Source organism: Rhodamnia argentea, chromosome 4, assembly GCF_020921035.1.
Source record: "Rhodamnia argentea isolate NSW1041297 chromosome 4, ASM2092103v1, whole genome shotgun sequence".
NCBI classification, from domain to species: Eukaryota; Viridiplantae; Streptophyta; class Magnoliopsida; order Myrtales; family Myrtaceae; genus Rhodamnia; species Rhodamnia argentea.
The window spans coordinates 25,392,405-25,464,493 of NC_063153.1; the positions used below are offsets into that span (position 1 = coordinate 25,392,405).

Genomic DNA, 72,089 nt, shown 5'->3' on the forward strand with positions numbered 1-72,089 from the left:
TGCAATGATTGGCGGCCAATCACTAGATTTTCTTAATGGCCGCTACTTGACCATCCCAACTCTAGCGTTTGTTGCTTTGTTGCTGATAACTCTAGTATGTATTCTCGACTTGACCGTCCCAACTCTAGATTTTGGCCAATCACTAGATTTTCAGCAACAATCACTAGATTTTTCGACTTAATTCGACGCACACCACTAGCCGCTGCAAATAGCGTGGGAGATCTCGGCATGTGCTTATCACTGAATCTAGTGATTGGCCACCGATCATTTACGATTTTCTTAATGGCTGCGACTTCACATCTAGAATTTGTGCCTACTTGACCGTCCCAACTCTAGTGTTTCGATCAACTCATTTCATTACACTCAAGAATACAGACTGCTTCGAGTAGAATTTGTTTCTATTACAATTCACCTTCTACAAAGCTAGTTCCTCCGTAGATCCCCCACGGTAGAATTAGACCCGTTAATTTGGGTCGGATCCATACCCAACCCCCACTCTACCCGACTCATATTGTAAAAATACTTCTATAGCTAATCCAATCAAGGAAAACACATACCAAAATTGAGCTAAGAGCGCGGAGTGAGCGAATGCCCGATTGAATGAGATTAAAGAGAGAGTCATAGAAGTGGATTGAGTTTAAGTAATTTGTAAACCCATTTGACATCCATATTATTTTAGACTTTACCATTCCAAACCTATTTATGACACATTTACTTGATATAGCTAACCCATCTTACAAACCAAAGCAGGTTAAGAAATGAGTCTTTGACCGGTCTAGGTAGAATAAGTCCTTTCTTTCGACCAATGCCTTCCACTGATCTCACAACTAATTTACAAAATTCCTTGTGCTTGCAAAATAAATAATTTCAGCGAAAAGAGAAAATGAGACTATAAGTGCCATCACTTTTATATGGCGCACAATTAAGGAGAAAAGAGTCAAAAAAGTCCTAAACATATTGCATTAGTGCCAATTTAGTCTTAAACCTATTTTTGGTGCTAGTTCAGTCCTAAACCTTTTGCATTTGTGTCAATTCAGTCCTAAACCTTTTATTGGTGCCAATTTAGTCATAAACCTTTCGAATTAGTGCCAATTTAGCCCTAAATTTTTTTTATATATGCCAATCGAGTCAATTCAGGCCAATTTTGGTCGAAATCACTAGAAGTGGATATTAATTGTCCTACATGACATAGCCGACTCTAACGCGGACATTTTTTAATATATATTTTTATATTTTTAATAATTTTTATGAATATTTTTTAAAAAAAACCAAAAAATATTTTAAAAAATTATTTAAAATATTAAAATAATATTTAAAAAATCCAAGTCAATGCTAGCCGTGTCACGTAGGACAATCGACATCAACGTCGGTGATTTTTTATTAAAATTAGCTTGATTAAATCAATTGGCATAAATACAAAAGATTTAGAACTGAATTGGCACTAATACGAAAGGTTTATGACTGAATTTGCACTAATAAAAGTTTTAGGACTGAATTAGCACCACCGCAAAAGGTTTATAACTGAATTTGCACTAATAAAAGTTTTAGGACTGAATTAGCACCACCGCAAAAGGTTTATGACTGAATTGGCACCAAAAATAAGTTTAGGACTAAATTGGCATTAATGCAATAGATTTATGACTTTTTTTAACACTTTTCCCCACAATTAAGTATCATAACTTTTATTTCGATCGGTTAAGTGTCATATCTTTTATATGGCTTTTATTTAAATGTCATAACATTTTTTTCTGAACGTTTGAGTACCATTTAACTTTTCAGTTGATCACTCGAGTGCATCAACTTCTTAAAAGTGTTCATCCTAAGTTCCATCCCATGTTGGATTATCAGCACTCGGGATAAACGTTTTTTAAAAAATTATGGCACTCAAGTGATCAATTGAAAGTTGCAACACACAATTGAACGGTTTTTAGAAGTCGTTATACTCAAGTGATCGAGAAAAAAAAATTATGGCACTCAAACGAGCATACGACAGTCATACCACTTGTGGTTGTGGTGTTCTTCTCCCTCCGTGAAGGCTTACAATGGCAATCCATGTTCCCTCTCAAACTCAGCCAAGTTTAAGTATATAGAGAAGATTTAACTAAAAATCATGAACATGCAGCAATTCATTCACAACTTCGCTTTTCGTACATATAGATCTCCAAATATGAATGTTGAACCTCAAATCAATATTTGTTGCATCAATCTCGAGTTTCTTGAACGATTTAGTCGATCTTCTCCAACAGAAATGTAGCAGATATATCTTTTGCACTTCTTATCTTCGAACTATATCAATCTTACGTTGTGTCCATGTCTGTTTGCTTCCTTTTTCAATAATTATCAACATAACATTTCATACATGCATATCTCCACTTTATTTCTCCTTGGGTTCTGTTCACATGAGATAACATAAACTCGTGGAAAATACTTAACATGCGATACGTCTTCTGCGTTCACTCAAAGAACTTATCAGATAACTTGATAAGTTTTTGTGATCATAAAAATATTCGAAGCGATTTGGACAGGAGACTTTCAAATTGTCCAACAATTAGTCTGATAACTCAATTACACAAAAAGAAAACGTCCAAAGACAACGTTGAACTGAAAGAAAATTCAAAGATCTACATTATCTTTATTCCTTTGTTGAGGAAATCTTTCTCTCACTTAAGCTCTATTTGCTTCATGAAAAATGAATGATTTGAAAAATATTTTTCTAAAAACGATCACTTGTATACTTACAAAAATGATTGAAATGAAAAATATATTCATCGCCCACGAAAATATTTAGACGTAAATTGTTCTCAATAATGAAAACAATTTTCATTGGCTAATTTCTTTTATTGGCTGATTATTTCAAGCCATACAAGTTTTGTGGAAAATGGGAAATATTTTCCTAAAAATGATTGTTTGTATCGCTTGAAATAATTAAAAATATTTTTCTTATCTGCAACAATTCACTTCTAAACATTTTCATGAAGGAAGAAAAAAATTTGTTCATTTATTTTTGTAAGCATAAAAATGATCATTTTTTGAAAAATATTTTGCACCGTTCGGTTTTCGCGAAACAAACAAAACCTTAAATCACTTATTATTTGTTTTTGAGTGCTTACACAATCGTGACATCATGCCTTGAGGATATGAAGCTTTTATAAAATTCCCAATTCCAAAATGACCATAAAGGTGCATGTGTGAGCCAATTCGCGAAAAGAAACCCCACATTGTGTAATAATACATGATGAAATACTAGGTAAAGTGAACGTGGAACTCAAGATAAATAAGACCTACATGAAAAGATAAATGATTGTGCCGGATGTGGAACTAGCCCTCATACAAGTTAAAAAACATTCTAACCAAAAAACTTAAATCATTGTTAACCATTTACTCGTATTTCTTCTTGCATATTATCGATTGATTTCTTACATCTTCCGTAGAATGATGTTTCGCCGTAGCGCGAACCGAACCGATTAGCCGTTTATCTCAACAGCTTAAACTGCGGAAGAGGGGACGATAATGAATGACCGTAGCGTAAGTTGTAACCCTAGACACTTGTGGTCTAGAGACATCATGCACTTCGAGCAAGCACAGTACAACTTTTAAAGTCGAAACTGGTGGCTTTTTGGCAATAAAATAATACGTGCATCAATCTCGCACCTAAAAAGTTTTGAGTGGACCGGCCCAAGATTTTCTCCACAAGCTATGTCTGAGACATTGATTTTCTGAGTAATTTAATTTGGCTTTTTTTTTAGTAATTTAATTCAAATGCTGTATTTTATTTATTTTATTTTATTTATTTCCTTTTGGGCAAAACAAGGTTGATAGCCAGTCCTGGGGTCTCGACAGGAAAACAAGGGAGCACCATGCCTTTGGGGCATGATGATGCACCCTATTATTGTCCTCTTATTGCATTAAAGCTCTAATGGAAGGCCGTTGCGTGTTTGAATAGTTAATCTCAAGATTTCCATTGCTTTGCCAAACTATTTGGAACTCCTCTCTCTCTCTCTCTCTCTCTCTCTCTCTCATGCTTAGTTTTTTTTTCTCCCCTAAATTGAACTTCCAAAAAAACATGATTTTTCCAATTTCATGGAGGTTTGGTATCGTAACCGGCGATTATGACGCTTTTGGTACCATCGCGTGCTGCTTGTCACTTACGTTCGCTAAAAATATACCTGAACACGACATGATTTTACTAAATAAGTATTCGAGAGAATCTCAGCTTGCAAGGTGTTGGCATGAGCTACAAAGGTAATGTCCAAGAGGGTTCCCCAATAGGGGTTTCAAATTGCTTCTACTTGCTACGATTCTTGATTGTTTCAAAGACGGCAAATAAAGACTAAACAATGGTGTGGTCAAAGCTAGAGGAAAGATGGTCAAGGAGCATATTTTTAGTGCAATCCCATCAAAATCTCTCTCTTTCTCTCTCTAAATTATTCCATTCATGGATGGGAAATGGGAGGGTTATGATAGGTGGGCTTCCATGGCTAAGGGTTTTCTTTTTCTTTTTTTGTTAAAGAGAGACGGGGGAAAAGTGAAGTGGGGGAGTGGGAGGGGCGTGAGTAGTGCTTGGTGAGGAGTCATCTCATCAACCACCAAAAAAAATATATTCTATGATGCTTTGATTGGACAAAAGCATTTTCAGATCCTTATTCTCTTTTCCCTTTTTTTTTTCTTTTCTTATCAATACGAATCGTCGATCTAATTACGTCTCAACTCTAAACTACATTTCAAAAAGTGTGAAATCACTGGTCAAATCTTAACAGAAACGACTCACTCGAAAATCTCTCGCACTCACAATTCCTTGACCAAGTGTCGAATGGAGAGAATGTCGTGATTCGATGCGATCAGGTCTAGGAAGTATGAACACTCGACCCATGAAAAAAAAAAAGAAGGAAAGAAAGAAAGAAAGAAAGAAAGAAAGAGAGAGAAAGAGCGAGAAATCCTTATTCTTTGTTTGTTTTTCCTTTTAAGGTGCCTTCTCTGCTGAGCAACTTGACAAAGGGCCTGTGGAAAAGGAGTGATACCCATCTTCCCCCACCTAGGCACTCACTACATGGGCCCACGGCCCACTGAAAAGAACAGCACAGAGAGAGAGAGAGAGAGAGAGAGAGAGAGAGAGGGATGTGGGCCACCACAAGCTCAATCATACGGTGGCAAGGCAAGATATATTCCATTCTTGGAGGTGGTAAAGTTTATCCTCCAGCCATACTGCTGAAGGAGGAGAAGGCCCATCTGTCCTACTGGTGAGACAGAGAACAAGAGAGAATGCAGTGAACATGTTAGTCATCACTCCCATTTTCACACTTCAAATCACTTTTCTGTAAGCATCTTGATGAAAGCACCCAATTACTTGCCCGGATTTCTCAACATAATCATGAAATTCCTTTCCGAATTATTTACTAGAGTGTAGCTTGATCATTCGAGGAAATAATGCGATGCCGGGAATCAGGCCCACGAAAAGTAAAAGAGACGCCAACCGGCAGTTCTTATACGTAAGGATTCATTCCGATTATTTCTCTAAAAAAGCAAGATTAATACTATAGAAAAGAGGCGGCAGGGGGAGGGCGGATGCACACAGAATATCCTATGGTAAGAAATGCATGAACCCTGCTTTTCAAGATGAGTTTAAGGATTAGCAATGATTCATTTCACCAACTTGATGAAACTGTCTCTCCAAACCAAACTAGGGAATGGGTGTGGCTTGGAGTTCTTTCTTGCATTGGGCTATGTTACCAGGATTGAGAGTTGGGCTAGATTTCAGCCCATCCATTTTGAACTTTCTTTCTTTTCTATGTTTTGCTTTCTTGCCCTTCGATTGCTTTGCTCGAGTAACCAACTTATGGGCATGTGCTTTGGGGTCAGAAACTGGCTCTGAACCATTGTGCTCTCTGCTCATGGCTTCGTCTCTCAAGGGATTGATTTGGAGAGGAAACCCTAATGAGCCAGGTTGAAGCCCTCGAGAGAAACCTATGGCACCGCATGATGAATTAATCTTCAAAAGCCGGTCTCGGCATCTCTACCACCGATTGGTTTGTATACATTTCTTCGACACAAATGGGAATTCGGACAATCGATGAGAAGATAGCATTCTATGTGTGGAAAACATACGCGATAAACGGGGGCTACAACATAACCATCACACAAAGCGCTCACAATGCTGAGGTAGAGCTAGACGTGATCATTGGGCGGGCTCGGGCTTAGCTCACCAACCATCATAACATAATTTTCTATGGTGACAAATTTGATGAATGAGCCCAAATTTTTTATGGACACAAGTTTCATAAATGCGATTACAGAAAATGTGGTACCCTTCTATCGGTATCGATGTTACGGCACTAGTAAATACACGCTGTACGAAAATCACAAATCACAAATTGAAATCGTCTCAATTATTGAAGTGGGTTTTACAATAGAACTTACATAGTTAATTGTTAGACGATATGGATCCACATGACACCTTCTCGTGATATCCCGTGATTAAGATATGTTTGTCGACTTTAATTTCCTTTTTCCTTTTTTTTTAACTTTTGTCAAATTGCACGAGCACTACAATTTCCTTTTTATGTACAATATTTAGTACCTTTGAGAATGTCCATATGTGTACTAGGAGAATTCATCTCATATGCTTATAATTTTAAAAATTTGAAGAATAATTTGAATTTTGACAAAAAATAAAGATATCACTTTACTTTAGATTGATGTCCAAATGTTTTCCCATTGATTTTTTTTATTTTTTTTTTTTGGTCTTTTGCTTTTGTTTTTTGTTTTTTTTTCCGTGAACTCCGGCTTAGTACCCGTACGGCTACCCAACCCCGTCCCCATGAGCGGAGCGCAGCACAATGCAATGCCAGCAGATGCACATCATTGCTCGTGCACCTGTTTTGTCATGCATTAGTCTCATCGATCGTATACGACACACATCACAAAAGGCAACAAATGAAAAATTGCGAAAATTAATCATTTGAAAAATACTTTTCTCGAAACGGATATTTGTATCGCTCGCTGAAATGAGCGAACAAATAATATTTTCATCGTAATTTCAATATAGTCCATATTTTTAAGCACGAAACGACCGGAAAAAGCTTCCCGACGAAGAATTCAGCTATGAATTATCTCTTCTCCGATGGGAACGACATCACTCCTCTACAACATTTGCTTCGATCGGAATGATGAGAAAACCAGCAGCAAATGCTATTAAATGCAATGAGAAAGTTAGTTGAGCAATGAAGTTGTTTCGTCGGATAGATGGAAGGCTTCTTCACTAAACGTGAATTTCAGTTGGTGAATACGCATCCAAGGGTAAATTCGCGTGGTGGGTATCTCTGTTGAGCTTTCGGAATTCGAGTGTAGAGGCACTTGGTTCGATTTTCCATCCACATTGCATCGGTACATACGAGTTTGCCATCACTTGTTTCGATCCGAAGGGAGCTATGATCAACAATTCAATCACCACATCCGAATGATCCTAAATCAGTAATAATTCAAAAATGCTTCCGATTTTTATGAAGAACTTCGGTAGCAATCATGCGATCTGCCGTGGCCGATGTAGCGATCACATCGATGGGCTACTTTCCGAGGGGGCCGCTCGCACTGTCGCCCCCGCTCCACCTTTTTACTTAAGAAAAAAACAATGAAAGAGAGAAAATCTCTAGGGTTTTGTAGTTTCATGCCGCAGCGGGTCCGCCGTGGAAGGTGGGTCAGTCCTTGGATTTTGGAGGGTTTAGGCCAGTGGGAACCGGCGAAGCTGAAATTACGCCGGCGGAAACTACAGATGCATCGGCCACACTGACAGCACCTCTCGCTTTCAGTGACGGAGACCACCAATAATTTCCCCAATAATTGGACCAACGTTGGCTCCTGTCAGCAAATTCGGAAATATTATAACAAAAAAATCCTAAATTTATTACAAATATGCAATTCGATCCCAAATTTTTTTTGACCAATTCAGTTCCAAAACCTTTTATAATTGTGCCAATTTAGTCAATTTGGCCATATGGCACCGACATGGAAAATTTTAAATAATATTTCTTTTTGTCTTTTACTTTCTTTTTTTTTTTTTTTTTTAGTTTGGGCCAGCGGTCGGCCCTCGCCCAGCGGCCAACGACCTCTGCCAATGGCTGATAGCCAAAGCCAAAAAAAAAGAAAAAGAAAAAAAAAGACAGAAAAATATGAATAAAATATTAAAATATTATTTAAAAAATTTGCCACGTCATCGCCGAAATGCCAAGTGGATTAAATTCGCACAATTGCAAAAGATTTAGGACTGAATTGGCAAAAAAGAAGTTTGGAACTGAATTGGCACAATTGCATTAAGTTTATGATTTTTTTGGTAATTCTCTCCAACAAATTCACTATGCTCCAAGTCATCCAATCCAATTCCTATCAAGAAAAACTACACTCGAATCTCGACATCTAATGCCTTGAACTTTTGACATGAATATGAAATTCAGGTTTCATTTATTTCTCAAAAAATATGTGATGTGAAAAATACTCTTTTAAAAATGATTGCCCATATCACTTAAAAAATGAATGAACAAAAAATATTTTCATTATCCGTGATAATATTTAGACATAAATTATTATCCCTAATGGAAACCTTTTTTCGTTAACTAATTATTTCGGAGCTCCGTTTGTTTCGCAGAAAATGAATAATTCGGAAAGTATTTTCTTAAAAATGATCGCTTGTATCACCTATAATAATGAATAGATGAAAAATATTTTCATCGCTAATGAAAATATTTAACATAAATTATTACCAATAATGAAAATATTTTTCATTCACTAATTATTTTCAAAAATACAAGCAATTAATTCTACAAAAATATTTTCGAATTATTCGTTTTTTGCAACAAAAAAATAAAAATATGCCATAAAGTAGCATTTAGTCGCATGAAGTGTTTCATTTACCCCAAACAGCACCTTGCGATTGCTCCAAATTGTAGAAAAAGACATGGTAATTCTAGGGTTTTGGACCAGATGGATTGGAGCTGTCTTTTTAGGACTTTATGTCGAATTTGTCATGCATGAACATGTATTGTGCCGGAGGGCAGTCTCTGGGCCACAAGAGCTAGTCCATAATGTGAGGTGGGGGCTAACCATCTTGATAACACGATTTGTGTTTTGGAGTTGGCACGGAGATTCAATATATTTTTGTTCGCTTCTCGAGTCTTTAGCTTTTAGCGAAAAGACAAAATTTATTGCAACTGTATATGCCAATCACATGGGCTCGCACTTCTAAGCTCAGTAACTTAAACGATTCGAATGGTTCGATTCCAACGGAAAGAGTCCATAAAAAGTTCAGTAAGATCACGTGACGCAGCGCGACGACGCGTCCTATGATGATGCGTAGCCAAATGAAAAAATTAATGCACTTTTGGATTCATGGCCCTAGGTAGATCTCAAATCAGATCAAGTACAAGACCAAGTAACAGAACTTTGTGGAAAATCACACATCAAAGAGTGCCAACAAGAACAAGAAAAAACAAAAAAATACTGACCAAAGGGTGAAAGTAAAAAAAAAATGATGTGACAGCTGGCGACGAGGTGGGCCCGAAAGTGGGCCCACTGAGCCTCCTAACTTTATACAGCATCAGGCCCGCATGATGGAAGTGGGCCAGGCCGGGCTAGTACAAACGTCACATCGAGGCCCACTCACCAGATCAGCCGATCGTACTCCCCCGGCTCGTCATGTGATCGTGATTGATGATTTGATAGAGTTGATTCCATAAGTCATCCTGCAATTTTACCTGCACGTTCAGTTCCCACATGATGCATCTCATCGTAAAGATCACATGAGATAGAACCACGCACGAGGAATGGAATCGAGTGAACAATCTTGTTCATTCTCACGGGAGGACTCCGGGGGGCCCGAGGCACGCACCGGCCCTCCCACCGGCAACGGCGACATGTCGGGCCCGACTCCCTTCTGCTGATTAGAGCAGGGTACAGCTAGGTGGGGCAAGTGGCTTTGTGGTTTGAGAAAGGTACTTCTCGTATTTTTGGCCGGTTATGGGCAAGAAGGGATTCGAACCCGCGATGCCGTGGGCTCGTTGGCCACGTGGTTCCATCCCATAGAGGTAAAGGCGCCAACCTGTCTTCATCGGACATCTTGTCAAAGAGTCCACTAAGAATTGGAGCTTTCCTCTTCCCCACCTATTCTCGGGTTAAGAAGATATGGAAAACGTATCCCTTTTGCAATAATGGTGCTTTCCGAGGGTGGAGCGAGAGGGAAAGGCTTTTCAATTCCAGTTTTGAATGAAACATGCCTTCTTTTTCACTTTCGAGACGAAAACATAGGGATAAGAACGAGAGTTATTAAACTTTTTGAATTATCATTGGGGCGCGAAGCCGTGACTAAGCTCGACAAATTGATACTTAAATTTTTTGGATTTGTCCAGCCATGGATGCGACTGGCCATGATTTCTTGAACCAATCAAATGTTAAGGTCTTGCACAACCATCGGACTGATAACTATTCCATCCATCGTACTTGGTTCGAAATGATCAGATCTATTGTGGAGTCATTGCGTCTAGAAGATGGACACTTAACTTTTGGCTGATCCTTGAAGTTCTTCTATCTTTGAGGTTTTTGCGTGTTGTGAATATTGATCAATCATCACCATAAAGGGATAGCGATTCTCTATATGGTTGCTGAAGATACACGGCAATCTCCATGTCATAAAAGGAATAAAAGTCCTTCGCAGGCCGGAGTCTCTGCCGCAATCCGAGCGGCAAGGGGCGGGCGAGGGCTGAAAGAAAACAGGGACACGGGCTCACCTCGGCTATCGGCGACAGAGACGAGGAGGAGGGGGCGAGCGGCAGCTGAATTGGGCAAAAGAGAGGGGGAGAGAGAGAGAGCTCTTTTTCACACCAGGAAAAAATTGTTGCTTTTGTTGGGTTCACGGGATTACAACATCCGTGCAGCACAAATCTACAATAAGTGAAAACGAATGAGGTCCCCGACAGTGAATGTGTGAATCCGAAGAAGTTCAGCTTTTTTATGTAGTAAGACAGACAACTGAACGTTCATTTTTTGCATAATGTGCGTCCCTTACCCTCCCCCTCTATAAAATTGGCCGGAACCTAGTTATATCATCACGCGATGGTGCAGAGTCCTTCAAACTCTTTCCCTCTCTCTCTCTCTCTCTCTCTCTCTCTCTCTCTCTCTCTCTCTCAAACAATCACAGACACACACAGAGGAAAGAAGCTGCCTGTAGTTATGATTTGCGCGAGCTTGTCGAGGGCGAAGGTGAAGACATTGAAGTCCTGTCATGCTTTTCCACAGCTTTCTTGAACTTCCTCAGTCCGACCCCGATTGCAGGGGTTTCCACAGCCTCGGAAGCTCAAGAAAGCTGTGGGACGACATGGCGATTGAGGATTTTCTCGGTATCTTAGTCGCCCTGCAGAATTATTCCCGCAGCGCCGAATTCGGTCGCATATGATTCGGGTATGTTCCGATGGATCTGTGCGTTTGTTTTGATTTTTTTTTTCTTTTCCGTCTGCGAGTCTCTACCATGTATACCATTTTCTATTGGCTACTTGAGTGCTTCCATCACATTGCTATCCGAGATGCGACGAAAATGTGGAGGGAGGGAGGTGGGTAGAGCTTAAATTTACAACATAAACGTTTGAGTCTAGGACTGTGGTGAAAAAATCGCGGTTGAAAGCTCGAACGAGACGACAAACCAGAGAAAGAAATGTTTGTCGGGGCCTCAGGAGCGTGCATTAAGTTCCTCATAACGAACGAAAGAAGCAACACTCGGCCTCTGAAATTATGCACGGCACGGCGACGCTCGACCTCTCCCGTCGCCACTCGACTAGGTGAATCTTTCTCCCGGCGAAGCCCAGACACTGTATCTTTTACTAGGTTTCTGGTTAGAGATGGCGGAAGTACTCGGATGGTCGCAAAGGGATGGTAACGCAGATAGACAAAGGACTTTATAGGTGCAATCTTCTCGTCTTTCTTCCCTGATCACCTTCGACCTGTTATGCATTGCATCACATCGCTGAGAAGCTTAAAGATAAACTCACCATCACTTGATCGCAGAACCTCTATCTCATTATAAGTCAGGCCAAATGCTTTCTCGCTGAGAACCCTAATGGGTCGGTGCGTGTATCCCCACGTTGCATCATTGCAGGATCCTTTTAGTTTTCACCCCGAAAGGAACCTGTGTGAGGTGCACGTGTGAATAGTATCAGAGAAGAAGTGGTATGGCATGGAATCGTTAATGTATCCAAATTGGCCCATAACTCGCTGACTTAAGCCTTTGAGTGAAGATGAATACAATTAGACATGTTAACGGGTTCGGACTTAAAGTCCCTTTTAGCGATTTCTTTCCTGGCGAAGGTATCGGACTTCCGTCCTACTACCGACAGAACCATTCATGTGGGAAGATGAAAGAGGCAAAGGGTGGAGAAATTCTAATTGGGTTAGAGTTGGATCTCATCTCAAGCTCCGTCAGTGGGAATTAGGGTTTGGCCATCCTCCAATGAAGCTCGTGATCTGTGGAGAGAGAGAGAGAGAGAGAGAGAGAGAGAGAGAGAGAGAGAGAGAGAGACCAGACGCTTTTGCTGCTGTGAAGATTCCATCAGTTTCCTTTTTGGCATCAGTAATGATGGCAGCTCTTCTTGCTGGCTTTCTTTAGTGGTCCTGAGATGTCTGATGTCTGGTTGCGATCTCCTAAGTTTCAGTGAAAAAACGAGGGCGTTTAACCTTTGTCATCATGTGACCTCAGGGTGTGTTTTTTTTTCCCCCCCTTAAATCTTTACTCCTTCATTGGTGGTGACTGGTTTTTGTTCGATTGCCCGAATTGTCGAAGCTGAAGATTCAGTCTGATCCCGACCAAAACTTTCTTTTAGTGGAATTGGGATTCATGCGTGTGTATGGGAGTCATGTGACAAGGTGAACAACTTATTTGTACCCAATGTAGAGCAGATTGGATGAATCCGAGCCGTCATATCTCGCGAGTATGTCTTCCTATTGCTGCCTTCATCTAATTGACATGGACCCGGCGCTAGGAAGAGCTTGTATCTGCCATGGCCATGTCGTTGGTGCGCTCGATGACTTGACAAGAATCGAAACTTTTCACACGCCATCTCATGTTTCAATTAGATGAATTTGGAGGGCAGGATTAATGTCATATTAGCATTTTAACATTAACCAGTTTCAGGGATGACAATTCTTGATGTAACACGAGAACATGGGTGACACACGACGAAACTTACCGAAGAGACCCGAATTAGACACCGCGTGACATGATGAATAGGTACTTGACAAAAAAATTCATTTGTTTTGGCCATATCTATATGGTACTTCATTAGGTAATCTTCCACACAACTCTCTAAGTTGTTGCCATGTGAACTCCTGATGTTCGAGTATGACATCCCTGTATTGCAAGATACTACTCATCCTTACGTTTGAAGAGTTTTTAGGAGAATAATATCTATACATGGTGACATCATCATATGAAATAATCTTTTATTAAGTAGATTATCCAAAAATTTTATGGGAAAAGGATTTTCGTACTAATGTTCAGTAATTTTGCTTGTGAAGATGGAATTTCAAGAGAGAACAAATTCTTTCGATGACAACACTTTTGCAATATATTCAATTGGCAACTTTAATATATAAATTTAATGCACTTACAAGAGAAAATTGTAACATTGAAATTATTTGGCTTCTTTTACTTTTTTACGAGTATTTAAACATGATCTGCGCATTGTGGGGATCTTCCGTTTAATAAGTCTTTATTTCCAACATATTAGGCTTTTTTTTTTTATCTTGATTCAAACTCTAGCTAGGTTGTTTTGGACATTCGTTGGCACAGCAAAATAGGTACAATATATGTTAGGAAGACTTATAAAAAAAAATCCTAAACCTATTGCAATTATGTCAATTCAGTCTATTCGGCCAACGTTGGCCGGTCGACCCTAACTTTTTAGTATTTTTTAGTATTTTTTTTTCTTTTTTCTGTTTTTTCTTCCCTCTCCTTCCTTTGGCTAGCTGGCAAGGCCAAGCCTCGTAGTGGTCGAGTCAGCATTGCCTCACCAGGCAACGACGAGGCAAGTCTTATGCAGCCATGGCGAGGCGAGTCTTGCCCGGCGATGGCGAGGCTTGGCCTCTCCTTAGCTGGACAAGGTCACCCTCGTCGCCCATTGGCGAGGTGGACCTTGTCAACCGACCAGAGGAAAGAGAGGAAAGGAAAAAAGAAAGAAAGAAAAATAAATTGAAAAAATAAATAATTCACAAAATAATATTAAAATATTATGTTGCCGGCCGATCGGTGCCAGCCGGGAAAAATTAGTCGGATGGATTGAATTAACACAATTGCAAAAGGTTTAGGAATAAATCGACCAAAAAAAAGTTGGAACCGAATTGGCACAATTGCAATAGGTTGAGGACCTTTTTGGTAATTTTCTCATATATGTTCTCAAGGGACACAGCGACGAAGAATGTAGTCCCAATCCCCGCTCTACCTCGTGCACATCACTAATCAATTTAAAGGCGTCGACAAGCAAATTAGATAGTTATGCCTCTAGACACTTTTTTAAAATCTTGTGATCATTAAGTAATGTCGGCACGACAAAGAAGCAGAATTGGCTAGGTGATACACCAATGCACGACATTACAAACGCAGAAAGCATTTCTCAAAGGTTGTGACCAAATTAAGGTAATTTTACTGATTCTAGACCTCCTAAAGCTTTACATTGCACCCTTTCTTAACCCGCTCCCTGACATTACAATCATAAATATCTTTGTATTCTAGCTTTTCCTAGATGAAGAGGAATTGCATTTCCTTTCTCTAGCTTCTGGACCATGTACACAATATTTGCCAATTGAAATTTGACATAAGTGTAGTATACATATGCTTAGCCTAAGTAAGAAAATGCCCGACTGTGTCTAGCTAGGCTATAGTGACCTTGACCAATAATTCTCAGCATCTGCAATAAGGCCCTGACCGTATGGCAAAGACTATAATAAATTAGCCGGACTTACCAAAATAATTTACATCTTATCAGCCTTAAAGATTATTTATGTGGAACCCAATTATGTTCTGACAAATTACAGGCAAGAGACTGAAAGAGAAACGCATTATGTGCTGTCCACACTCTCTTCGACCCTTCTTTCACTCCTGAGTCTGCTTTTTCCAGTTTCTTTCTTGAATTATTTCATGCATGAATACATTTGAACTTTGGACTTTTAGGTTTTATCATAAGGTGCAAGCTGTTTCTAGGACTATGTAATACTTATATTGGCAGAGTCTCCGCATTTCTTAAAATAGCTAGCTATCACTTACAAGCTTGGACATTACTCTAGGGCTTCAAATATCTACCTTCTTAATCCATTTGGCACGCCTATCAAGTCGTGCTAGCCATGGAAAAATTATTCAACAAGTCCTAAACTTATTGCACTGGTTGTGCGATGTAGAACGATCGACGTCCACGTCAGCAATGGATTTAATTGGTAAAATGGGAAAAAGTTTATGACTCAATTGGCAACCAAAAAAATAAATTGGCAGAATTAAAAAAGTTTAAGACCGACATGGCAAAGTACAATAGATTTAGGACTTTTTGGACAATTTTCCTTGCTAGCTAGCGATCAAGTAATTTCTCACAAATCCCTCGGTAAAATTGATCTCAACTAGTTTTGATCGGGTGTAACAAGCTTGGAAATGTGATCCGATAGCTTGTTCATAACTATGGTGCCGTAAGTCTAATTGCCAATGAATAATGTTGAGCTCTCTTCTGCTTCGAATCCACTTCTTAGTTGGGTTTCGATCCATTTCATATTTTCAAAATTTGGCCTTCTAAAGTACACTGTTTGAGCCCATATGCTGCGTTTTTTTTAACAAATTCGAAATTTTGTTTCTGTTTGGAGATTTTTCCTTCAGATTTATTAGGGTTTACTGGGGATTATGATTTATTTGTGCATGCATATACATCTACAAGTACAAATTTGTACGTCATGTGACATTTTCATTGGAATAATTACCAAAAAAAGTCTTAAACCTATTGCAACTATGTCAATTCAATTCTAAACTTCTGACATTTGTGCTAATTCAATCCACCCGGTCAAATCTAGGGGATCGGCGTTGATGTAGCACCACCAGTGCTTACGTGAGCTTATTAACAATAGTTAATATATTTTGAATTTTTTATATATTTTCTTTTTTCTTTAATTTTCTTTAGTTTTTTTTTTTTTCCTGGACTTAGGGCCACCGAGGGTTGGCGGCGCCCTCACCCAGTACCAGCAAGGGGTCCCTACTCTAAGCCCATAAAAGTTAAAGAAAAAATAAAAAAAATGTTATAATATTATTATAAAAAAAAAAGTCTGCATCGGCGTAATGTCGAGATGGAATGAATTAGCATATATACAAAAGGTTTATGACTAAATTGACACAAATACAATAGATTTATGACTTTTTTGGTAATTCATCTCATTTTCGCCACAAATTAGTAATTTTTTCAATTGATAATAACCGTGAAACTTCAATATTTTTCCAATTCTTCACGTGTTCGCGAATTCAATTAGCGTTGTGGCCGTGACTCCGTGCTACGCAACAAGCTATTTTCGATTGGACCGAGCAAGTAGACTTAGGCTGCGTTTGGGAACCACTTTCCCAAGTGGCTTTGGACACCCAAAGTCCTTTGAGCCAAGGATCAGGTGTTTGGCAATTTTTTTGAAAACCTCTTTGGCTCAAAGTAAGCCTTCCCAAGGCTGAAAGCCTAAGGCAGCTTGAAGGCTGCCTTGGCATTTCAGCATTCTCGGCAAGCATACTGGTATTGTTCAAGTAAAAAATATTCTTCCGAAACTATCCTCATCTATTTTTTTATTTTTCGGTTTTGGCCTCGTTGTCACTGTTCATCGTCTTCTTCGTCCACACCTCGCCCGACGTGGTTGTGAGGGGACGGCGACGGGCCGGAGGGGGGACGGCGTTGTCGTGCAACCCGGCGACCGTCGCATGGGCTCGTACGACCGCAGCGAGGGGCGATGCGACCCAAGCGAGGGCCGCCTAAGGTCGCGTGACCCGCGCTGCCCTCGTCGGTGGTCGGATCTGGGTCGCCGCGCAAAACCCAGGCGAGGCGGCCCTTTGTGCTTTTTGGGAGACGAATCTTCTTCTTCTTCTTCATCCTCCTCCTGTTCTTCCTCCTCGTCCTCTTCTTGGTCGTCGTCCTCGTCATTTTGGGAAGTTCTGGGTCGTTTGGTATACTTTCGGCGCTCATAAGAAGCGGGGGTTTCTTCGTCATCGGAGGATGAACCATCGGAAATGGGTTGGGTTTTCGGAGGTTTGGGGTTTTCTAGCTCACCCATCATCGTCGGCCGCGGAGAGGGTTTATCGGCGGGGGAGGGAGGAGCGGGGTGAGGGGGCAATTCCCCTATTTCATTGTCATCTCTGTATGTGGATTGGAGAGAATCCATCACAGGTGGTGGGACTGTGAACCAAGGGTTCAATTTGGCTCTGGAGAGAGACGATTGAATTGCAGTGCAAAGGGACATAAGAAGCAAGGGTTAAACGGGATGAGAAGGCGCTTTTTTTATTCCGTGGAACAATGGGAAAATAAACCCGGGTGAGGCCGCCCTCATTCAACCTTAGACAACAGCCGCCGGCGCCAAATCTGAGTTGCCGGCGGCCGCCTGTTCGCTGGAGCCGGTGAACGGTTTCAACTTTTCTTTAATAAAAGGTGAAAAAAGTGCCTTGCAAGTATAATTTTTCCAAACGCTATTTTACCGAAAGTTGCTTTGCAATGGGTTTTTAAGTTACAACTTACCAAACACAATTTGCATTTTGAAAAACTCCTTTGACTTAAAGTGTTTTGCATTTTCCCAAAAAATTTCCCCCAAAGGATTTCCAAACGCAGCCTTAGTCTAACGTGTGGAAGTTGGCTTAGGATACCAATCAAGCATGACCCCCAAAACCCTTTTCCCTAAAAGAACATTGCAAACTTTTGGAAAAAAAATGGATTATTATCAATCTTCAGCTCTTCCTTTTTACCCATCCATGGCTAATGAATTGGAAAATTACTCAATCGGTCTTAAGTATATCATATGGATGTCAATTCAATCATAAGCTTCTCATTTTGCCAATTTTGTCCTAAATATTTGCGCCAAAATTTCAATGTAGTCCTTTGGGCCGATTTTCACTGAAAATCTCTAATGTGGCAGTGTGCCACATAGGAGAACCAGTCATTAAGGACTGAATTAATATCCTTACATTAAGTTTATGACCAACTGGACATTTTCCCGCCGTCCCCTAGGTGGGGATGCTTGAATTGCATATCCCATTCAACCATCACCACTTAGTGCGAGGCACAATTCCATTTTATGACCAATTAATAAAGCCAAAACAAGGAAACACGGGGTCATCAAAATTGAAGTGACATTAAGGAAGTGAGTAGGTGGGTTCTCTCTCAAGAGGAATCTTTGCCAAATACTAGGCTACAACAAAGTTCTATTATTCGAGCATCAATTGACTGATGAAATGTTGTTGAGGTCCACAGAGAGAGATTAGCCTGTAAAGTTAGGCATAAGGTGGGGTTAGGCTTTTTTTGGCGATGCAATCATAATGTCTAGCTTGTCTTTGTCAACTTGATACTCGAAATATGGTACGCTCCGAGCATTAAGTAGCATGCTTATGCGATATACTCCCACCAATCTTGTTTTCGCATTGTGTTGCCATAACTTTATACTTAGAGATATGCTTTTGAATTTCGAAATGCTGTTGGTGGGAAACTCTTCCACGTAGTAGAGCAGATGTGGACAATGGCTATAATGGAGTATAATGAGGAAGACAGACTCACTTACAATTTACTAAGATGGAAAGTAGCTTGATTGGTTCAAACCCAATTCATTCGAATTCTTAGTTAAAGACTAGATTTGTTATCTCATGTTTGCTTTTCATGAAAAAATACCAATTGAAGTGGAGGAAAATAGAAAAAAGAAGAAGAAGAGAGAGTCAGTATTAAGAAGCTTGGCCGTTGATGGTCTTCCTCATATCGTATGATGGTTATTGCAATCTTCTTTTTTCCAAGATATATATACATATTCATAAATCACTTCCATGATTTAGGTGTAGATGTCCTTAGACTCTCTCATGATGAATTCATATAATTTTTTTGTGCCAATATCCTCACATTGTTCCATATGTTAAGGGCAATAATTGTGTGTCATTGACCTTACTTTTGTTTAGCTAAATGACATTTTGTGCAATTACCCTAATTTTGACTTATATTTAATTTGTAAAAGCCTTGTCCTCCCGAAAGAGGAAATTATAGATTACATTAAGAATTTCATGCCGCATGGAGTGACATGAGATGATTAAGGTATCATGAACTTATTAAGCTAGTAATACGACGTACATTCATGACGGCGATTATTGAATCTAGTAGTGATCTCATTTATATAAAACGTACGCTCATTATACAGGACACCACATCCACGTATGGTGGACTTGGGGATAGCTTAATGATATTTCCAAAGGAAAGCACAAAATTTCATGCACATTGATTTCAAGATCATATGACTTCATTTATGTTCGCCTAAAATTCTTGCTTCATTAATTGCAACGCCTGCCTCTCGTCCTTTTGTGGATTGACTAATCGAAAAAGCTGCTGGGATTCTTCCTTCTGTTAATGGAATAGGTGACCGTGACGGTTGGGACCCAAAAGCTAGCATTGAAGAATGCATTTGAAGTTTAAACTTAGGGGTTTTTTTCACACAAAAAAAAGAAGAATGATTTGAAAAATAAATTTTTAAAATTTATTGCTTGTATAGCTTACAAAAATAAATGAACAAAAAAAAAAAATTAATCGTCCACGAAAACATTTAGGCATAAGTTGTTGTCAACTGATTATTTCAAGCGATAAAAGATATTATTTTTAGGAAAATATTTTTCAAATCTTTCTTTTTTCGCAAAACAAATGAAGCTTTAAAGGAGAATTGAAGTAAACAAAACAGATAACAATTTGAGTGAATGTGAATGTAGTTGTTGTTAATTTTAAGCCATTGAACCATTGATCGAGAGTTGTTATGGAGATGAAATGGGGTCACTTGTGTAGGCCAACGGCCCGAACCTAACCGGTCATGGTTATTTCCGAGGGTTCTATAGGTTTCCAAGCAATCGGGAGCTATGCTCGTTCAGTGGATTATAAGAAACAATAAGAAAGAGACCAAACAACTTAGTTGAGCATCTACTAGAATGCCTTATCCGATAATTCGTTTTCTCAATGCAAGAGTAGAAAAGAAAAATGCACTTGAACCCCAACCCAGGTAAATAGTATGGAGTTGACTTAGTGATTAAATAGTGAACTTGTATGTATGGATCAGGTGCATGGCACATGTTCGGCTTCCCACGCCACTATCTGCAGTACAATTTCATATTTGAGCCACCCGACATGACTTTAACTCGCTTCTAGGCCCATACTTTACCTTCCTTAAAGGTGATTTCCTCATCAATCAACAACAAGTAGATAAATAAAATTGTGTGGAAAGCATCCCCAAGAGCTGATCATACCACTTGGACACCACACTTAAACCAAATCACAAAGGATAGTCCTGACATGTTAGCTTAATTGTTAATCCAACAGGATTAAAGACACAGCAACTGAAAGAAACCTGCTTACATTTCAGCTCTATCAATTGATGTTTTCATATTTTGCATTTGATGAAAGAAAGAGAAAATCTGTTAAACCCAATCTAAAAAAAAAGAAAACGAAATTTTTAGATGTCTAATTACATTACAGAATACATAATTTAAGATAGACTCCACGAGGGGTAGCGTACGAAAGCACCCTTACATCCTCACACAACTTTATCATCTTCGAACCTTTTTCAAAGCAGGAAAAGTTCATTAACCCGAAGAATGTTCAAGATTAGGCCCCAAGAAATTGCCTTCGGCTTCAAGAATCAAACAAGGGTCTTCGCGGAAAAGTTGGGAATTTGTTGAAGCCTCATGTGATGAACATGCACTACGGAGACCGTGGGTTATTTTGAAAGGGAAATGGCAGAGAGGAGCACCAAATCAATAATGGCGTCCCCCACTCCTTTTTTTTTCGTTGGCCAAGGAGATGGAGATGTGTCCTGTCGCTATTCCCAACCTTATTAATATCCCTCCAACCCATTCGGGCATTTGCATTTGGCAACCACCTCCTCGTCACATGAAAGCTGCAAAAGATGGTTGAACGTGATTGGCACCGTTTCATCGGCTGTCTTTCCTTGAGGCGAATGAAGATATTTGAACAGAAGATTTTCTTGATTTGCAAATTCCATATAAAGTTTGCCACTTTCCTCGTGTTATTCCGTTTACTCTTTCGGGATGGGGAAATTGTCGAAATCGTCCTAAACCTATTGCACTTGTGCCGATTTAGTCCTAAACCTTTTAATTGTGTCAATTTAGTACTACAGCTTTTGACAACTTGTCAATTCAGTTTTAAACCTTTTAATTATGCCAATTTGGTCTTAAACCTTTTAATGATTTACCAAACTAGTCCTACACCTTTTCATAAGTTATCAATTTAGTCCTTCTGGTAAATTACTCAAATGATAAGTTTAGGACTAAAATGGCAAAATTTCAAAAGATTTAGGACTAAATTGACAAAATTTCAAAAGATTTAGAACTAAATTCACATAATTGAAAGGTTTATGACATAATTGGCAAGTTATCAAAAGGTTTAGGACTGAATTGGCACACTTGAAAGGTTTAGAACTAAAATGATACAAGTACAATAGGTTTATGACTTTTTTGGTTAATTAGGACAAGTTAGGGTGACCAGTATGAGCAATATCCTTCTATGTCTTCCCTTGAAGACCAACTATAGTTTGGTAATTGGAATCGTATACGAGATGTCACGGTTCTTAGGGTTGTACCTTCCCAATTTTGGTCCCAATGTTAGTCATTCGATGCATTGTCGAATCAATGAACCTTCGATTTGAAAAGAATTGGGGTTTCATCCTTTAAAGTATGAGATTGGCCATTCAATTCTACATTGTATTAGGAAACAATTTTCCTCCAACAACATTTCGCGATGACGCCGCGTTCTTCATATGAGAAATATAAAAAGTAAGTTATGGGTTAATGACATATCACCACAAATTTAAAGATGTGTGTACTAAACGAGAGAGAAAATAGAAGGCTTTCCATAGATGTGTATTGTCTAGAAAGGATCTTTCCTAGGGTTTTGAGGTAAACAATGCGGTTATTACATAGAAATATTTGATTAATCAACTAGACTAGCTGGTTAAGGGAAGTTATAGTCTGACTTTAGACTGGTAGGCTTGATTCAAATTCAAAAAACCTAAAACGTGCAAGACCTAGATAGCCCTCATATGTGCCATTCTTATTTCCACATGTTGTTTTCACATACATTTATTGTCTTGGGTTCAAAGATCATTGATAAAAACATGTAAGGTCTACAATATTCACAGTATTCGGGCATCTGGTTGCACCTAAGTTTCGTTCTTCATTGGCCGGTCCGACTTGTTTGCCGTGTAATGCATTTATCTTATAATTTTAGTTTCTCATGTATCATTATTGGAGGAGAAAAATGAATTAGAAAGTAATTGGTAGGTAATAATGTTGGTCGGACTTTATCATATCATAACAAAAGAATGGAGATTAGATTTAGCTTTTGTGAATCTCGTTATCTTTCCTTGTGAAATGAAAGCATTACCATAGGATTGCATAAAGAAAACACCACTGTGGTGACTTGTTTATTGCAAGATCGAACTTTTCGTTCTCTCCTTTTGAAAAGTTCATAAATTGAACATTGAGCAAAGGACATATACTATAGTTAACAAACAACTACGCATTGTTAAATCTATTCATATTCAACCTCGCAAATTACTTCTTTATTGTCACTTTTGCCGACCGAATCAGCAAAAGAGGGAGCAGCAAAAGAACAATATATTTTGATATAGAAAGAGGGAGCACCAATAGGAGAAATAAAGTAAAGTCAATCGATCATCTTGGATGAGTGAAAAGAATAACGCAATTTACAAAAAGATGAGCGATTCCAGCAATATTAAGCCATAATAAACAAGTAAAGCAAAGCAAAGTGTGTCTACTATTGAACTAGCCAAATCATATTATACTTGCGGTCTCGATTCTCGAATAATCAATTCCGCTAAGGAATTATTAAAAAGATCCACACACGATAATTCGCCGGACCCTTCGTTAGATCTGATCTAAATTTCAAAATGCAACAATTTGCATTGGAAGTTAATGATAGTTTTCATCTGGCTTAGGGTTTTGATTTTGGAAAGAAGAACCTCATATTAAAGAAACTTTGATCTTCACTTCCTCAACAGGAGAGGCCGGCAAGAACATGAGAATCTTATCATAGACACATCAGTTCTAACCAAGACAAAACAATTTTTTGCTTTTTTTGTTATTTGCAAAGTCATATATAGAGGGGGACCTTTCTTGCCTCTCTTGTCTTTAACCTCATGTACAAAAGGAAACCCTAATTTCCTTTTTGCATCAGACTTTATTTTTCATGGGGGTTTCATGGGGTCCCGAAAGAAAGGCCATTTTTTTGCAAGTTGGTTCATCTATATTTCTGGTTTCTTGTTTCATAATCAAGATTTCATCCACCCAGTTACCCTCGAGATAAATTGCCCCAAAACCCTCAACAAGTTTGATTGAGCGGGACGGCTCAATTTAGATCAAAGTAAGAGAGATTCCTTGCAATTGAATTACGATAATCCACCAAAAAGCAAAGATATAGCTTAGCTTTGTTCTCGTGACATTCAGCAATGTAACGGATGACGCGCACATATGAACAAGCAATCCGTCTAACCTCTTCATCGAATGCACATTTTCTTAGCACCCAAATCAGACATGGCTCGTGGGACTCACTTCGTTGTTACATACCTGGGAAAGCAAACCGAGAGAAATGCGCGGCTCTGCAAACATGTGCAGGTGAACATCATCAAGAATATTACAGACTTGTATACTAGAGAAATACAGAAGAAAATGAAAGGGTACAAGAAAATTCCCTCTCCGGTGAAAACCACGTTCAATCGCAAAGGCAATGACGATGCGCGAGGCCAGAGTCCAGATTTGACTCAAGAATACGGCAACCTAAGAAGCACCACAGCCCAAAGTAGAGATCAAATACATCAGCAACGTGTTCCTTACAAAAGAATACAGATCTGTATTGATCGACCGTGAGTTTTTATCTCTTCTTGATGTGTAACAGACGCACCCACATGGAGGTGACTCTCTGAAACAAGAAAAGGTGAAGTATCTCAAACAATTACTCTGGCATAAAAAATAACAAATTTCACCAGATCCATGTCTAAAGAACTACTTGGGGGAGAGAGAGAGAGAGAGAGAGAGAGAGAGAGAGAGAGAACACAGGTCCATTCCACTATCAACGATAAGATCAATCAAGAACGTAAGAGGAGTACAAGCAAACACCGATGAACTTAAACAAGAATTCCGAAAACAAGAGGAAAAAACCCAATAGACGAAAGGGAAAAAAATAAAAACTTTAAGGGCTTTCACACTTGAAAGCCATGAGATCCCTCACTTCTCAAGAACACCAGCGAGAGAGACTCTTGTTCTAGCGCGTCAAGAATCAGATTTGAGGAAAAACAACATCAAGAACCGCCACTTTTTAACCTTCACGTAACCCAACAGAAAGGCAAAATCACTACCGGCCGCGCAAAAATTCTGAATACTCACGATCCACACACACGGGAGGCGATTCGGATGGAGAATTTTCGCCTGGCCCTGTTTGTATCTTCCCACAGCTAGCTTGAACCGCAATTGAAACAAGGACTTGTTGAAAGAGTGCGAGAGTGTACACTTGCTTCAGAAAGATCCCAATTTAATATATGCAGTTCAAGAAAGCTGTGGAAGAATACAAAGAGGACCATTCACTGGACACCCATCAAAACCCTAAAAGCTAAAGAGAGAGAGAGAGAGAGAGAGAGGAAGAAGAAGTAGGTGAAGGTTAGAAAAGGGTGTAGGATAGGGGTGGTATTTATAGGAGAATTGAGCCCCTTTCTTGCTCCACCACCGATCCCTAGAAGAATATTGGGCTGAGAGATTTGCTGAATCCACCATTTTCTTTTCTGAAACTTGTTTCCCTCATTTAAAAATATCTTTTGGTTTTCACATGAAGAGCCTTAAAAGCACTTGAGGCAGATCAGCAGCATAAACTCCTTATTCTGTATTTTTTTTTTTTTGTGTAATGTAAATTCTATAGTAGACATATTTTCGCTTTTTCTTTTTTTTTAAGTTATAAACACCCGAAACTTTTACGATATATAAATGTCGATACATAGACACGTGTACATTTCTCAGTTACCTTCTTGAAATTTGCACGTTATTTAAAGCTTGATAGGAAAACCAAAAAAAGTGCTTTTTAGTTAAATGTAATGTTAAATATTTATGACCAGAAGCGAGAAAAATAAATTCAATTTAGCTCGGAAACTAAAAGCGGGAGGATCGCAAATACTTGTGACATATATGGAATTTTTTTCAAGCTTTTGTGACAGAGCGATGTAGAGAAAATTGTAATCTTATATATATATTTTCACTTCACACCTCCCAATTTTTTACCATATCCCATGTTCCCAAACTACCTTAATTTTCAAAACACTAATCACACACACCATGTAAAGTCAATAACTCGAAAATTACAATTTTTTCCTCATTGTGTCTTGAGGTATTTGTCGATGAAATTTAAACCAAAATTCTCGTATTAGTGTTTGTGTGTGTGTGTGTGTGGTCAGACCGTGTTAGTGTTGACAAGGCCGACACCGTTTGATCCCCACTCCCCGGTAACCCAGAAAGCCCATCACAAGAAAGTCATAAAAAAACGTGCGGCTGCGATGCAAGTTGCCGCATCTGACGGTGATCGAAACCCCAAACGGGGCACACAACCGGCGGGCCCCACCTCAGATCTGTCCTCTTCCATTTTGGAGGGGGAATGTGCGAATGGCCAAATCCCACGCGCCCCACGGCGGTTGTTCGACATTCGCTGAACCATTACATGATGCGCGGAATGAGTTATCATTAAGATGAATAAATCCATTAACGAAAAATGGCACATATTATGACCTCGTTCATTGATTATTTTAAAAAAAAAATAATTTTTAGTTAAAACAATTTACATAAATTCTCACAAATATTTAGAGAAATCGGAAGAAATGTCTTTGTGTATAATGGCGAAATTTAATTTACTCGCTTCCGGATAAACATACCTTATTCTAAGTGTCGATAATGACTACCACTAAGGCAACAAATTAAGGTTCACTTCAATCCAAAGTGATCCTAGACAGAGAGATAGGGGAGGTGGGCCTATCGAGGAACAAGTCTCCTCCAGACATAAAAATTTGAATTTGAATTTCCCTGTCCCCTTTTGCTGTCCGACTTAACAAAAGTTCCGAAAAGATTGCCCGGCATGAGGGAAGGAAAAAGAAAAATCGATCCCGCTCCTAGATCTAAAACAGGTAGACGAGAAAAAAGACAAATGAGGGATCGACGGGCTGGCCATAAATGTTCCGGGGTCGAATTACCGCGTATTTACCTAAATCATCGATTAGGAAATCCTAATTAATTTTGGGAAAGGGGGGGGAGGGGCAAAAAGGGAAATAACTGGGAGTTCACTCCACATGGAGGCATGTGAGGGTGACCCACCGTGGGGAGGTGCGTGCGTGGGAGTTGGGACAACTGCGTAGCCCCCCCGTTTTTCCCGGTACGAAGGTCTCTTTGTCGGGCCTGTCCGCCCTGGACTCTTCCCTTTGTATATTTCTCTCTTTCTTTTTCTCTCTCTTTTATTCTCTCTCTTTTTTTTTTTTTTACTTCCTTCAAAAATAACAATTTTATCGTTTATATTTTAATGCTTCTTCTGGAGGCGGTTCTTGTGGACTCCAAAAAGCCCGAGTCCCTAAGTAAAAATTATTTATTTGACTTTGACCTCCGGAAGAACAATTGCCCTGTTTGAAACGTACCGAACCAAACCATTCATGACTCTCTCTCTCTTTGCTTGGCGCGAAAGGGAGGCCCGAGTTGCCGGTGAGTAGCTCGAACTCGGCTCGATGATGTGGATCGGACTTGACTCGGCACGTTCTAATCCGAGCTCGCGAGTGCCGGGATTGATTGAGCTCGCGAGCTTGTTTAACAACGCGCGCAGCTGATCGGAATCCTAATTTATATCAAGCACTTGAATTTAATCTCAAGGGTTTTCAATAACCTTAAACTTTGGAGATAAATAACGTCGAGATTACGTATTCGTGCCTTCGCAATACACGACCGAGCCTAGTGGAGTAGAGCTCGAGCTTCTCCAATGCCATTTGAGCTCGCCGTTGTCGAGATGAATCATGTTCGGACTTACGGTATATCGACTCGACTCGATTTGATCGCATCTCTAAAATCAATTAACCCCGCTGACGTATTCACGTATGAATGTGGATGAGGTTTTTTCACCGCTGTATAATCATTAACGAAAAAGAAGAAGACAATTTGAGTTCCCAATTGATCACCAAGACGTGCGCACGTTAAGGCCCTTTGTTTAATTTTTATTATTGTTTTTTTGGCTGTTGGGTTGGAGTTTTAGTGGGTAGGTGCATTGTCCTAAGATAGCTGGCAATCACTTAATTAAAATTTTATGCCAATCTTGTCAAATGACCCTCGACGCTCAACCCACCCCCGTCATGCCTCTCTGTTTTCTTTTGATTTGCGAGTAATTAAGCAAGTTTCAACTCCAATTTCCATCGTGCAACTTGCTTTCTTAAATGCAACGTGGGGGTGGATGGTGCTTTGGTGCTACTTGATGGGGCGTAGCCCGCGTCGGTAGAAAGTGACGTTTCCGATCGCATTAGGTAGGAGTGACGTTTTGTCCCCCAATTAAAAAAATTTTGTGTGCATTTTTCTTTTTTTGCCCTAGCCGATAAATCTCGATTAATTTCCATAAATGGCATAAAATTTATAGGTGAACATAGTTTTAAGATAGAAATAGGAATGGAAAAACTGAACAGTGGAAATTGGTTATGTTTTAGGTTTTAAAGGTATTCATGATAGGTGGGGTACCGATTCTGATTGGTTAGTTCCAGGCGAACTTGAAACCTAGAACTCAGAACCTGTAAGGCAAAATGACACAAATGGTCCATGAACTTTGATTCAATATATAATGTAGTCATTGAACTTTTAATTTAACCAATATAATCTATGAAATTTAACCCATTGTATAATGTGATCCCCGAACTTTTAATTTAACTAATATGATCTCTGAATTTTTGAATATGTTCGACTTAGCCCCTGAACTATAGGAAGATGTTTATGTTTAATGTAGTTCTTCCATTGATTCAGGTTCATGGATTAAGTCGAACGCGTTTCAAAAGTTTTGTTTCGAGTTTTAAAGGTATCCATGATGAGTGGGGTACCGATTCCGATTGGTTAGTTCCAGGCGAACTTGAAACCTAGAACCTAGAACCTTGAAGGCAAAATGACACAAAATGGTCTATGAATTTTGATTTAATATGTCATGTAGTCTTTGAATTTTTAATTTGGCCAATATGATCCATGAACTTTAACCCGTCATACAATGTAGTCCCTGAACTTTTAATTTGACCAATATGATTTCTAAATTTTTTAATATGTTCAATTTAGTCACCGAACCTGAATCAATGGAAGAACTACATTGAACATTTTCTTATAGTTTAGGAACTAAGTCGAACATGTTTCAAAAGTTTAGGAATCATATTGGACAAATTAAAAGTCCAAGGACAACTTTGCACATTGGGTTAAAGTTCGGGGACCATATTGGTCAAATTAAAAATTCAGGGAGTACATTGCATATTGGACAAAAGTTCAATAACCATTTATGTCATTATCTCGACCTAAAATTTGGAACAAGCCTTTGTGTTTTTCTTGTTCTCTATCTTTGTGCGATCTTGTAGTATACCATGGCTTCTACTGATGAGTATGTAATCCGGAACCACTAGTTTGAGCTTTCATTTCCGGTGATGTCAATGACAGAGACTTTTACTGTGTTGATATTTCGTATTTAAATATGAGTTGTTGTCAGTGAATTGTAGTAGAAAATGGTGGTAATTAGAGGTGATGATTCACTATATTCGTTCAATTAAAAATATAAGTGGAACCTGGGTAGACCCTAGAACATGTGATTGAGTATGTTCCACTTATGTAGGCAGATCTTAAAAATTGGAGAACTGATTCTAACGGGATGGTTTCGGATTTCATCCGAAACCCGGACGGAACCCGAAGCCACTCACCCCTAGTTATTGATAAGAAAAAGTGACCCTTGTGTTCTTTTCCAAGCAACTTAGTTAGCTATCCACACTTTTGTAAAATGGTCAATTTTGTTTGTTTGCAAATTGTCAAATTTAATAATAACTTTACGGAGGTTTCCAATTTTTTTTCAACTCTTCTATGAAATTACTTACCTAAATCAGGGCGAATTATTAACTTGTTAGATTCAATTACCAACTAGGGTTGGATGACCAACTCTCGTTTTGGTTGTAATAACTTACGCAAGTCGGATTAGGTCCTGCCCTATCTTCTACTGAACACTCCAAAACAGGCTTGTGGGGGCACAGGCAAAGTATGAAGGAGGAAAACGGTGAAAGTAAGGAGAAAGAAGAAGGAAAAAAAAAAGCGATAACTTATTTGGGCCGTTCATTGGCCCAAATCTAAGCGTGGTAAATTTATTTAATTTGGGAAAAAATTGTCATAAAAGTCATACATCTATTGAATTGGTGCTAATTGAATACTAGACTTTTCAATTGTGCCGATTTAGTTATAAACCTCTTGCATTTGTGCCAATTGAGTTTATTCATTTAATTTTGATAGGAAATCGCCGACGTGGACATGGGTCATCTTACGTGGCACGACGCCGACGCAAATATTTTTTAATATATATATTTTCTTTTTTTTTTCTTTACTCTTCTTACATAGGCAAGGGTGCCGACCCTTGCTCGGACATTGTGAGGGTCGCGACGCCCTCGCCGGGGGCTAGCGAGGTCGGCCGGCATCCGTCGCCGCCCTAAAAAAAAAAGATAGTAAAGAAAAGAAAGAGAAAACCCAAAGAAATTATTAAAGACAAAAAAAAAATAGTTCAAAAAAATTATAAGAAAATGTCAACACTAACAATTTTAGGTCAAAATTGAACGGATGGATTCAATTGGCTTAAATGCAAAAATATTTAAGGCTAAATTGGCACAATTGAAAAGTTTTAATACTGAATTAGCACCAACATAATAGGTTTATGACTTTTTTGACGCCATTCTCCCTTAGAGAATCTCAATCATATTTATTATATCCTTTGACTTCATCCCGAAATTTGAATATGTACGTTTAAAATCGAAAACCCAATGTCGTGATCAATCGCTCTTTGGTAGGATGCCTGTGACGCGACGCATAGTAGTTGGGTATAGAGCAAAAGGGTGGGGATTTTTCCCGATCGATAACCATGGTAAGCGCTAAGACATCAAATTTGTTAGAATGGGAAAACTAGGACTCGTCCTTAGAATGGTAATGCTCTTTTTTTGGGCACTTAACTGTACCATGTACTTTTGCCTTGACTTGACAGCACAAGACTTCTTCCACTACGAAATCACAAAGCAATTGCATCCTCTTCGGTCTCCCGCTATCTTCATCACTTTCCCTCTTCCATCTTTCGATCGGGCCACCCATATCCACTTTCACGCCCAATCTATGACTCTCCCTCTTGTCTCTTAAAATCATTGAACTCATTCTACATGGTTAAGTCTGAAAAATTGTCTAAAAAGCCCTAAACTTATTGTACTTTTGTTAATTCAGTCATAAACCTTTAAAAAAAATTCACAAAAAAGAGCAAAAATAAAAATAAAAATGAAACTCAAAAAAATGTTAGAATATTATTAAAAGTTGTTCACGTCGGCGCTGACCGTGTCACGTAGGAAGACCATCGTCCACATCGGCGATTTGCTGTCAAAATTGATCGGATGGACTCAATTGGTAAAATATGAAAGCGTTAGAATCAATTAGCAAAACGAAAAAGTGTATGATTGAATTGAAAAAATTACAATAAATTCGAGATTTTTTTTGGATAATTTTCTCTAATTAAGTCATTCATTCAAAAAACATTGATTTTTTTCTTTTAAACTTCCAAACGTTTTCACGGGGATTGCACAACGAAAATAGAGCTAATTAAAGTGATTAAACACTAATTACTTGGGGATTTTCAGGTGGAGCAGCTTTATAGCATCGGGATGGAGACCCCATAGCCCTTGTAAATGCCCACGCACAAAGACTGTTGAGGAAGTTTCCGTAGGTGGCAATCCGTGTACGAGAACGGGGACAAGTGCATGGAAATGCATGCGCTCTTTTGTCACTTTTACCGCTTGACTTTCTTCTGAACTGATCAATCTTTCGAACACACATCCCATGCCCGACACTGCTCTCAGGTTGGCCTGTCCCTTCGGTTCAACCCATAAATTTGTCTTGCCATTTCCCAATTAACTTGGCACCATCTCTCTCTCTCTCTCTCTCTCTCTCTCTCTCTCTCTCTCTCTCTCTCTCTCTCTCTAATTTACTTTAAGAACCCCAGATAAATAATGGGATTCCATTATATTTATGTGGGTCAGCTAGAATTTTTCAATTTTGTCTCCACGCACAAAAAAAATAGAAAAGCCCTAAGTCGATAATTACATGGTCATCGACCCTCGAATGTGCCCTGGCTTGGATTTTTATTGGTATGGATGAGTTGGGGTCGGTGCATTGTTAAGGCTGAAGGGCAGTGGATTTTGTGCTTTAATTATGAACACAAAGGGAAGAAAAATTAAGAATACGAGGTTGACAACCTTGACAAGGCAGGCGCACGTGTTGATTAAATATTTGAAACGAAAGGGAGGTGTAAAGAGTGTTTTTTAACGACTGGCCTGTGGCCACCACCACATGCGTCCTTAGTTGGACTTGTGTCTCTTACTTCTGGTTCATGATAACTTATAAAATTCCCTTTCCATTATTGCTTGGAGTTCCGACATGAACGTTTGATGCTTTGGAGGTTTATTATGCTATCATCTAGACGACACCCCCTCCATTCCAGAAAGATAGAGACTTTGATATGTCACAAAAGAAATTAAGGCAATGAACTAGTAGGTGGTTCCATTTTTAGAAAATAGAACTTGCGAATGTACGCTAAGATGAGTAGTTTTTAAGGTGGAACCTGAAAGACGAAAAGTTATATTGAATGATCTCGGTGGATGTGAATTGGGCTCACATGCATCAAGTGCATGCAATAACTTGTGAACTCTATGGCCGTCGGCTTTCGGTTTCTCCGCCTCCACTTTCTTGGCTCGCCCCGCCACATTTCGTATATTCCCATCCTCTCCTCCCTTCCCCCCTAACTCGTTATCACTTGCTGTCGTTAATGGAAATTGAACTACTTGCTATCGCATCGGAGTTCGACTTGGCTCAGAAGCGGTGAAGCTTGATGTTGAAAAATGGTTCTACATTGTTTGACAACAGGCCCTATGTGCTATTTACATTTGTATAGTCTCCATTCACATATCAGTTTAAGTTTCTTGAGTTGGATTTTCTATCACTTAAGCTGGGGTTAGGCAAAGACATAAATATCTTGCACACGATGTGAGCTCCAGTCGAAGCTTGACTCCGGTTGGGCCTAATTTGTTATCTAAGTGCGGCCATCACTTCAAATTCATCCCTATGAATCTTTGGGTTGGGTCGGCCAGCCCGGGCTTTCTAATGTAAGAGCATTGCCCGACCATGCTCATTTACTTATGGAGTTTGGGCATGCCGAGTGTGTCCGCCTGCTCGTTGATCACCTCTGCTAAGAAAGAAAAAGCATACGAAAGGTTCTGATGTTGGAAATATTGTGATGAGTAGAAGAAAATTGTGCGTTTGGTGCGGTTTTCTACGCGGCTGCTGTAGCTGTGAATGAGGTACTTTGGCTTTTCATAATGTTTGGTAAGAATATCACAGTCGCAGCACCCTCATAATTGAAGCACTTTTATAGCAGCTTCCGCAAATGCAATGTATCCGGTGACACATTTCCAGAACATCACTAATCCGCTCTTCCTCACGCTCACGGCGTCCCTAATCTTCCCGCCGTGTGCCCGATCCAAAAACGACATTGTCGTCGGCCCTTGCAAGAAGTTCGCCAGGGATGACCAGCACTTTTTTTTGCTACAACTTCTGGGCTAGCGCTCTCGGTTCGGACCCAAGGAGCGGCACGGCGGATCTATACGTTCCAGGTTCAATGTGCAACAATGTTATGTCTTTTTCGTCATCTGGAGTTGGCCCGACGTATAACAATGTTACATACCTTTTTTTTTTTTATCATTTTGATAATTATAGCAATCTTGTAGCAACTTTGGCCAAGCACATTAATCATTCGTAGCGGGGAGAGTTGTCAAAAGAGTCCTAAATATATTGTACTTTTGCCAATTCAATTGTAATTCTTTTATAATTATGCCAATTCAATCATAAACCTTTTGCATTTGTGCTAATTCAGTCCCAAACATTTTGTATTTGTGCCAATTCAATCATTCTAGCTAATTTTGTCCAACTGACGCTGTTGTGGACAAATTTAATAGTATTATAATATTTTACAAATTATTTTTTATTTTTTCCTTTTTTTGTCTTTTTCATTCTCCTCTTTTTTTTTTTTTCTTCTTTCTTCTTCCTCCAATTGGTCGCCGGCGTGGTTGGCCTCGCCCAGCCATGGTGAGTCGTGACCTCGCCTAGATCCGGCCTAGGGGAGGCCGACCATGCCCCGGCGATGGTGAGCCCTCCCCAAGGTCACGCCTCGCCATGGCTGGGCGATGTCGACCTCACCTAGCATTGACATAGGAAGAAGAAAGGAAAAAAAAGGAAGAAGAAATGCAAAAAAAAAAGAATTTTTTTTATAAAATATTTAAATATTATTAAAAATTATCTACGTTAACGCCGACGGGCTAAAGTTAGTCGGAAGGATTGAATTGATATAAATGTAAAAGGTTTATAACTAAATTGACATAAAAAAAAGATCTAGGACCGAATTGGCACAAATACAAAAGATTTATGACCGAATTGTCAAAATCAAAATGTTTAGGACTGAATTGGCAAAAGTGCACCAGCTTTAGGATTTTTTTGACAATTTTCCCTTTGTAGTGACGTCAAAGGACATTTAAACATGTGTTGCCAATTTTTATTTCATTCTATAGCATAGTTGTAGATGCAGCTATACCAATTAGACTCGAAGAGAATAAATGAATTGTCCTTAATAATGAGATGGGGTTCGGTTGATTGAGAATTGATGCGTTAAAGTCGATTCTTGTTGGTGGATGAATTTGTTGCTGCATCAATAAAAGACATTTTACATAGTGGATTTGAGGATGCTATGTGGCGTTTTTAAAGATTAACATATCCTTTCTTTCTTTCTTTTTTTTGGGTCAAAATAAGAGAAAACAATTTGAGGGAAATATTAACCAATTAATGCGATTTGCTATGTATTTCAACGGAAAATTTCTCAGTCGAGTCATGCACGGATAAGTTACTTTTAAAATAATGTCACATAGAATTCTTAGGCGAGTTAAATAAATCGCCGGCTATCACTTTATCAAAGTAATTGTCAATAAGTTATTCGCAATAAATCGGGTGCTATCCGGTGCTGGTGTCATTTAATGATTTGTATCGAGTAACAGCCGAATATGAATTTTTAAGCATGGCGAGTGGTCGAGATCCTTAAATAAATTGTATGCTTGTTGAGGATAATATCGACCCGATGCGTTGAGGATAAGTGTTAATGGAACAATCGTGGAAATATTTAAAAGTATCTATCGATCATATACTAATGCTTAGCCGAGAATTTTTTTGAAAGGCACCATTATTGAATTATTCATTTTCCAACTCATCGTTATACTTTTTCCATTCCTTCAAATTATAATTTCAACATACATTTTTTTAAGGGAGAAAGGAAAAAACAAAAAAAATACTCCCATCCTTTTTAAAGGAACACTATTCATCCTCATTCTATTCGAAACGGCTTTTCGAAATCAATAAAGAAAGAGGATGAAATGTTTGCAAAATAGCGATGAAATAACAAATAGGAGAGGGAAAACCCGATCCCCTCTTTGTTATTTGGAAGGTACGGAGTTGTATCGATGAAAAGGCGATGATTTCCCGGTTTCCTTAATTTTTCTTTTTCAACCCAAAATCTTCCCTTTCTATTTCTCTGCTTCACAAAATTAGTAACTTGGTAGTATGCATTAGGCTGATCATAAAACAACACCACCCAACAAAAAAGAAAAAGAAAAAGAAATTCCAAAACCCAAGTGGGCCCCTCAAATTGGGGCTCTAGGCTAGATTTGGTGGGCTAAATTTGATAGGCCTCTCTACCCATTACAATTCAAAACGATTCTTCTATCTGTCTCTCTATACACAGACATATAAATAACAAAAAAATAAAATAAAAATAAAAATAAATAATAAGGTTGGGCTTTTCTTGGTGGTCCAATTTCTAAAGTTTGTCGGCCCAAGAAGGGAATCAAAATTCACGAGCCCAACAACAATCGAAAGGAAGCGAAGCTAGACCCCGCGGTCGGGTTTTGTTCCCCCCCCCGGACTCCAGATCTTATCCCGACCACTCTTTTTTCAATATTGAGCGGTCCAATTACGACTCGTTCTCGGGTCTCAAGCCCAATCTCTCTCTCCTCTTCCCTTGCGCGGCCGGCGAAACCCTAGATCTGAGCCCCAGGTGATCGGCGACGGATCCGATCGCCCTCCGCTCGCCGTGGATCGCCCTCGTCCTCCCGCAGCGGTAATGATGCTGATGCTGGGCTTCGCTCTTTTGCTCTCTCTCTCTCTTCCTCTCTCTCTGTAATATTACTGTTCTTTGGTTTCTTATTGAGGTCGCGTCGGGTTGTTGTTGTTGGATCCTGGTACCCGATGACGATCGGTCGTTGGTTTTTGGTTTCTCCTGTTGATGGACTTTTTCTTTTAAGGTTCGTTTTTGTGTTTTTGCGAGCCTCCGTTTGCGTGCGTCGTCGTGGTTTGTGGATCGGCTCGTGTTCGATTCGTATTCGTTCTGGCCCTTCTGGGTTTAGTCAAGGTCCTGGCTCGTTTCAGCTTCGGGCGTCAGATCTGTGATCGTTCGACCCCGGTTTTTTGTTTTAGTTTCTTCGAGTTTTGAAGCCCAGAGAGGCTAGAAGCGTACAGTACGGCTTCGTCCCGGTTTTCGAATTTCGCTGAAAGGAGTCCAAGCTCGATTCGAGCGCTTAGATCTGTTTTGCCTTCTGGGGGATCTGTTTTCTTCTGCTCCAAAGCTTCTTTGAGCCCGAAGCCGATGGTAAAACTTAAAAAGGACCGGCTTTTGCTTTGACATTGTTCCCGAGCATAGGAGAAGAGAGCGAGCCGGTTTGGGTGGGAGATGGTCGGGGTCTGTGTGGGTTGGGATGGAGGACTAGGTGATCGGGCTGGGCTTATTAGGCTCGCTTGGGCCCAAAGGGATTAAACCCAGTTTCGCTGTTCCACTGGGTGTTCCCCTCTTTTATCTGGAAGTGGAAGTGGATAATACGAGTGGGTGGTTTTTGGTTGCTGGCTGACTCACCGAAGGGTTTTGTTTGGATGCTTACCTGCGAGGGCCGGCCTGTTGGCTCTAACCTGATAGAGCCGGCGACCCTTTATAGGGGGCGGTTATGGTGGGCTGAGTGAGGAACGTGTGGCCCAACTTTTAACGTCAGCTAAGCCAAGGAGGGGGGAAAAAGTGCGAAAGAAAAAAGAAGAAGACGTCAGTTCAGTTAGCTTGTCAAGACGTATTTTGTGATTTTCTTTCCTTCTCTCTTCCAAGACATAACGATCTGAAGATGCCGGACTTAGATGAAACGTGTGTGATATATTTCTAGCTATGGATATGTCTTATGTGGTTTAAACGTAAAAGGAAGGACATTTTTAGTCCGCAGAATTTGTTTTCTGTTGGTAGCTAATTTACTTTAAGAGAAGATCGGTGGTGGGAATGTGGGTACACAAGGACGAATGGATGAACTTCTCATTCTCGAATTATTATAGAAATCACTGTATGGTTTGTTTTCCATGAAATCACTGTATGTGTTGGTTTCCGTTGCCTGAAAATTGGTAGCTTTACTCTGTATGGTGAAACATAAATACGTGTCTTACACATACTAATGTCCCACTGACATGAGATAGTATGTCACAAAGAATCAATAAATGCTAGGCTACTTGTTGACCTCTAAGCTGTAGGAGGGTGTGACATGAAGATTTCACGACGTCTACTAGCATCACTTGTTAATTATTCAGACTGCCAAGTACTAAGGCATTTATCAAGAGTAATATGAGTAGGAGTTGGAGATATGATCTACATGAATGAGACTCATTGAATCTGAAAAAAATATAGTGGAGATGGGTAGTTTCTTGCCCTGCTTGCTGGCAGATTTTTTAATGGATTTTGTGTGTTACATTCTGAAATTATTCAATTGACTGAAAAGTGAAAAGTGGTATGTGCAAGTCTGATACCAATGGATGCCTTAAAGCTTTTACTTCAATTTCAATGACTGAAAAAAGGGCATTAGCAATCACAGTACTTTTCCTTCTGTCTTCAGTTAGTTCTTTGTAATTGGGATATGATTGGGGCTTTCCCTTAGTCAATACTTGGAGTTTCTTTTTACTTGGATGCTTTTGCATGTTTGATATATCTAGGATACTAAGGAGATTTGTGTAGTTCCCTTCCTTTTCATTCAGATATAAGTTCTTTGGCTGCACTTGATGATTGTGTATAAATTGACTATGAGAAGTTGAATTAGCTTGAGAAAAAGATTCATTAGCCTACTGTTGTTTGCACTTTTCAGCCAGATCGAGGGTTAGAATTCTATAGCTAAGACAGAGGCTGACGCAAGTTGGTTTCTTGACACATAGATCACCAACCACCAACCAAGATAACTCCTGTTGCATCTATGAGATGAGGTATCAAATGTTAAAGCTACTACTAGATTGTGTTTCCTGAGTATAAAATGCAGATACTCTGAATAGTCTGCCTTTGAGTTTTTGGAGTGCTTCTGCTGTGGACTTTATGCAGGAACATTCACCATAGTGGATAGCTGACATAGATAATGTAACACAAAGCGGAAAATCATGTTTTGCGGCTAGCTTAACATGTCTAAACTCTCCTCATTGTATTGAAAGCTAATTCATCAATTGTACCTTATAACTGGCCACCATTGTGTCAACGATTTTCCGAAGCCTTTTATTCCTTGTACAGATCTTCTGTCCATCTTACTGTCATATTTTGTTTGAGCCCATTCATCAGTGATTTATGTAACGTATCTGTCTTATGCTGTCAATATTCCAAATCTCCTTCTCTTTCATACCTCTCCTTTTTCTTTTGTTGTTTTGTCTCTAACTTTATTGGGTAGGAATTTGTTTTTAGATAGAAGATGGCAACCCCAGAAGAAAACAACGATGTGAAAACTCCTGAAACACAGCCCAGCAAGCGGAGAAAAAAGAAGTCCATCGTCTGGGAACACTTCACAATAGAAACTGTGAGCCCTGGATGTAGAAGGGCGTGCTGTAAGCAGTGCAAGCAAAGTTTTGCTTATAGTACAGGCTCAAAGGTCGCTGGCACCAGCCACCTCAAGCGTCATATTGCTAAGGGCACCTGTCCTGCTCTTCTGCGTAACCAAGACAAGAGTCAGGTCACACCATACTCTGCACCTGGAAGAATGGGTTCCGATCCTCCTAAACGTCGCTATAGAACTTCTACTGTCCAACTTATACCTTTCGACCAGGACCGGTGTCGCCATGAGATTGCTAAGATGATTATAATGCATGACTACCCACTTCACATGGTTGAGCATCCTGGGTTTGTGACTTTTGTCCAGAATCTTCAACCAAGGTTCGATTTGGTCTCTTTTAATGCTGTGCAAGGTGACTGTATAGCAACTTATTTATGTGAAAAGCAAGGTGTGATGAAGTTCATCGAGGGTATGCCAGGACGAGTTTGCCTCACTGTCGATATTTGGACTTCTAGTCAAAGTTTGGGTTATCTATTTCTGACTGGCCATTTCATGGATAGTGACTGGAAGATGCATCGCAGGCTTCTCAACATTGTAATGGAGCCATTTTCTTCATTAAGTCATGCGGTTGCTACTTGTCTTGCTGATTGGAATCTGGAGAGTAAATTGTTCTCTGTTACTTTTAATCAGCCACTGACTGAAGCAGCACGTGAAAATCTCAAACCTTTTCTTGCTGTTAAGAACCCGCATATTCTCAATGGTCAGTTGTTGATCAGCAATTGCGTTGCACGTACCTTGACCGCTGTCGCGAAAGATGTACTTGGGGCAGGGCAAGGAATTGTGAAGAAGATACGGAACAGTGTAAAATACGTGAAGACATCAGATTCACATGAGGAAAAGTTCATTGATCTCAAGCAACAGCTGCAAGTTCCTAGCGAGAGAAGCCTTTCTTTAGATGATCAAACTCAGTGGAACACGACATATGAAATGCTGGTGGCTGCTTCGGAACTGAAGGAAGTTTTCTCTTGCTTGGATACCTCCGATCCTGATTACAAGCAAGCCCCGACCTTGGAAGAGTGGAAGCAGGTGGAAACCCTCTGTACCTACTTAAAGCCTGTTTATGAAGCAGCAAGTATTCTTACAACCGCCACCAGCCCTACTGCAATTACATTCTTTCATGAAGTGTGGAAGATACAAGCAGATCTTGCTCGTGCAGTCACAAGTGAGGATCCCTTCATCTCCGATCTTACCAAGCCGATGCTTGAAAAGATTGATAAATACTGGAAGGACTGCAGCCTGGTTTTGGCCATGGCTGTGGTCATGGATCCTCGGTTCAAGATGAAGCTTGTTGAGTTCAGTTTCACTAAAGTGTTTGGTGACGATGCTCCGAATTATGTGAAGATAGTTGATGAAGGCATCCACGAGCTGTTTCTCGAATATGTTTCGCTCCCATTGCCTCTGACGCCCGCGTACGCAGAAGAAGGGCCTAATGGAAACAAGATGGAGGAATCACCTCAAGGAGGGCATCTTCTGACAGACCATGGGCTGACTGATTTCGACATGTATATCATGGAGACTAGTGGGCAGCAGATGAAGTCGGAGCTGGACCAGTATCTGGATGAAACTTTATTGCCTCGAGTGCAAGAGTTTGATGTGTTAGGGTGGTGGAAGCTGAACAAGTTGAAATACCCAACCCTTTCTAAAATGGCTCGTGACATCCTGTCTATCCCTGTGTCTACTGTTCTTCCTGATTCTGTATTTGATACTGCACCCAAGGAGATGGACAAGTACAGGTGTTCCCTGCGACCTGACACGGTGGAAGCCCTGTTGTGCACTAAGGACTGGCTACAGTACGGCTCGTCCCAGATATCAAACGCCCTTGTGAAAGTGGAAATGTAGGTTTAGCTCACGTCTGATTCTGGACTTGTGTCGAATCTAGGCTTGATAGGTTGTAATTTACCTCCCGGAATACCACTTCGCCATTTGAGTGGGTTTAGAATTTGGATGCTTGATATTGAACCTCGGTTGGTTCGCCTTACGCCATTTTACTTTCTGCAACTGGGGGTGGGCTCTCAGGTGTCAAGTTTCTTACCATTGATTTGCCGTAGATTTGAGTCTTAGCTTGAAAGCATGGACTTAAAGCACAGGGAGGTATCAGTTGTGTATTTTATCTTCCAGGTAACTTGTAGCTTTGAACTAATTTATTCCCGAGTCGTTGTTAGGTGCTCTGGTGCATGTAAGCCTAGTTCGGCGTAGTCTTTAGATCTTGTGGATCTCATAGTGGACTCACCAAAATCAAGGATTATGTTTATCTTGGCTCATAATCAGTCAATTTGTTTCACGAAAAATAAATTATTTGCAAAAAAATATGTATATTTTAGACATGATCGTTTATATTGCTTATAAAATTGCACGAAAGAAAAATATTTTTACTATGATCATTTTGAAGAAAGTGTTTTTTAAATTATTCATTTTTTGTGGAATAAATGGAATATATTTTGAATTTGATTTTTGATGGCTCTCCATTTTGCTGGAAAGTGAAACGTAGTGCTTTTGTTTTCAGTTAAAATTTGAATAAAATGTAACTTAAAAGTCAAATCGCATCAATTATCAAATTTTGGTCGAAGAGATCTCGAGTTCGGGACGAGATCTTAGACGAAGCAGTTTAGGGATTTACTTAGGTTCGTATGGCCCTTCATTTTGCTTGAAAGTAGAGTATAGTGGTCTTGTTTTTAGTCCAGTGTGTTCTTCATGTCTCTGGATTAGTATTCTTTGCGGATAAATATAGAATTGTAGGGACAAGTACCAATCAACTATATCTAGATGCATAGTGATTATCAACGATTAATTGGAGACTAATAGAAAACCGCTTCCTTTTTTTTTTTTTTTGATGGCTTCTATTAAAAAAGGTTGCCAATGATGGTTAAATTGGGGGAACAGTCTCCACTAATAAATTCCGTCAAATAGTTGTCAGCCTGAGATCTAGGTATTAATTATGGCCCGTAATTGTCGTGAATTTTCATAAATCTTAATTAATAGAAAAGGTAAGATGAAACGATTGACGCTAGTGACTTCTCTTGCCGTTACCTTAAGAGTTCCATACTTTGAATGAAATATTCGATTTGAGCCATTCAATATTATCACTAGTTCTGGACCGTTCATCATCACCGTATCATTGAATATAAGTCAGGATAAATCTCGACATTATCTCGTGTTTGACGCACAAACCGATCCTAGCTCTAAAATATTTATTACGCAGTTCAATCTAGGCCGTCGATTTTGTGGTTGGCGGTGATAGTTCAATGTTCCTCGGGTGAACATAAAATACCGCAGAATGCTGCGCGAAGGTCGATGACATAAGCTTATGGCATGATGACATAAGCTTATGGCATGATGACATAAGCTTGCGTTTTTTGTTTTTTGATTAATCGTTTTCACACTTCGTTCGTTGCGAACCAAAAACCAGACCCCAGCTCCGCCGCCTCCCTCCGCCGGTGAGCCGCTCGCCCACCGCCAGCGAAATCGTCTCTCTGACGTCGCTGGAGTCTGGAAGGCGGCGTAGTTCCTGCGAAGATTCTATCACTAAAGAAGCACGGACAGCTGTCGTCGCGCTCGCTGGCGCAGAGTGCTCGTCACTGTTTCGACCCATCGAAGGCCGGAATCTCCCGCGATGGATCTCTGCCCGTTCAAACAGGACGTCGATGAGCTGATCAACGAGTTCGCACAGGTGATTTCGGGGTTCACTCTGTTTCTTTTCGATTTCGGACGGCTGTTCCCGTCTCAGCTTCTGCGAAGTGATGTTGATTTTTCACGCTGCTGGAGGTTTTATGTGCAGGGCGAATCGACGGCTTTAGCTGATATGAAGCGCATATGGCTGTCTAGGAAGTTCTCGTACATTTACGAGGCTCGTCCTTCGTCCAACTTGACCTTCTTCATGCAGACGCTCTATTCTCAGTCAATCGGTGAGAGAGAGTGAGAGGCCTTTCGTTCTTTTTTCATATTGATTTTGCTAAATTTGAATGGATGATTGGTAGTACCCTTCACTAAATCAAAAGCTTTCGCGGTGGTGGCTTGCAGGGGTGGGTGCTCCCACATGTTTGGGGGGTCCGGTCATTGAGTCAAGGAATGCATTGCCGGATTGTAATTTGCTTGGATTCAATTCGGCCAAATAATTGAGACTTGGATTTAAATGGAGTGTTGAAAAGATTCACCTTAAAGCAAGTTGCTGACTCTATTTGAACAGTTTTATATTGGAAATTTTTTACTTAGCCTTACCGATCGCTCTCTATTGGGTGAAAAGCACTTTGTTTAGCACCTTGTTGTTTACATGTATGTGCCATCTTAGTGACTTGAAAATTTTAAGAACTACTGGTATCTCTTGTGAGTTTACTTTAAAATCATATAAGGCTATGACTCTGGATAGGGTTTTTGCAGGTCACATGGTCAACTCAGAGTCCCTGTCTCGCCGGTTAGGTGGACTGTATTGCCTTTACTGTCTTTATGAAACTCAACCATTCAAGCCTCCTTTCAGAATCTATCTCTCTCTGGGTAAGATATTCTGTGATCATACTGATTTTGCTTTTCGGGAGCGCTCAATCTTTATTATCGTTTCAAAATTCTGTTCTTCCTTTGCAGAGGAAAAACCTGAACTTTTTCTTAGAACTTGTCTGTGTACTGATGGTCAAGCTACTTCATTAGTCTGGCTAAGCTGCTCTGCTTGACATGCTTTTCAGTGTTAGTATGTTATATTCTCCCCACCTTAGCTTTGGCATCTGAGCTTAGCAGAGGTACATAGAAGATAAAGAACAATACCCTCAAAATATATGCACTATGCACCGCCGTTAATTTAAGATATACTTGGAAGGTTTTCATTGACTTTTGCTAGTCAATATCAATTGAAAAAGAGCATATAAACTCTTAAGAGGATAGGGATCCTTGTTTGTGGGACCTTAGCAACCTTCAGCTTAATTCGTGTTATCTATAGCTTCTAAACTGATCTAGGGACTTTCACCTTCTTCTATCCTGAACAATGGAAATGGGAGCTAGATTTACTTTTAGGATCAGGATTGCTTTTGTCCTTACACATGGAGAATTTAATTGAAACAATGAGTCGGAAACAAACAGTACAATTGTTTCTGGTGGCTTCAATTTGATTGTCTTCTCTGTGATTTACGTCTTCTTATAGGTATTTTGTTTGTGAATGTACATGTATCCTCTGGTGATAGTCTTCTGAAAAGTGGGATACTTCTAGTTCTAGGCATGTTCTGTTCTTGAAATCATACAACTAGAGGGTTAAAAAATTCTTCCCTTCCTTAACATGTTCCTAGCTCACCATCCAAAGAGTTAAGCGGCATAAGTGGTATAGAATTGAGCTCATGTCGATCAATTTATAGCTGTAATCTTCATTTGACCTTGCTCCTGTTGCAACTTAAAGATGCTCTATATAATATAGTGAAATGGAATTTGGAATAGCATATATCACAGTACTTAATATAAATAATTAATATATACAATACTGGTCTTTATGCTACTGCTGTCGGGTCAGATTTCCTAACAGATTTTTATTGGTATTGGAGCTGTTCCACTGTCACGCCACGGTATGATGGATATTAGAATGTGTTTAACATTATGTCAAATGGTTTGCTGCCTTCTTGGATTAAGCCTAGGTTTCAAATGTTTCTACATTATTGAATCCTATCAAGAATTTAGGAAATCATATCATTGGGGGTTGGTTTGACACTAATAATCTTTTCTAAGCTGGTGCAGAAAGATAAATCCATCAAATGACCTTTGGTGCTTGAGTGTAAAAGATTGGATGGGGTCTATTATTCATATTTGTGTCTGTCAAGATGTCACTGATGTTGGTCAGTGAAAGCTGGTTCACATGGTCATTGGTTTGAAGTTTCTCTTTCTTGATACTACATTCTTTCCTGGCTTATATTATGAATCTGGGTCAATTGGCTTAAGCTTTGAATGATCAAGCAGCTGTCCCTTCTTAGGCCATAAAGTTCCTTATCATTCATTTGTCACCACCTTACCTTTTTTTCAACTTTGTCCTATGCTTACATCTGTTTCCATTTATCAGGAGAGCTGAAGAATCTTAGGCATCTTGTTGCTAGTGCAAAAGTTCAAGGAATAACGGTGGTATCACCTCTGGTCAAGAAAATGCTAGAAAAGAACATGTTTCTATTTGGGGCTGTTGAAATCAATGAAGGCTCTATTACAGAAAGAGTAAACCAACTCATGGAACTGCAGAATGCACGTGTTCAAGTAGCTTATAACAAGTATATTAGCACGCAATTTTTTTTCATCGTTAGTGATTTTGTAAAAAGAGGATCGCATTCTCATTAGTTGCATATCTTTATGCTGCTTCTGCAGGTTATTTGCTAATACAAGGATTGAGCATTTTCTCCACATGGATTTGGTAGCTAACTCCCTTCCAACCAAAAGAAAATTGATGTCTGTTTATGTTCTGGGCCTATGATGTTAAAAAGTGCACCCCTTTTGTTCTCATAAATGACAGGATACGGAAATTGATATGGATATGGTCAAGAATATGTCAAATGAATATGCCGAGGCCAAGAAAAGAGCCATTAAAGGTTCTCTCTCTCTCTCTCTCTCTCTCTCTCTCTCTCTCTCATATTCATGATCTTTAAACGCATCATATTTTTTTATCAGAACTTTGTTTGGGGTTTACATATCGTAAATCACTGAAATTGAATTGCATTTGTAGGACGTTATTAAGGCGGAGTTCTATCAGATTATGAGAGGAAGAATTGACTAGAAAGTAAAATTTCCGACATGTCATTTTAGTTCTACTAACTATTCTATATCGAAATAGGTCTAAATTAAAAAATTAGTCTCTTTTTTTCGTTTTTTGCTCTAATTGATGAACTTTTCTGGTTACTTGTGGTGTTTGTGTATATTTCAGTTGGTAGAGCATAGGGGTTTTAATCTAGTGGTGGCCGTTTCAAGTCCTGCTATACTCAAACTATCTAACCGAGGGCGCGAGATCGTTCTTTGGCCTTTATATTTGCTTTAAAGAGTGGAAGATTAGAAACTTCCTAGGTGAAAATCAATCCCTAGCATGTCAGTACACTGGATAGGCAGAGGAGGAACTATGAAATGAAGGACTTCTCCTTTCCCTTTTCAAGCACTTTTCTTTAACTGTCATCGAGTTCAGTGTAAAGGTCTGGGGAGAAGCTACTTGCCCCAATAGGAAAATTCTTCCTGGATAGCATGTGATTCATAGTACATGCGACTGCCCATTTTCCGCTCCTTGCGCTACCAGAACCTCAAAGCTTCATTCTATGAACTTTTCTATTTGTATATTGGATTAGATTACCATTGAACTACAATGTGCCTCCCTTTCTCACTTTGATAAATTTTTTTCTGTGTTTTTCTTATTTTCTTGTTACAGAGGCTAGCGAGGTGGTCGATGTTCAGAACATAGAACATATAGCTCACAACAAGAAACCACTTGGAGATGAACTGATGAAGATTGAGGAAAACTGGACTGTGCAGAGAGACATGCTTTACCGTCAGATAGGTTTCAATCAGCATGGTGGTGAAAAATGGAAACAGCAACAATTGCAATTAGTACAGCATCGGCTGGAGGACGAACCAGATGAAGGAGAAGATGAAGGCTTCGAGCAAGAGCTGGAACAGCTTCTATCTCAACATTAATTGGATAATTAAAAGGAACGGATTAGGTCAAGGCACCGAATTTTTGAAGTTGGACGCTGGCCCCTCCAATTTCTTAGAACTGCTTGAAGCGGTATGTTCTGTTGGTGCTTGGTTTTCAATTGACAATCTTCAGCTTTCTATGCTTTGTTTATAGTAACTAGGATTTCTTAATCCTAGAGGTCCTATATGGCACATGCCAATATCACATTCTAATGGTGATTAATAGCAGTCAAAGTAAAAAAATTACTGTGAGATGTACCTGTCCTTAAATTTTGATAAGCACTTTACTGTGCTTTAAACTTAGAACATCAATGCCTGTTACCTCAGCTGTGACTGAAGTGCTCTGCAGTTTGCGATGCCAATGTGCGGGGTGGAGGCTAGTACCGAAACGTGATTGGACTGAGGTGTTTCTGAAGAATTGAACGTACATTAGAACTTTGGCAGTGGAACAGCGGAGCTTTATCTTAAGATTCTTTTGTGGTTGCTTGTAGTTTATCTCATCCCGTTCCATCTTAGACGACCTGCCAAATGTTAACAAATGGTTAAACAAGGTTGGAGGGTTAGGAACATGTAACATTTGCAATTTCAGATAGTTAAAGACGTCACTATCATAGTTTTGTTTTGAGTTCTCTCAGATTTGGATCAATTTTTTGTCCAGCTTCTTATAAATCCAACGGTACAGGATTGTTTGAATTATTTTGTTGCTAGACATGAGTTGCATAGAGAAGTACTAGTCTTCCGGACAAAACCATGTAAAAGCTTTCTATTGCCTGGTTTATGTGCTGGAAAACGATACTTGGGTTAAAGGAAGGAAAGAAAAACTAACCAAAGTTATGTTTATGATTTAGTTGATTAACAAGAGAACGTGTCGAGTATATGGGGAGGAATTTTCTCTTGCAATTTTTGCGGTAGGAAAGAGCTAGTCTTGCACACAAGAAATAACTGGGGATGTGACAATAGGAAGTAAGTGGGAGGTCTTTCCACTAAATGGCCATGGGAAATAAGTGGGCATGCGGAGGGAGAATTGGAATTGATATTTCATATTCGTATGGTGGGGCATCAAAGTAAGTGCGTTAGTGACACCCTGTATGGTGATTTGTCCTATTATTTACACTTTCTGGGGTGCGAGTCTCACGAGCTGACTTCATTGTCCGCATCCTTCTCGGTGCTCCGAGCAAGTAGAGAGTCACGCTCAGTTCAGGGAGACACGTAGGACTGATTGTGCTAGTTATCATCACCTTAACCTGTTGCACCACCGATTAGCTGACTCTTCTAGTTACACAAACCAAGACCGCCGAAAAAGAGGTACTTGACTGATCTTCCTGAGCATGTGTTTCTCTTAGTGTGCAATTTTACATTCTGTTTTTCCCACCCTGCGAAACAACTTGGTGTCATAGTCCTTGAGGGACACTGGACAGTCATGCAAAAGCAATTGGGGAGACGATGGGATGGGCGCAACAAATCAATAATTTAGGGAAGAGCTGCGAACCAAACAAAAAGGAATTAGGTGACAATCTTTTCGCCTGTCTTTTTGTTCGTTTATTCCCATTATTAAAGCAAGCAAGCAAGCCTGGTCCACCTTTTGCACACAAAAATAGTGATAGCGCCTAAATATATTGCAATTTCATGTGCACTGATCATCTTCATGATATGTATCATCAATGTCTGGAAATTGAATATTCCTCCATTGAGCATATTTGATAAGGGCCCTAGTGGGGTACTTTTTAATAAGATCTTTGCTTTATTTTACTTAACAAATATCATCCCTTAGTTCTTGCTAATTGCTTCTGCTGCTACTATCCATGCAGTTGTAGTTTATTACCATATTGTGCTGAGTTTCATGAGAACTATTTCGGTTCTAAGTAAATGGTCAATAGACTCTCAAATATATCATTCAATCGGAACTTGGAGTCGCACCTCGTTTTGTCTAATTCTAAGATCCGTTGTAGCTGGCCAACAATACTTTGGAAGGGCTTTTCAAGTCTGCTTAATTCGCGGATTTTTTTTTTGTTAGTGTTAAAAGTGTGAGAGGGTTATTATGGTAACTAATATGGGAGTGGGTTATTATGCTCATTAAGTGTTATTTAATATAAAAGTGAGAAGCGAACTACATGGTATTAGAGCAATAATAAACCTAGTCATTGTGAGTTCAGATTTGACATCGGTGAGCGTGGTCCAAACCAAATCCAGTGTTACTCAGCCTTGTGGAGTCCAGATCTGATGCTGGCGAGCGTCGTCGACTCAGATCTGGTGTTGTCTGGCGTTGCATGGTCTTATTCATTCCTTAACCAACGTCGATCAGCCAAGATCTGACGCCAGTCGAGCTTGCCTCCCTCCCTGTGAGCTGATTTGAGCTCTATGGTTGCTGATCTGATTTCCTTGGTCCTCCAAGGTTCGTTCGTGTGTTTACTATCATCTTGTGTAGTTTAAAAAAAAAAAATCACAGCAGCTGGCTTATGGAGTTGTTGACCCGGTTCATCTCGAAATTCATGTTAAATGGAATGGTTTTTGTTTGGGTGTAATCTACGACGTCGGTGTATGTTTTGATGAAATAGATGAACTTGATTGAAGTGACGTATGAGATTTGGACTGTTTGAAACAAATTTTGGTAGTTTGTTTAATTGAATTCTGGTTGGTGAGATTTGAATTTGATTATTGTGCTGCAAATTCGTGTCATATTGGTACAAATTGGATAATGGCGCAAAATAAAGGAGTAGTGGCTGAGGTTGTGTCTACATCCTCAAGTTGTTTGACAGAGAAGAAGTTAGAAGGTATGACCAATTTTCAGCAATGGAAGAAAATTGTATTGTTAGTATTGACCGTGAGATAGCAATAGAAATATCTAACAGGTGACAGTGCTGCCTCTTATACAAATTGGAGAACTATGGAGGCCAGAATTTTTGGTCAAATGTTGAACTCCATGGAATCCCAAGTTGCGAATTTGGTTACACATATTGATATAGTGAAGGAGTTGTGAGACTACTTGCATGTCCTTTATTCGGGACAAAATAATCTTTCAAGGATTTATGAAGTATCTCAAGAATTTTATGAGGACTGACAAAAAGGGCCGACAACTTACCTGGCACTTTGCTGACACTTTAAACGGATGAATGAGGAGCTTAATTCTTTGCTGCCCATTACCTCTGATGTTATGAAGATGCAGGAACAACGAGAACAATTAGCTATTATGGGTTTTTGGGCGGACTAAGACCAGAGTATGACGCAGTCCATTCCCAAATAGTTGGAGGGGATAAGATGACTTCACTCACTGAGACATTAGCTCATGTCTTGAGGGTCCCACGCGAACCATCTAAGGATGCCTTCTCTATGGGTGATAGCTCAGCCTTGGCAACCCAAGGAAATCTTGGTAGTGGTCGAGGTGGTAGTGGTGGCAAAAGTGGTGATGGTAGCCGTGGTTTTGGTAGAGGCCAGCCATCCTTGTTGAGTAATACTTCTAGTGATACAATGGGCAATACCAGATTTGTCAGGACCTGTCGTTATTGTGATTTACTTGGACACATTCAGAAATTTTGTTATAAGCTCCATGGAAGGCTCCTTTAACAAGCTGCAGCTATTATAGTCAATGCAATACAGTCCCATACTACTTCGCAGTCCTCTGAAGGAGGAAAGTTGATTAGAATGACGAAGGAAAAATTCGCTAGGTACAATCAATATCAGATTTCTAAGCCAATTTCATAGTTCTCTTCCGCAGCTACTTTTGTCCAAATAGGTAATGCAACATGTCTTTCTTTTGCTTCTCGCCCCTAGGTCATTGATTCAGGTGCTACCGATCATATGACTGAAGCTTCATGTATCTTTTCTAACTTTCATGAGTCTATGTCCACTTTTATAGTAGTTGATGGTTGTCTATCCAAAGTAAAAGGGATAGACATAGTTCCCATAACATCGTCCATATCTTTATCTTCAGTTATGTATCTCCCAAGCTTTCTGTTTAACCTTATGTCTATTAGTCATCCTACAAAAACATATAATTGTTCTGTAACTTTCTATCTCGATTCCTGTGTTTTCCAAGTTTTGAAAACAAGGAAGACGATTGGTAAAGGACACGTGTCAGGGGGGCTATACTTGTTTGATTATACTATTAGTGTTGCTTGTTACGTGGCTTTCTCACATCAAATCCATTGTCGTTTAGTCCACCCCCCCCTTGGAAAGTTTAAAGAAGTTAGATGCTCAGTTTTGTCCTTTATCTAGTTTAGAGTGTGAGTCATGTTAGTTTGAAAAATTGCACTATATTAGCTATCGTCCAAGAGTCAATAAATAGGCTTTCTAGCCGTGTGTTAGTTCATTCTGATATATGGGGTCTGTGTCCCGCCTTTTCTAGGTTGGGTTTCAAGTATTTCGTTACTTTTGTAGATGATTATTCAACAGCCACTTGGATATATCTAATGAAACGTCGTTCTGAGTTATATGTTGTGTATTGTGCATTTGTTAATGAAGTAAATACTCAATTTTCAATTCTTGTTTGTATTCTTCAAAGTGATAATCCGAAAGAATTCTTTTCTAACCATTTTTTCTGAGTTCATGACCCACGGGGCGTCCTTCATCGGTATTCCTGTACATATACACCACAACAAAATTGTGTTGTTGAAAGAAAGAACCGCTACATGTTAGAAGTTGCTCGATCATTAATGTTTGAAATGAAGGTAGACAAATCTTTTTGGGCTGATGCTATTTCGACCGCATGTTATCTTATCAACCGCATGCCGTCCTCTGTTCTTAAGGTTGCAAATCCACACTCTCTTCTTTTTCCTTTTGAATTCTTGTTTTATTTACCACCTCGTATATTGGGTTGTATCTTCTATATCCGTGCATCTCCAAGGCTTTCCAAACTAGCTCTCGATCTCTTAAATGCATTTTTGTGGGGTCTCATACGCAAAAGGGTTACCGTTGTTATTGCCCTTCTTTGCATAAGTATTTTACCATTGCAGATATTTTCTTCTTTGAGTATGTTGAAGTCGTTAACATAACTCAATCTTTATTTGGTGAAAGAACGATATAAATACATACTAGGGTAAACAATCAAAACCCACAAAGACCATCATACTCTTTTACTCTTTAATGCTTTCCCTCAAGTTGGAGCATAGATCCCTCAAGTTGGAGCATAGATATCAAGCATGACCAACTTGTTACATATATACTCAATTCTACTACTCCCTAGAGATTTGATGAAAATATCAGCTAGTTGTTCACCGGTCCTAATATAACTGGTAGAAATAACTCTAGCTTGAGGTTTCTCACGGACAAAGTGGCAATCAACTTCAATATTCTCGGTGTGCTCATGGAATACTGGATTTAAAGCAATATGGATAGCTGCTCAATTATCGCACCATAACTCCATTGGCCCAGGATCTTCAAATCCAAGTTCAACTAATAGCCGACGCATCCAAATTAACTTACAAGTAGCTTGAGCCATGGCTCTGTATTTTGATTTTGCACTTGATCTAGTAATAACACTTTGCTTCTTGCTCTTCCAAGATACTAGGTTTCCTCCCACAAAGGTGCAATAACCCGATATAAACCTCTTATCTATATGAGATCATGCCCAATCAACATCGAAAAAGGCTTCCACCGGTTTGTGACCATGATCCTAATAACTGAAACCATGACCTGGAGCTTTCTTTAAATATCTCGTAATTCTGATTAAAACATCCCAATGTGAGGAACGGGGGAAAGACATAAACCGACTTACAACACTCACCGGAAAGAAAATATCGGGTCGAGTGATAGTTAGATAATTTAATTTTCCAACAAGTCTTTGATACCTTTTCAGATCATCTAATAGTTCACCATCCTTTGCCATCAATTTTGAGCCCACTTCTATTGGTGTATCAAGTGGTTTAGTTCCTAGCATACATGTATCTATAAGCAAATTCGGAACATATTTTTGTTGTGAGATATAAATATCTTTCTGCTTGTGCCACTTCGATACCCAAGAAATATCTAAGTAGTACCAAATCCTTTGTATGAAACTAATGTTGCAAATACAGTTTCAACTCTTTAATCCATGTATAATCATCTCCTGTTATGACAATATTATCTACATAAATTACAAAGGAATATTCGACCAGGCTCCTAAACACATCGAAACATAGAATGGTCTCTACTACATCTACACAACCCAAACCGGAGTACGGTCTCGGTAAACTTCCGTAACCGGGCTCTGGAAGACTGTTTCAAATCATATAAAGATTTTTTTAAACTACGGACATGGCCGGACTCTCGCTGAGCAACAAAACCCCGGCGGTTACTCTATATACTTCTCTTCTTGTAAATCTCCATAAAGAAATGCATTCTTAACATCAAGCTGAAATAGAGGCCAACAAGCGGAAGAGCCGGAAAAAGTAAAAAACGAATGGAGTTTATCTTTGCCACCAGAGAAAAAGTATTAACATAATCGACCCTATAAACCTATGCGTACCCTTTAGCAACCAGTTTGGCTTTGAGACGAGCAAGAGAACCATCATAGTTAACCTTGACAATAAACACCCACTTACATTTAATGGCCGTCTTCCCCGCAGGTAAAGGAACAAGATCCTCGCTCTGATTTTGGTTAAGCTTAGTGTAATTTTGGTTAAATGCCAATAGTTCCTCTTCCATAGCTCTCCTCCCGACTGGACTAGATAGTGCTTCAGCAACAGTTTTAGGAATATGGTGCGTATTAATTGTCACTAGGCTAGCCCAACAAGAGCCGGATAAACCGGAATATGAGACAAATTGTGCCATAGGGTGTTCGGTACAATTACAAATTCCTCCGTGATATGCAAGAGGTTAAGAATGGCAGTATGTGGTCGACTTACTTCAGCCTCAGAAGACGAAGAAGAGGAATTAGACTGAGGTACATTTGCGGGGGGCTCCATATGTTGATGGGGACGTTTGTTGTAAACATATTGGATTGGTGGAGGAATAGCTGGAGAATTCGAAGTGGGTAGTGATTCCATAATAACATATGTCAAGGAATCATCATCCACCGTAGGAGGCTCCCATGGATTATTAGAATAAATGGTAAACTCAAAAAAGGAGACATTTGCAGTGGTGAAGTACTTATCTAAAGAAAGACAAGAACAACAGTAACCCTTATGTGTATGATAATACCCCATAAGAAGTCTTGGACAATGGTCATGAATGTAATAGATACAACCAAATATACGAGGTGGCAAATGAAACAAGGGATTAGAAGGAAAAAGAAGAGAGTGGGGGAATTGCACTCTTTATAACAGAGGATGACATGCGATTAATAAGATAACACGCAGTTATAATAGCATTAGCCTAAAAAGACTTGTCTAACTTCATTTCAAACATCAAAGAATGAGTAATTTCTAACAAGTTGCGGTTCTTTCCGTCGGCGACATCGTTTTGTTGTGGTGTATCCGAACAAGAGGATTGATGAACGATGCACCATTGGGACATGAATTCATAAAAGTGCTCTTTGGCATTATCACTTTGAAAAATGTAGACAAAAGCTGAAAATTGAGTATGTGCTTTGTTAACAAATGCACAAAAAATAAAGAACAACTCATAATGGCTTTTCATTAGATATAGCCAAGTGGCTCTTGAATAGTCATCTCCAAAAGTAATGAAGTATGTGAAACCCAACTTTGAAGTAGTAGGACACGGACCCCAAACATTAGAATGAACTAAAGCAAATGGCCGAGAAGCCTGTTTGTTGACTCTTGGACTATAATTAACAATATGGAATTTCCTAAACCGACGTGACTCACACTCAATACTAGATAAAGAATGAAACCGGGAATCTAACTTCTTTAAACTTCCCAAAAAAGGATGTCCCAAGCGACAATGAAGTTGATGTGGAGAAACTGCTGAATAAGCAACATTAGTAGCATCATTAAGTACGTATAGTCCCCATTACATATGTCTTTTACCAATCATCTTCTTCGTCTTCAAATCCTTAAAAACACAGGAATCAAGATATAGGGTTACAAAATAGTTATATTCTTTGGTAAGATGATTGACAAACATAAGGTTAAATGGAAAATTTGGGAGGTACATGACGGAAGATAAAGACATGGAGGATGTCATGGGAACCGTGCCTGTCCTTTTTATCGTGGATAGAGAGCTATCAGCTAATGTAATATTAGACATAGATTGATGAAAGGTGAAAAAGATACCTGAAACTCCAGTCAAATGATTGATAACACCTGAATCAATGACCCGAGAGCGAGAGGTAGATGAAAGACAAGTTGTGGCATTAGGTGTCTGAGCAAAAGTTGCTACGGAAGAGGAAACTGGCTGAGAAATCTGGAACGGATTGTACCTAGCAAGTTCTTCTTCCGACATTCTGATCGGTGTTCCTCCTTCAGAGGACCGCGAAGAGACACATGACTCTATTGCATTGGCCACATTAGCTGCAGGTGATTGAAGGGGCCTTTCATGAAGTTTATAGCAAAAATGTTGAATGTGTCTTAAGTAATTCACGGTGGTGACAGGTTTGTGCAAATATGGTATTACTCCCATGTGTCACCGGAGGTACTACTATATGAGTGTGGTTGGCCTCTACCAAACCCATAACCACTACCATTTGTTTAAAATCAACAAAAAATTTAGTAAGAGGCTAACCCTTTCTGTCAACTCTAAAGAAATCCTGGGAAATTTGATAGATCCTTAAGAGGTTATTTTGTCTAGAGTAAAGGACATTCAAGTAATCTCACTAATCCTTAACCGTAGTAACATGTGTAACCAAGACAACCACATGAGATTCCATAGAGTTCCACATTTGCCCAAGAATTCTTGCATCCATGGTATCCCATTTTGTATAAGTAGCAAATCTTTCACCTATTAGATGATGATGTTGCTCTTTCCCGATTAATATCACCACCACAATTCTCCTTCTCCCCCATTGCTGGAAATTAATGACACCAGCTAACTTCTCCTTTGTCAAATGACTAGAGAATGCAGACATGACCTTAGTCACTACCCCTTTGCTCTTCGCCATAACCCGAGCTTCGAACAATCTTAGGAGCAAGTAAATTAGAAATCGGATACTTCCACCATACCAGGAACAAAACTCCATAAACTATACAATACTACTAGTTACTAACTAAATCAGCACTTTCAACCTTACATAAATCGGAAAACTAACACCAAGAGCCGGTATACCCGGAATCAATAGCCGAGACCCCACATTCTAATACACATAGTAGACATGAATGAGAACACCAACATAGCCAAGATTCCAAAACTTCACAACCAATAGCCCCATCACCATTATAGTTGCGATCACACCTGTACAATTGTAGTCACCAAATGGAGTAGAACATCGGTAGACCATCAAGAACGTCAAAAATAGAGCAAAACAGGTTAACTAGAATGGGTGGGGGATGCCAAAGCGAAACTCGCTAGCCTAGGTGACATCGGAGAACCCCGGACCTGGACTCACCGACCATGGGCGACGTTGGGTCTAGGCTTCGGCGGCCTAAGCGACAACGTCGCCGGGCTTAGGCGACCTTGAATCTAGCTTCGTTGGGCCTAGGTGGCTTCAAATTTAGGGTTTTTGACGAGCTCTAGTGAATTTGGCGGTAGCTGGCGGTCATTGGTGGAAAGTCAACGGCGGTCAATGTGGTGGTTGACCGTGGTGGTCAACGGAGATGGCTACCTAGGTTTAGGGTTTCAAGAAGGCTTTGATACCATGTTGAAGTTGTTAACAGAACTTTTAATCTTTATTTGATGAAAAGAACGATATATACACATACTAGGGTAAACACTCAAAACCCACAAAGGCCATTATACCCTTTTACTCTTTAACAGAGTCTACGGTTTACTTTGATGAACTAATGGAGCCTCCTACAATGGATAGTGATTCCTTTACATATGTTATTGTGAAATCCGCTTCGGAGACTCCACTAGTTCCTCTATCGATCCAATATGTATACACTAGACATCCTCGTCGCCACGTGGAGCCCCCCGCAGATGTACCTCTGCATGTTTCGTCTTCTTCATCATCCGAGTCCGAGGTAAGCCTGTCACACATTGAACTTGATATCCCTATCACACATTGCAAAGGAGTTCGTAGTTATACCAAATACCCTATTGCATAATTTGTCTCATATGCTGTGGTCTATCAGCCTCTTTTCAAGCTAGTCTGATCATCATTGATATACATGTTATTTCTAAAATTGTTGCTAAAGCATTATCTAGATTAGGCTGGAGGACATTTATGAAAAGACGAACTATTGGTACTGGATCAAAACTAGACTTGGAATCTTGTTCCTCTACTTGCGGGGAAGACTGCTGTTGGATGTAAATGGGTGTTTATTGTTAAAATCCTTATGGTTCTCTTGCTCATCTTAAGGCTAGTTTGGTTGCTAAAGGTTATGTATAGGTTTGTAGGATCGATTCTGATGATAATTTCTCTCTTGTGGCTAAGATGACCTACATCCGCATTTACTTTCTTTAGCTACTTTTACTTGTTGGCCTCTTTTTCAACTTGAAGTTAAAAATCCGTTTCTTCATGGTAATTTACATGAAGAGGTATATATGGAGAAATCACCCGGGTTTGTTGCTCAGGGGGAGTCCGGTCATGTTTGCCGTTTAAATAAATCTTCATATGGTTTGAAGCAGTCTCTTAGAGTCCGGTTTGAGAGTTTTACTAAGGTAATGCTCCAATTTGGACTATTTAGACGTATTGAGATCATTCTATGTTTTATCGTGTTTCCGAAGCCGATCGGGTATTTCTTATAGTTTATGTGAATGATATTGTCATAATTGGAGATGATTATACAGGGATTGATGAGTTGAAACCGTATTTGCATTAGGAATTTCAAACAAAGGATTTGGAACGACTTAGATATTTTTTGGATATCGAAGTGGCACAAGCAAAGATAGGTATTCATATCTCACAACGCAAGTATGTTTTGGATTTGCTTATAGAGACAGGTATGCGAGGAGCTAAACCAGTAGATACACCAATAGAAGTTGACTTGAAATTGATGGCGAAGGACGGTGAGCTATTAGATGATCCAGAAAAGTATTGAAGGCTTGTTGGAAAATTAAATTATTTGACTGTCACCAACCTGATATTTCCTTTCCTGTGAGTATTGTGAGTCAGTTTATGTTTTCCCCCCATACCTCTCATTGCTACGCAGTAGTCAGAATTTTGAGATACTTGAAGAAAGCTCCAGGTCCTTGTCTCTTCTATAAGGGTCATAGTCACAAAAAGGTATTAAGCTGGGTCTTCTACGTATAGGAGGTTACCGCGACCCAAATTTTCAATCCAAAAACCCAGGCAATGGATTATCGGACTAATTATTTAACTAACCTAAGTTCATACCAAATCACAACTTAGGGTTTATGCCTTAAATGCAATATATCTAACTTGGAGTCGCCGTTAATATGTTTACGGTATGTCGATTAGACATTAAATAAAATAGAGGGAAAACTATTTTATTCATCCAAGCTAGAGATTTTGAATTTAGGGATTTGGTTACGCTAGATTACTCTAGTGTCCTTTCGATACCATTTCGTTTTAGTTATGAAAAAATTTAAGCATGCAACTTCACTGATTTAAACTTAAATTACTAACAAAAGTTATCATGTAGATGCCCAATCAATTAAATAACTCAAGATAATTAATGCTGGGAGCATGCACCAAACAATCTTCTCTCTTTTGGTTTTCAATTTTTTAAGAAAATATAAACTATATGCAATACATGAAATTATTCTAAAATGCAATTACATGGATGAATGCAAGCTTCCTAACCTTATTAATTTAACTAACTACATGACTAATCTATATGGCATGCATTTTAATTAAAATTAATCCTAACATGCAATCTACATGATTAACTAAATTAACCTAACCATGCAATTTTAAATGACATGACAAATGATTTTTTTTTGTATTTTCGAAATTAATTATGACCCTAAAATAAACTATGCCTAAATGATAGTTATCTTACATATTCTAGGATTTAAACTAGCCCAAACCCTAACCTATTAAAGGTAAGTTATTTCAGGAATAATTATCTACCAAAACATGCAATCTCTATCCTAAAATGTAATGTAATCTAAATTATCCTAGAATTTCATTAAACATGCAAATTATCTACATGGTTCTTTTCTAAGAATGCAATTTAATTTAAATATGCAATCTACTATAAATAGAGTAATTATCCACATGGAAAATCTTTTAGAATTTTAAATCATGCAAGATAATATTCGGAAAGATAAAAATTCAATCTAATCAAATATGGAAAGCAAATGATAATTAAAGATATCGCGAAATACTTAAATGTTATCTAAGTAATCTTATAGATAGAGCCATTTAATTGTATGACAAGTTGCGGATTAGGAAATGCCCTTATGCAATATCTAAAATAGGTAATCAAATATCTAATTATCCAAGATCACAATTTTTACCTTATCCAAGGATTATATTTCCAAATTTGAACCGAATTGAATTAGCTTGTGGATCATGGACAGGCGATGTTTGTGATGGTGCTCGGGCACAAAACGTCTAAGCTATGAGGGACACCAAGGACTTGAACAGAGATCGCCGATTGGAGAGTGCACTACCGATTGAGAACGAAGCTCTCCTATTTACAAACTAAACTAGGGTTTTTATTTCCTTAAGAATTCTTTTGAATTGTTTTCCAAGTAATTAATAATTCAATTATTCCAACTTGTTATTTTAATTTAGAATTTCAGCCATTTAAAGAATAATGGACTCGGTCAAAGTTTAATGCTCCCATGGGCTCAAATCGGACCTTGTTATGGTAATAGTTTTTAATAGCTTAAGGCCTTTCTCTTATTAAACTTTAAATGGGCTGAACTAAGTTCAAATTAGGCTAATTAATGCCTTCTTATTTTCAGCTCATAGCCTCCCATGCCATAGCTGAATTTTCTACCCAGTCCACTCGTCCATTTCCGTCGTCGGTCCAATGCAAAATGTAATGCACGAATGCAAAAATTAAACTATCCTACATGAAATACGATTTAAATATTTTTGATAGGGACTAAGGCTAGTATTTAATTGTATGCAATGAATGATTAAATAAAAAGCCAAAATTTAGGTGTCGACAAAGGTCTACATCGAGTTATTGCACCTTTGTGGGAGGAAACCTAGTATCTCGAAAGAGTAAGAAGCAAAGTGTTGTCGCTAGATCCAGTGCATAATCAAAATACATTGTTGTGGCTCAAGCTACGTGTGAGTTAGGTTGTATGTGTCAATTATTAGTTGAACTTAGATTCAAAGAACCCGCACCAATGGGGTTATGGTGTGATAATCAAGCGCTTATCCATATTTCTTCAAATCCAGTATTTCACGAGTGTACCAAGCACATTGAAGTTGATTGTCACTATGTCCGTGAAAAGCTTCAGGTTGGAATTATTTCTGCTAGTCATGTTAGGACCGATGAACAATTAGTTGATATTTTTACCAAGTCTTTAGGCAGTAGTAAGGTTGAGTATATCTATAACAAGCTAGGTATGCTCGATATTTATGCTCCACCTGGAGAGGAGTGTTAAAGTGTGAGAGGGTTATTATGGTAATTGATATTGGAGAGGGTTATTATGGTCATTAAGTGTTGAATATAAAAGTGAGAAGCATAAAACTCTAATCAGTTTTTATGCTCTCTCTTGTTCTATGCTAGTTCTCCTCTTTTCTTCAGTATTCATTTCTACCGTTAGAAATATTTTCCTCGTTATCCGGCAATTGGATCAATTTGAATCATAAAAGAAAACGAGTCAACAGAAAGTCTTTTCCTAGTTAACAAAAAATTTACATATAAGTTAAAGGAAATGATTTCCTTTTAAAATTCAGAAACCATTACCAAAACACGAATAGATATCGATGTTTGGGCAGGGGAACTTGATGTCTATGCCTTGTTCCTTGATGGCTAGACCCGGGAAGGTGGCCATGCTTGGGTATGTGGCTCTTGTGGTTGAGCTTAGATCCATCAAGGTTGGCCTGATTTCTTTGCTGATGGGCCCGGTTCCACAATGGCTTGGTCTCGATCTCCCGAGGCCATGGACTTGGCTTCTGCACTCAAATTACCAAAGCCTGGGACATCGGTAACCATGGCCACCCCCCGCACTCAAGTCACTAGCCTGGGCTTGGGTCCATTGAGGTTGAGCCCGATTAGTTAGCAGCCAAGCCCGAGTTCACAAAGGTAGGGGCCCTTTACTTGAGGTCAAGTCTAAGACTCGGACTTGTGTAGGGCCCCTGAGTACCGTGCTCGTGTACTTGGTTCCCATACTCAAGGTATTGAAACTCGGTGCTCTTGCCTCGATCTTGGTAGCCACACTGGGCCTTGCACCCCGGTCACTAGCGCCAAGGCCTAAGTCCATAGAGGTTGAGCCCAGTTCCCCAACGGTTGAGCCTATGTCCACAAAGGTTGCGATAGTACCTTGAAGTCGGGCCCAATATCTAGTAATCATGCTTGGATCCTCGAGAGTCATGTCCTTGGTTCCCGACTCTTTCGCCCAAGTCACCAATACCCGAGCATGAGTCCATCAATACGTGGCTGGGTTCCTCAATGGTCGGGCTCAAATTCACAAAGGCTAGGCTAGGTTCCTTAACGGTGGCCATGCCCGAGTGTTCAGAAATAGCCCTAAGTCACAAATGCCTAGGCTCGTCAATCAAGGTCGAGCCCAAAACCTAGGCAACTTACCTAGGTCTTCTACGGTTGTGCCCAAGTCCCGGGACCTTTATGGTTGTGCTCGGGTCTCTAGGCCAATCCAAGATTCTGGCACCTAAGCCCGAGTACCTCAAGGCTAGCCCAAGACCTAAGTTACGAGTTTGAAAGAATAAATTGCTCACAATCTATAAAGATATTTGTTTTTCGAAAATTCAGTTAGATAATAATAATCTAATAATTGTTGATATAGCATATGTAACACTTATATCATAGGGGAAGTATATGTCTCTTTAGAAAATAAAAGTAAGTTTACCTTTTCGGACGGAAACTAATTTGTAGTTTATTTTCATATTCAGTTAAACACCAAAAAATATTGTTATACTCCTAAAAAATAACGATTTGAAAAATATTTTCCAAAAAATGTCAAACATGAGAACTAAACTATTTTCAATTTTTTTCTTTTCATTTTTACTTATTGAAAATGAATCAACCACTATGTTCAATGGTATAAGAAGCATTAATACCATAGAGGCCTAACTTCTATGAAGCACCGACATATTCTTGGAGCCACCGTCTTGGTGTTGGGTACATGCTGTGTGTCCGACATGTGTTTGAGACGTGCGGACACATTCGGACATGTTGTTAATGAGCCGGACACGTTGGCGATACGCGAATTAGAGAGGGACGTGAGGGGGAGACGAAGTGTGGGTTGGAGGAGGAGAGGTAGGCGTCGGGGATGGCGAGGATGGTGACATCAAAGCACCGAGCCAAATCCGAAGCGATGGTGATGGAGAGGAGTTTGGTGAAGCTAGAGAGCTTCGGGAAGGTAGAGAAGAGATGAAATGATCTCTCTCTTTATGCCCTCAGTTTCCACCGTCTACGTACATTCGCTTCACAAATATAAGCATGAGTACTTGCCACCCTCCAGCAAATGTTCACTTCGTTTGTTGGAAGTAGAAAACGAGTCAGAGCCGCTGTTGGGCACTTGGAGGAGACGACGGAGGTGGCCTTGTTCCTTGAAATATATGAGAAAATGGGAAAGCCGAATGGGCAGCTCTTTCTCGAGAGAGCAAAATTTGGGAGAGAGAGATAATTAGAGATTGAAAATTGAAAAGGCAACTATGGTTCGAGAGGTGAAGAGGGAGGGGAAGAGAGAGAACAGGCCGCATCGGTGAAGAAGGAGAGGGCGGGGAAAAAATATTAGATGCGCTTGGAGTGCCAACTCATCTCCGAGTTAGTCCACTTAAAAATCGCCACGTGGCAAATCAAGGCCCATCGTCAACAAAATTTCAAACTCACCCTCCTCTCTGTCTCCGTTACTCTTCGTTACTACTTCCCCCTATCGCCTACTTCATGATGACTACTCTGCGTGTCCTTTCTCTTCTCTTCCCATCCTAGCCCACAAGAAATCTGCTCTCTCTCTCTCTCTCTCTCTCTCTCAAATCCCTCTTCACGGGCGAAAAACCAAGGAGAAACAAGAGGTCCTCATTTTCAAACCCTAACCAGGAACGCTCCTACAAACCCTAAACCCTACCCAATATCTACCGAGTCCGAACTCCAACTCTTCGAAGAAGTCGCAGTTGCTTGCTTTTGGTACATTCGATTCTATTGCATTTTCCTTTGACAATTCTAAAACGAATTCGCTGAATTTGTGGTCATTACTTGATTTGGCCCGGTAAGTTCCTCTCTCTCTCTCTCTGTCTCTCTCGAGCTTGTTGTGGTGATTATGTGCGAAGTTCTTTAGTTCACCAACTCATTTTCCAGTAGAATTATTCGTCACGAAAGTGCATACCGCATGCTATTTTCCCCTCGACTTTGTTTCTCCATTGTGCAATTGTCCCTCTTTTATTCGTTGTGTCTTTCCATGGGTTTCTCTCAAAGGGAACTTAATGGCCTAATGTATGGTTTTGTATCACGGAAGAGCTTGCATAAACATCAAGGTAATCTATGGTTCTATGTCATATATTTTCATTTAAACATCTAATGAGGAAGTTCATCAACCAACGATAGTTGAGGATTGGATTCAAATCCTCGTCCCGCATTCATTCGCATAGCTTTCTCTAATTTTTGCTATTACTATGTCAAAAGGTAGTTAATACATTTCTAGATTTTTGCTTCAGACAACTTATTGAACATCTACAATATGCAATCTGAAAATCTATTCTTTGAGGGGAGTTAGTGGCCTAATGTACCTATGGAGAAAGTTCACGGAAGAGCTCGCTTAAACATCGAGATCATCTATGGTTTTGTATCATATATTTTCGGTCGAGGTTTGGTTGGATTTCTTTATCTATGGTTGTGTATCATATATTTTGGGTCGAGGTTTGGTCGATTCCTCTTCCCTATTTCTCTCTTGTTATGTTTCAGCTTTTATTCGGCAGAATCAGCTTTTATTTTCCTACTTGCGTGCTAGAGAGGGCTAGGGTTGAAGTAAAACACTTTTGTATGATGTTGTGTGGGTTATGATGCAACCGAGTATGATGATTTATCTCTTCCATTCCATTGTGTGGCTTCCGCAACTTTACTTGCAAAACTAATTCTTCGAAATTCCAGAACATGATTCTCTTTGCTTACTTCATGTCATCTTATTTGGATTAGATGTACTTGTATTATCATATTGTCAAACTGATTCTACGAAAAATAAAAGTGTTGTCTTGCGGGTATGATGTCTTCATCCAGTGTCAATGAGACTAATGGGAGTGGATTGGCCTTCCAAAACAAAAAGTGTAAATGTGGTCTGCGTGCTGCCATGAAAATATCGGAATCAACAAAAAACAAAGACAAGCTCTACTATCATTGTGTACATAGAACGTTCGACTTCTTTTCTTGGTGTTTTCCTACAAACGATGTGCGCCATCCTATCACAAAGGTTCCACCGACAGTAGTTGAAGATGACATGAGAAATATTGAGTATTTGCTTCAGGATTTGAAAAACAAACTCGAGAAGATAGATGAGAAGGTGCAGAGATTTAGGCATGACATGCACCATTTAATAAGTATTTATTTTGTTAGTTTGTGTTTTATTGGTTGTTTTAGTAGGACTGATTGTCCGGAAAAAATAGATAGTTGTAACTTGTAATTTTGCTAGTTTGAGTGGCAATATTCAAAATCTGATATGCGACAAGCATACATGTGATTTGAGCGGTAGGTTTTTTATGGTAATGATGATGTAAAGAATATCGCCGACATCAAAGGGTTTCATGGTCTTTGTTTTACAAAGCACCATCTTATGAATGGATGAAGAATGAGATTTTATGACGGTAACCATTATTCCACAAGGCAATTAGAAGCCGGGATTGTTTGAATGAAATTTTCAAGTGGTTGTTGCCTTCATGATGAGTGTAGTGTTGCCTTGTTTTTAACAAATTTCTTTTTTCCATAATTTAATTGTGATTTGCTAAACATGTTATAATGATCTTTAACAAGCACCTTTGATGCTTCTTCTAACCTTCGGAATCTCTTCAAATACTATGCTTTTAGCAATCGCTAATGCGTTGGAGCACTTGTGTTATGGACTACATTGGGGGTGTTACAACAACTTCCGTTGCCTTCGTGAGGCATAATTGAGATACTTAAGTTTGTCTTTCGAGTCTTTGAATTTTCCTTACCCTTCTTATTAGGGTTTTCTTCAAGTGGTAAAGAACAACTTTACCCTAAGGGTTAATACCATGAAAAATCTCAAACCGGTACACCCGTGACAAATTTACCTCACACTTATTTTTTTTTTATCATGAAAAACCTCAAACTGTTACACCTATGATAAATTTATCTGAAACTATTTTTTTACCACCAGAAACCCTAAACTGGTACTTTTGTGACAAACTTACACTAAAGTAATGTTTTTGATTATAGAAAGCTCCAAGCTGGTACACTTGTAACAAATTTACCCTCTGTTAAATTGGATTAATACCATGAAAAATCCTAAATTGATAAATCTTTGATAAACAGAGGATGAAAATCCCATATTGGTACACTCGTGATCCGCCACATGCCATCCAACTTAATAATTTGACGGTTAGATTTAACGAAAACTAATGAAGGGTAAATTTATCACAAGTGTACCAATTTGTGATAAATTTGTCATAAGTATACTAGTTTATGATTTTTGGTGGTCAAAAAAATAATTTAGTGTAAATTTCTCATAGGTGCACCAGTTTGGGGTTTTTCGTGGTATTAACCCTTACTCTAAATAGAAAAACAAAAGACAAGGTAACAATTTATTCAAATCTAATAACCGATCTCTGAAAGCACTTCATGATACAATCCTTAAAGAAAAAACAAAAACTGACCTCAAAGAATCAAATATCATTCAAAATAACAACTTTGGTAACACTCTACATTCAACTCATAAGACTCCTTTTGAAAAGAGACTCCTTGCTCGGCTTAGAGTGAATGGGGGCTAACGATAGCTATAGTGGAGGGAAAAAAGAGTTGGAGATTTGACTTGGTATAATGGTCTTAGTTGAAAACCATTCAATAGAAGTTTAATAAGAGCTTTTATCATTTCAATAAGAAAAAAGAAAAAGTCAGAGCAATTAAAAGTAAGCTTCTCATTTCTCAACCCGAGAAAATTAAGCTAGAGAAGAAAATGAAATTTTGGAGAAACTTTTAAATGAAAACTCTTGGAATGGAGAACATTCATTTAGCGACCTGAATCATACATATTTATCTTTAAATGGTTCAATATGGTTTGTGCTGAAGTTCACTGCAAGTGGAAGGAAAAGCAAGAAGATTGAGTACCTGGTCATTGAGCACATTGTCCATAAGATTAGCATTTAGGTGATACTCATGTAGCCCTGTTCAACCATTATGCCACAAGACAGAAAAAAGAGCAATTACAAGTGAGGATTCAATAGAAAATATAGCCACTTCACGGGTCCGTTTGGATTCAACAATTTCGAACACATGTTCCATCAATGAACTTGATACAGCGAAAAGACCAATTACAAGCCGAGATCATGGATTCAAGAAAAAACACATGAATCACATCTAATTGACAGATTTACAACTAGGTAACGAGAATCATCATCTCCAAAATCTCAAGCCTAGATCTTTAAGCCCTAAGACATAAACAAAACAAATAGTAACGCCACCACCACCTCCCTAAGCCCTCTCACCCCTAAGGAGGATTCCTCCCAACTATTTATGCTGCGACCATGCATTGTTGATACCCTCCAAATTGTTCAACTCATTTACCCCAGGTTGTTGAGAAGAGTGTGATAACCCATGCTCGAAGGAATAACAAATATATTTACATTGTACTATACAACATAGCTAGATAAATATTATCTTAAATAATTCCACATCCACAAAAGGCAAATAGTACCTAACTCAAAATGTTTCATGAGATCTGTTATGGTACTCCAACATCTATCCACGACAAACCATTTTCAATAAATAATATAATAAAAATGATGAAACAACACTAAGATGTAAATTGATTTTCATAATAAGCACTTAACTAGTGAATGGGGAAAATCCATTCATAATCCCTGGCGGTATGACGTATGGCGATTGCATCCGCATAAAATAAATGAATACATTACTAGAATGTAACTAAATGCTTCCATGGATCCATTAGTTTGCTTCCAACTATTAAATACCCGACTAGTGAATGGGGAAAATTCATTCACAATCCCCGGCGGCATGTGTATGGTAGTTACATATACATATATATATATATATATATAAGACCAAATTAGTATAATGTAAATACAAATAGAAGACTAAGATCAACACACCTAATTATGAAAATTTGGATATATTGTAGGACCGCCAATATTGCTAGGATAAAAGGCACTACGGATGTGGTTTGAATGAGTTTGATCATGTGTTGCCCGGGCAAGTAACTCTACATTACAAAGTATTAAATATGTTAATTGGCATCAAGTAGCATAAGATAAAATTTTTCCTACTTATAGTAACTTGAACAATAAGTCACTCACGTCGACTTTCTATTTGCATGGAGGGTGTTCCTTTCTTAGATTTTTTTTCTTTTCTTTTTTTCTCACTTGGGCTTTTAAGCCTTCCTTAACTGATTCCCTTTCCTTTCCTTGAAGGGGGTCCAATACTGCAATGTCACACAAAGAAGCCTTGTTATTATCATCACTAGCATTATCGATCACAACCAGACTTGACTTGTATAATGAAATGTCGGTCTTCCCTTTTTGTTAGGCTTTCCTCACTATGCTCGTAGTATTTCCATCTTCGATTCCTAAACTCATAAGTTCAAAAGATTCTTGCATTAATGTGAAAAATTGATTACATTTAGATGGACCTGTTGACATTTGAGGTGATTCATCAATCACATTTCCTTTTTTGGCACCCTTAGTCCATCTTTTCAAAATATAGAAAGATGGAATGCTTGTAACTAATATGTTCCCAATCAACACACGCAAGGCATGACGATACTGCCACCCCTTTGATTCAAATATTTTGCATTCCCAAGAAACCGAAAAGTCCGTAGCATCAAATCGGACAACATGTTCACATTGAATCCCCTTACACCACGAGGTATACATTTCAACCGATCCATTGAGTGTAGCACTTGAAATCTGTTTAGAGATACTTTACAACATTTCTTCATTAAACCTTTTGAATATGATACTTGTATCCCAAGAGGCAACATGTGTCAAAATCCTATTGTTCAAAATATACATTTTGGGCTTTCCACCGGACTATAATCATCTTGACTTTCAATTTCTCGCATGCACTTCAATTGTTTTTCATAGTGGTGAACAAATTCTACAAGGGTCAATGTCCTAGTCAACATTCGTTAGAAGACATCATTGGTGCTCTTGCTCCTTGGACTTGATCTTATACCACATGTAAAAATATAACAATCAAAAGCTAAACTCCATTTATGTCTAAAGTCGTATAATCTCCGAAGGCAAGTGTTATTCTCAGTTTTCCACTCATCTCCTATTTCCCTCCAAGTATATTCAAATTCATTTTATGATATGCATCTATACATAAGCGCACATAAATATTTATCCTTAAAATCCTGCTTGTGGTGAAGCTGTGGAATACTTTGATTGGCATTTTTCCTAGCGTGCCAAGTGCATAAACGGTGTTGTGAATTAGGAAACACCGTTCTAATGGCTTTTGCCATTGCTCGAACTTGGTCAATGAAAATGGTCTTTGGAGCCTTATATCCCATAGACTCCAAAAATACCTCAATTAACCAAATAAATGAATCAACAGTCTCATCCAACAAGAATGCACATCCGAACAGGGTATTCTTCCAATGGTGATTATCCCAACAAAAGGTGCACATATCATGTTATATTTGTTGATGAGATGCGTAGTATCAAACACCAACACATCACCAAAACAATCGTAATCAAACTTGGACAAGCTATCTCTCCAAAATAGATTTGTTAGCCTATTCTCTTGATCTACCTATACAGTGTAGAAAAACATCGAGTTTTGTATTTGCATGCAATGAAAATGAAAATGCAATGAAAATGATTTAGAAGTGTTGACAATGAAAACAATCCAAGAAAGCTCGTGACAAGCACGCGAGGGGGCGGTAATCGGCTACGGGAAGGAACATTGAAGCAAGGCACGTGCCGATCAAAAAGGGTGCCATATGTCGGGGTAAATTCTGGCGCCACTTCCTTCCCGAACAAGAAAGGCGCGCGGAGGAGGGCCACGATCGAAGCGGTTGCTAAAAGATTGGCGGTAATCCCCACGAGGTAAAAAGAAAAGGGCACAAAGGCTGGGAAACCGTTATCCACGTGGCTTATGGAAAAGGGCAATGCGTGGGGCCAAAGGAAGAAACCGCTCGGCGGTTACCAAAGAGCCTGCCTATAAATTCCTCGCGGTGGCAAGATACCCAACACACACAACAAACCCAAAACACTTGCATTTCAACTAGCTCTTAGCCTTTAGCCTAGCCTAGCTATAGTTTTTAGATTCCCGTCATCGATTTGATTCTGGCGAGTATCATATCCAGAGTTAGGTGTCGTTGATTAAATTCCGACTTACGCTCACTAGGTTCAGCATCCGTCGATTTAATTCGGTGTTGCACCCTTCATCCATCTTGTCCAATCCAGTCGATTCAATTCCGGTATTGTGTCCTATAATCCCCCGTCCAGGTCTGTTGATTGAATTCCAGCATTGTGTCATACATCATTGCCCCGATTACGTCGATTTAATTCTAGAATTGTGTCAAAATTTGCTACACACTTCTACTATTGCACATATTGGGTTGTCGAAGTTGTTGAAAGTCCGTTTGTAACGCGCCTTTTGTGTTAATCTATTGCATTTGACACTCTCTGTCCAAAACTAACCCAGAACCCCTTTTCGGAAAACGAACGGATTAAGTTCGATAAAAGATTCTTGTGTTAGCAACCCTTTTCGAGCTATAATCATTTTGGGCCCGTAACCCATAACCAAAAAAGGCCCCGTCGAAGGATTTCGTCACGCAACATGAAGACTTCGACAATCCCCACACTTATAACATTGGATGTTTCTGTTTGCAAGTGATTTTTTAGCATCAAGCAAGATGAAACACAAGTTTTGGCTTCCTCCTGCTCTGTTTGCTAAGAACTTAAACGAGGAAATTCTCCCTAATGCCAGATTTAGCCATATCGCCTAGGACAACCTTGCATCTTATCAAATGCTTTTGATCTTTCGATATAAGTGCATGATTATACTCAGAAACACACTCTATAACTTGATAGACGCCATTGTCTACCTTAAATTTAATATGAGCAAGACAGTCGTATCTAACTTCAAACCTCTCATATTTCCTTTCCTTATCGGATATGCTGGTAGAAAACCCTTCACAGTTACATACAAACATCCGTCGAGTTATTTCTCCTTTAGCATTTCTAACCACCTTAGCCTTTCTCACTCCAAATCATTTGCTAATTGCATAAGCCACATAATCATTATATACTTCAAGTTCACTTGGAAAAATCATACCTATTGCAAGCTCAAAACTTTTCTTCAAATCACGCATTACATGTGAAAGGTGGGAAGTTTCATGCTACAATGAAAAGAACAAGAAGTATTTAACGTATTGCTTTTGCAAGCAAAATAACATCTCATCCGTTGCTTAAGAAAAAAATGTCTCTCATAGTATGAGTGAGTAATTACCTCTGATTCAGCCATTCGATAACTTTGCATGTGAAAAGTAATTGATGTGATGACTTTAAAAAAAGTAACAATTTCAGCAAAACCAGGTTCAATGCAGCAAAAATTGCAATATATGGATGTTCTAGTGGCTTTCTCAATTAAATTTCATAACCTTGATGTCCATAGAAAAAGCAAATGAATCAGAACAAAAAGCTACCATTTCATCTACACTACACAATATGACAGGATAGCTTTATGTACTTCTACCATCACGGTTGAGAGGCAGAGTAACATAGCAACTACGTAAAACAGTAATCACCACATTGTAACCTTTTCTTTCCCCAGTGTTTGTGGTACTAAGATACTGGAGAGCATAAAGCCTATTCCAAATAAAATTAGCTCCTGTAATGTTTGCCGTCATTTTAGTTCTAAATAAAAAAGTCTAGGTTCGCAAAATATAGCTTGAGATTTAATGCCACCCAACAAAATGGGGAACGAAGATGTTGCAGAAGCAATCTTAAAGATGTAATCATGTAACAATAGAAGTAAGAGACCCGACGCATCATAGTCAACATCAAATATAAGTTTTGAAGGAAAATGGGGGAAAAAGCAAATATAAACTCAAAGTGGCGCAACGCTGCAAGAACTTCCACACGAAACCTCAAAGCACCCAAAGACAAACCCCAAAAGTGATTGACAACAATAAAATTGACACAACTCTCTCTGCCATCATCATCGAGAAAGGGATACGATTAGAAGAAACAACACGGGCGCAAGCACAGGCATAAACGCATGAAATTGACACCCTCGTCCAAAATCCATAGGCTCGGGCGCAAAAGCTCACCCAAATGGAGAAACCCACAGAGAGAAAGAGAAATCGATACTTGGGTGGGTTCATTCTGCTGGTGAGCTTAGCATTTTCATCGTCCATTTTCGGAGTATGCGGTTTCACTACTTGCTTCATTCGGACGAAGCAAACTTGAGAGCAAGCAAGTGGAGAATGGAGTGAACAAAACAGAGGATGGAACGCAGGGGGAGAAGAATATATTAATGGGGAAGAGCATGGTATGTGAGTTCAAGAGAGAATAATAGGAGAGAGCGTTGGTGTGCTTTGGTGTTTAGCAACAATGGTGTTGGTGTGCTCTGGTTTTTGGATATGGTAGAAGCGGATTTGGGGTGTGAAACAAGAAAAACCTGAATGATTTGCAAGTTTTCTTCTTGGTTGGACTTTGAGAGGAGAGAGAGAGAGAGAGAGAGAGAGAGAGAGAGAGAGAGAGCATATTTTCTTGGATGAATTGGGATGGGCAGAGAGAGCAGTCATCTGGAAGAGGCAGAGAGAGAGAGAAGGGAGAAGCAATAATGGAGATGGAGGATCTTGAGGATTTTGAAATTTTGTTGAGAGTGGGACCCGCAAGGACATGTGTCAAATTTTCTATGATATGGTTCGGAGATGACGTGGCATTTCGGGAGCACCCAATATTTCCTTGAGGGCGGGAGGGAGAGAGGAGAGAGAGTGTGTCAGCAACCTTTCGGTAACGGAGGGATAGAAATTTAATGAAGAGAGAGAGGAGACGGTCCGTTCAAAATTTTTGACAATGGGACCTGTCAATACATGTGGCAATAGCTGAATGGTTTGACTTATTAATGAGTGGGCAAATATTAACAAACGGTGAATTAATGGTTTTAGCCTAAGTTCATTTTAGGCTTTTTTTTAGTATTTATTTGTTTATAGATTTGAATTAAATTAATTTGATTAAAATAATTATAAAAACGATAATTTATCATGTATATATAAAATATATATTTAATATAAAACAAGTCCTAACGTGTCGAAATTCTCTATTTTTCGAAATTGACATGTTGATGTGTGGTGTCGTGCTCATCTGTCGCTATCGGTTCTACTTAGCCAAACTTTTTTTTTTTGATTGGATACTTAGCCTAACTTACACGATCACTATTTATTCATCAAAACAATCGAAAGAAAATACTCTTCCAAGGATTGCCAATACTAGGAATGACAATTTTTTTTTCGTCAAAGAGGAATGACAATTCACTCGTCGATTTTTTGTCGGTGAAACCAAACAGAGACCTAAAAAAGTTCGGTGGTACGTGTTTCAATAGTTAATAACAATTATTTTCATCTTCCGTAATAACAACCGAAAAAAAAGAAGAAGATACTTTCCAAGTTTGTTTCCTGAACGATATTAGAATTTTTTATTAAAGCTAAAACTGATAGAA

General features: G+C 39.2%; 2 protein-coding genes and 1 long non-coding RNA gene across 7 annotated transcripts; 2 read left to right on the plus strand and 1 right to left on the minus strand.

Annotated features, from left to right (window-relative positions):
* Positions 1 to 21,967: 21,967 nt before the first annotated feature.
* LOC115726171 lies at positions 21,968 to 25,044 on the minus strand. Its single transcript, XR_004013512.2, has 3 exons — positions 24,677 to 25,044; positions 22,069 to 24,070; positions 21,968 to 22,026 (listed from the first exon to the last, which is right to left on the minus strand). It is a non-coding gene; the product is annotated as an uncharacterized LOC115726171 (long non-coding RNA).
* Positions 25,045 to 35,573: 10,529 nt separating this feature from the next.
* Positions 35,574 to 40,613, plus strand: LOC115726169 (zinc finger BED domain-containing protein DAYSLEEPER). Of its 4 annotated transcripts, none has more exons than XM_030655929.2 (3): positions 35,574 to 35,762; positions 37,807 to 37,921; positions 38,385 to 40,613. In XM_030655929.2, the coding sequence occupies exon 3, from the start codon at positions 38,392 to 38,394 to the stop codon at positions 40,366 to 40,368; it is 1,977 nt and encodes a 658-aa protein (XP_030511789.1). In that variant the 5' UTR covers positions 35,574 to 35,762; positions 37,807 to 37,921; positions 38,385 to 38,391; the 3' UTR covers positions 40,369 to 40,613. The 4 variants fall into 4 exon arrangements, with proteins under 4 accessions (XP_030511789.1, XP_030511792.1, XP_030511788.1 ...); XM_030655928.2 differs by having other exon boundaries at positions 35,575 to 35,762; positions 38,371 to 40,613; XM_030655932.2 differs by lacking the exon at positions 37,807 to 37,921.
* A 1,311-nt stretch (positions 40,614 to 41,924) lies between these two features.
* LOC115726170 lies at positions 41,925 to 46,851 on the plus strand. Of its 2 annotated transcripts, XR_007198013.1 has the most exons (8): positions 41,925 to 42,196; positions 42,305 to 42,431; positions 42,904 to 43,017; positions 44,555 to 44,753; positions 44,848 to 44,893; positions 44,993 to 45,068; positions 45,890 to 46,246; positions 46,483 to 46,851. XR_007198013.1 is itself a non-coding variant. In XM_048277069.1 (7 exons), the coding sequence occupies exons 1-7, from the start codon at positions 42,140 to 42,142 to the stop codon at positions 46,153 to 46,155; spliced, it is 885 nt and encodes a 294-aa protein (XP_048133026.1). In that variant the 5' UTR covers positions 41,925 to 42,139; the 3' UTR covers positions 46,156 to 46,407. The 2 variants fall into 2 exon arrangements, 1 of the variants encoding a protein (XP_048133026.1); XM_048277069.1 differs by lacking the exon at positions 46,483 to 46,851 and having other exon boundaries at positions 45,890 to 46,407.
* Positions 46,852 to 72,089: the final 25,238 nt, after the last annotated feature.

Excerpts from the sequence above, each read along its gene's own strand:
- LOC115726169 (XM_030655929.2), top strand. The coding sequence starts at position 38,392 with ATGGCAACCCCAGAAGAAAACAACGATGTGAAAACTCCTGAAACACAG.
- LOC115726170 (XM_048277069.1), top strand. The coding sequence starts at position 42,140 with ATGGATCTCTGCCCGTTCAAACAGGACGTCGATGAGCTGATCAACGAG. Across the intron at positions 42,432-42,903 it reads GCTCTATTCTCAGTCAATCG|GTCACATGGTCAACTCAGAG; the intron begins GTGAGAGAGAGT and ends GGGTTTTTGCAG. Across the intron at positions 43,018-44,554 it reads CAGAATCTATCTCTCTCTGG|GAGAGCTGAAGAATCTTAGG; the intron begins GTAAGATATTCT and ends TCCATTTATCAG.